At 42.4% G+C, this 72,089-nt stretch overlaps 1 protein-coding gene across 1 annotated transcript; it reads right to left on the bottom strand.

Moving 5' to 3' along the window:
- Window positions 1–20,273: 20,273 nt before the first annotated feature.
- Window positions 20,274–55,884, bottom strand: LOC147618788 (oxysterol-binding protein-related protein 3B-like). The gene is made up of 10 exons (XM_086773833.1): window positions 55,292–55,884; window positions 55,072–55,165; window positions 37,336–37,452; window positions 37,161–37,233; window positions 36,542–36,660; window positions 36,345–36,466; window positions 22,236–22,412; window positions 21,247–21,391; window positions 20,911–21,089; window positions 20,274–20,795 (listed from the first exon to the last, which is right to left on the bottom strand). Exons 1-10 carry the CDS (start codon window positions 55,381–55,383, stop codon window positions 20,543–20,545), a joined length of 1,371 nt encoding a protein of 456 aa, XP_086629959.1. The 5' UTR covers window positions 55,384–55,884; the 3' UTR covers window positions 20,274–20,542.
- Between the last annotated feature and the right edge of the window lie 16,205 nt (window positions 55,885–72,089).

The raw sequence follows: 72,089 nt of genomic DNA, 5'->3' as shown, positions 1-72,089 counted from the left end.
AGAGTTTGGCAACATCCGAGGACTATGAGTGATGAAGTCCAGTGAGTTTAGACCATTATAGTACTAGTTGGATCTATGTTGGTCACCTTTTGTTTATGAGACATGTTAGTATCCTACTATATAGAATTTGTTTGATTTTTATACTTTTCTTTAAAAAAAGATTAGATATTTTCTTGACTAAATTGTAGCTTAAATAGTGTTTGTAAACACCCCATATGTGTTATTAGCAACCTTGGGTAGCAACACTTTCTCTTTCAAATTTAATGAAATTACCAAATTCGTCGAAATTACCAAAATTAATTTAAAGATATCAATTTCATTTTTTCCAAAATGCATGGATTTTTACAAATTCCCTAATATGGACTTGTAAGTAATTATTTGATTTCGGGAGAATAGTTCCAATGGTAGAAAAATGGTCTCCAAAACCAAAGGTTAAGGGTTCGAAACCCTTTTCTCCTTATTACCTGGCTCGATACAAAGAGGTTATCGATAGGGTCTCTTTACCTTGTTTTATCATTGCCTAAACTTTAATGATTTGGAATAGTGGAGACCTAGAATAAGCCTCTCTCCAAGTCCATACGTGTCTATTTAAGGGTTCTTCCTCATCCATAATACTCAGCAAACCTTCAGATCTTGAGGATGTTGGAGTAGAACAGCTCTCATACAATTCAGAAGAACCATCGTAGTTGGATTTCCATTGAAACATTACCAAATCTACAAATTTTCAGTGGGACAGCACCTATTTTAGAGCAGCTAGCCAGGTCAAACCCCTGGCCTATCTCCATAGGTTCTTCACATCTCATCACTCCATGCTCTTCAGATCCCGTATCTCCTAGTTCTTCTTGCTCCCATACCATTTCCTGGGGGCCCCCGACTTAGAAGACCTGACAGGGTTTATGTCAAAGGAGAAAGAAGAAGAAGAAGAAGAACCAGGGTCTGTTGGCTGCTGTTGGCCCAAAGAAAAGATGCTATCACCCTTGTCTGAAAATATTCTTTTCAGATATATCAATATAACAGGTTTTAGGTTGTTTTTTTCAATCAAATCGTGGAGTATTCATGGCAAGGAAGGGGATGGATTCAAACCCTCGGTAAACAAGAATCTACATAGCATTTCTAGTGCTACACTTTAAACCGAAAGCCATGAAACAAAGGCAATTTTCAATAACCTTTCTATATATAAAATTTCCATTCGGGTTATAGAACAAATTCTAATAGTTTGGACCTCTGTAAACAGGCTGTCCCTTTCTTGTAGGCAGGTTGTCGAAGTCACTAGAGTTTGGCAACCCTTCGGGCTTGGTTGAATCTGATACACGTCTTTGGAAGGTTGTCGAAGTCACTAGAGACTAGCACCCCTTCGGTTGAATCTGATACACGTCTGAGAGTGAAGGCCCTGAAAGTGAAGACCCACATAGAAGTTCAAGAGGTGATAGCACGGGCCCTGGTTTAGGGGTGAAGACACGAATGAGAGCCCACATGGGAGCTGGAGCCAATGTGGGTGTGAAAGCTTGCATGAGAGTTTAGGCCTAGGTTCAGGCTTAGATGAAATAACGAAATGACACCCCACCACCCTTGAAGAGTAGCAATACTCCATTAATGCCATCACAAATCATTCAGTATATTAGCATTCATGACAATATACTCTCTACAATATATTAGCATTCATAATATACTCTCTATAATACCGATGAAGTATTTCTTGATGCCAATGCTTTTATCGATTCCAGTGAGTGCAAAGTGAAATCAATCCTCGACTTATAAGGTTTGGAATTGGGGGTTCCCCCCCACATGGAAAATCCCACTCTTCACCATGCCATCATACCCAAGCATTTTCCGATGGTGACCCAAATTTATGAGCATGTGGGGGGGGGGTTCCCCCCCCACATGCTTGCAAAGTTTGGTCACCATTGGATGATGGTGACCCAAATTTATGAGCATGTGCGGTTCCCCCCCACATGCTTGCAAAGTTCGGTCACCATTGGACGATGCTTGGGTACGATGGCACGGTGAAGAGCAAGATTTTCTATGCCCTTTTGAGCACTAAGAGACTTGAAAATTCCACACTGGGAGTTAATTCCACACATGGTGAAGATCACCTAGTGTGGAATTTTCAAGTCTCTTAGTGACCGAGAGGCCATGGAAAATCCCACTGTTCACCATGCCATCGTACCCAAAACATCGTCCGATGGTGACCAAACTTTGCGAGCACTAAGAGACTTAAAAATTCCACGTTGGGTGCTAATTGATATACCAAACATTTTCCGAGTGGTGACCAAACTTTGTGAGCATTTGGGGGAGACTCCCCCCACATGCTCGCAAAGTTTTGTCACCATGAGACAATGTTTGGGTACAGTGACATGGTGAAGACCCGGATTTTCCATAGTCTCTCAAGCACTAAAAGATTTGAAAATTCCACACTGGGCACTAATTGATATACTAAACATCATCTGATGGTGAGCAAACTTTGCGACTTCATACCCAAACATCGTTTGATGGGGGTGAACAAACTTTACGAGCATGTGGGTTGGGTATGATGCCATGGTGAAGACCGGGATTTTCCATGGCCTCTCGAGCACTAAGAGGCTTCAAAATTTGACACTGGATGCTAATTGATATACCAAAAATCATTCGATGGGTGACTAAACTTTGTGAGCATGGGGGGAGGGGGGGGGGGGGGGGGGGCAAACCCCACATGCTCGCAAAGTTTAGTCACTATCTAATGATGTTTGGTACAACGGCATGACGAAGAGCGAGATTTTCCATGGCCTATCGAGCACTAAGAGACTTGAAAATTCCACACTAGTAGGAGCTAATTGATATACCAAACATCTTCCTATGGTGACTAAACTTTGCGAGCATGTGGGGTTGCTTGCAAATTTTGGTATTGGATGATGTTTGGGTACGATGGCATGATGAAGAGTGGAACTTTCCATGGCCTCTCAAGCACTAAAAGACTTGAAAATTCTACACTAGGCACTAATTGATATACTGAACATCGTCTGATGGGACCAAAAGTTGTGAGCATTTGGGGGGGAGAGACCCCCCCACATGCTCACAGAGTTTGGTTGCCATCAATGTATGGGTACTATGGCATGGTGAAGACCGGGATTTTACATGCCCTCCAGAGCACTAAGAGACTTGTAAATTCCACACTGGGCGCTAATTGATATAACAAACATCATCCGAATGGTGACCAAAATTTGCAGACATGTGGGGAGCCACACCCCCCACCTGGTCGCAAAGTTTGGTCACCATCAGATAATGTTTGAGGTACGATGACATGGTGAAGACTAGGATTTTCCATGGCCTCATGAGCACTAAGAGACTTGAAAATTTCACACACTGGGGTGCTAATTATATACCAAACATCGTTTGATAGTGACCAAAACTTTGTGATAATTTGGGGGGGGACGCCCCCCACATGCTCGCAAGGTTTGGTCACCATCAAAATGTTTGGATACAATGGCATGTTGAAGAGCAGGATTTTCCATTGCCTCTCGAGCACTAATAAAATAGACTTGAAAATTCTATGCTGGGCGCTATACCAAACATCGTCTGATGGGAGTGACCAAAATTTGCGAGTATTTGGGAGGGCGGACATCCCCTACATGCTCGTGAAGTTTGGTCACCATCGGACAATGTTTGGGTACAATGGCATGGTGAAGACCGGGATTTTCCATGGCCTCGTGAGCACTAAGAGGCTTGAAAATTCCACACTGGGTGCTACTTAATATACCAAACATTGTCTGATGGTGACCAAACTTTGCGAGCATACAGTGGGGCCCTCCCCCACATGCTCGCAAAGTTTGGTCACCATCGGATGAAGACCCCCCCTACATGCTTGCAAAATTTTATCACCATCGAACGATGTTTGGGTACGATGGCATGGTGAAGAGCGGGATTTTCCATGGCCTCTCAAGCACTAAGAGACTTGAAAATTCCACACTGGCATAGTAAAAATTTCACCAAGAAAATCAACTAAAATGCAATAATCCTCAATAAAGACATAACTCATAAAATATGAACATCAACTAAGTACATAAGAATATGAGCTAGCCCAACTACTCCGGGTTTAGCCATTGTGTCAATAGATCAAAGTACAATGTAAATGAGCTACCCTAGCTAGTTTGAGGTTAGTCACTACCAATATATCTAAGTACAAAGTAAGTAAGCTAACCCAACTAGTTTGAGTTTAGTCATTATCAACGGGCAACCAATCAATATCGTCATCTCTTACTAGTGACACGGTCGACATGCATGTTGAGGATGTTGCTCACATTAAGGAGGTTGTGCTGGCTATACAACTACAGGGTTGTCGAATCTCTGTGGGAGAGGTCTGCCTCAAAGGTAGGATCGTAAGCTGGTACTAGTGTACTTGGGAGCTCACGAGTCCCATAAGATGTTACAGCCCTCTCCCTCTCTCGACATTGTGCTACTGCAAGAAGACATCTCAATCTGTAAACCCAAAATCTGTAATCGACAATGTTCTATGCCTGCCACTCTGCACATGTAAGCTCCTCTACTGTAAGGACACATTGCTCATGTGAAGCAGCAGTGCTGCTTCACCACCATTGCCTAATGGGCCATTGGGTCCAGCACCATCCACACGCTCGTGTGCTATGAGATGGCTCTGCTGAAGGACTCTCTAATATCCATCGAACTCATGTGCACTCCACTCAAATCTCTGGAGACACCTCAGGCTCTTGAACTCTTTCGTCGTCGACGAGATCAACTCCTAAGTCACTAGATGATCTAAAATCTAGAGGCCTTCCAGTCCTAGCATCGACTCGAACAAAGCCTGGGTGAAGATCGGCAATACCAAGAACTCTTTATATGGCCAGATTAATTCATCCTCGGAAAGAGGGACATGCCGAGAAACGTACTAGCTCCTAGGTGACATAGGACAAATGGAAAAAATGTCCACATCCCAGAGCATATCCATCAGTACTATCTATGTCCTTGAGACATAGAGCATAGCAGGCATTGCAAAGAAATGGTGGTGCATCCTAGGGGAGAGGTCACCAAAAAATCTTTTAATAGGCCATGGATACAAGGTCAAGTAAGGCACTGTCACATCAGAAGACCTGTGAAACTCCCGAATATACAGGATCAACTGCTCTGCCATGTGCTGTGAAATCGTGTCCATGGTCATATGCTGCTCTACCTCAGCTATAGTACTCTCTACCTCAGTCCAAGCCTACTCAAAACACAAAGCATGGAAAATTTTGGTTTTTGTATGTAAAAGAGTTATAGTTAAGTTCTAAACTTATAAATTTCTTTAAGTTATACCTAATTAGAGAGACCTACCACAAGTGGATGTCAATCTCTCTCACCTGATGCACCTCTATATAGTGGCTACCTCTGCTATCTACAATGGTGCTCTAAGATGATCAATCTCTACTCTCGCCTCTAGCAACTCTTGTGTGAGTCACGCTCGCAAATGTGGGACCCTACGTGACACAATCAACCACCATTAATTTTAACAATATAGAAAAGTAGATAGAAAGATGTAAACAAACAACTATGGAAAAACTAAAGAAGTAATGAATATGTATAAATACCTCGATATCTTTCAGCATCGATTGTGAAAATAGACGCACCACGTGCTAGATGCTCTCAGTGATACTACGCACGTCAATCCCCACTTAAAAACCTCTAGTGCCTTGACAGAAGACAAAGGTACAAATGGAGGATCTGCAGGAAGAAATTGCACAAAGGGCTGGTGGAGGCCGCCTCCCTTGGTCTTAGAGACGACCTTGGCGAGAGCACCACCCGGGCCAATGGCTGGTGTAGTCAACCTCCTCCCCTAAGACACAAACTCTACATATAATTGCTTTGCAAAGTAGATGGGGATCTAGCGGTTGTTCAGCATCCTCCCATATGTGCCACCATACGAGGATGCAAACACTGCGAAATAGTAAGGGGATTCCCTGCCCCCAGGCCGCATATAATTGTCATTTTTTACAATAAGAAATACATAATCATTCCCTTATAATAGTTTACTTGTGAGCTCTCCCGCTTTCCTCTTCTTGGTTACTTCTATGCTTTTGAACCTTGCTTGCTTGTTGATGGATGCACACTAGGTAAGTTTGATTGTAGGTTTTCCTTTTCTATTAGCTTCTTCTTTTCCCACCTTTTGTGAGAGAGAACCATCAAGAAGGACCATCTCTTCTTACCTCCACCTGGGCATTGAGATCTCTCCCTTAACCCCTTTAGCGAAAAAGCATTTTGGTGTGAATGGAGTGACGACACAAGGCAAACAAGCTAGCGTACCCACAATGGGAAGTTGCATTTACAACTCAAAGGCAAGATTTAATGACACATTCTTTGGTAAGGATAAGGTGAGCTCTTGAACATATTTGGCCCTTTTGTGCGGAGACTAACCTAGCGCTTAGCTCTACTTTTACATATATTCTAAGCTATTAGGATCACCTAATATTACCCGGTGTTGATTAGGTCACACTCTAAAAAACATACGGTTTTGGAGCATTGGTTGTTTATTAATTTTGATTTCCATTTGAAGTTTATTTTACATTAGGGTAATCTACGTTCATTTATTGGTAGACCCTGATTTTTTTGGTGTTTTGCATAAAATTGCATCCCAAGAGACTTAGATTTCATTGCTTTGATCCAAGAATTAGCTTAGTAATTGTGATTAGGAATGGAATCCACACCGAAAACATGACCACTGAGCTCCATTAGGTCAAATCAGAGTGAAATTATCAACTTTTGTTCATCCATAACTTATTCATGCATGTGGAATTGGTAGAGTAGAAACATGCTAAACCATCAAAAAACACTTAATTAGTTGAATTACAACTAGTACTTAAGATAAGGACTCTTAATCCCATCCCATCAAGTCCAAAAAAATTGCCAAAATTGCCAAAAAAAACTAATTACACTTAATTAGTTAAATTACAACCATGACTTAGGATAAGGACCCTTAATCCCAACCCATCAAGTCCAAAAAAAAAAAACCAAAAAACATGGCTAAACTAGCTCTTAAGTAGGGGATGTGAGCCCACATTCCCACACAAAAAGATGTGAATTTGGAGACATGAGCCTAGAGACACATTAATAGAATGTGTCAGTCGGTAAGCCTAGAGACTCAAGGGCAAGCTAGCAAAGGACAAGTGCTATTAAAAACTGTGTAGCCCAACCCTATAGGGCAAGAGATCTCATACCCTAAAATAGATGGACTTGCGCAATCACATCCTTACGTTCCAGTTCCACGTGAATACATAAAAGACATGTTGAGGATGGCATTCGAAATAGGAACAGAGGTTGTAACCAATAAAGGTGAAGTGTCTTGGTGTGGTCAAAGATAGGGAGCTCAATGTTCTTGGGCAAAAAGTAGTGATTGATATGCATGTGATGCCCACAAGGATTGGGGCATATCCCATCATTTTTGGGAAGACAGTGGTTGATTACTATAGGACTGGTACTACGGGGGTTGTATTGACTTGTTTGTTGACATGCCTAAAGAGAAGAGGATAAGGTATAATTTGAAGATAGGAAAAATTTTGGAGCTTGGAGAGAAGTTGGAAATGATACAGGAGCTGATTTAACCTCTTTTGACAACTATGATGCTTATTCTATATAGGATCTTCAAAGATGAAGTTGATGTTGACATAGAATTGGATCAGAGCTTTTTGGCGCTAGAGGTGGACGTGTGGGGTGCATGTAGGTGAGGTTAAAGGAGCTGATATGCCTGCTCATATAGCTGAGCAAGATCATGTTCAAGGTATAGAAACCAATGTACCAAAAGCTGAACTGATGGAGATGCTTGCTAGTAACCTGACTAGTGAGGAAAAAGAGTAGTATGGGGCTTTATTTGACAGGTATCCAAAGCTAGTTGCCAAAGATTACGATTAGATGAGGGGAACTTCAAGTGTGGTTCTTGCGATAAAGCTGAAAGAAGGTGTAAAACTAGTGGCTCAAAAGCTAAGGAGGCTAAGTATTATTCGAAAACAGGTTTTGGAGATAGAAGTCACCAAATTGAAATCTTATTTGATCTATAATAAAAAAGGAGGGGGGGGAGACCAAAGAAAACAGCTTGAAACACTTGAAAGTGTTTTACTCTGTGACAGGATTTTTGTGCCCTATGCAATCATGATGTATAGGATGTTGCAATGTACATATGTTGGTTTAGAATAAGCTTTTGTTAGCCAAAACGGTCAACATAATTTGAAATAAATCTAAACGGTCGGGACATGTGGATAAAAGCCATACACTTGTGAAAAGGGAAGCTATTTGTGAAGATGTGGGGAGACCAAGAAGAACGAAGGCGACAAAAAAAGAAAGAGAATAGGAGATCAAAGATATCGGGTGCAGCGGTTTCTCTTAGGAAGGTAGAAGAAGTTTTTTTGGGGGGGTTTTTGATGGTTGGGGATCGTGAAGGTGGAAGGAGAGACTCGAGAGGGAAGAAGAGCTTAGATGGAGAAGTGTGAGTAGGTGTGGATTGTGCCAAAGCAGAGAGAGTAAGAGGATCAACTAAGGGTTGTAGAAGGCAATCCCATGATCTCTATCTGAATCTCTATTGGAACTTGGTGCCATGCTCAATTGCAGTCTATGTTTGAAGAAGAAGACCAAGAGAGTGAGTAAAAGAGAGAAGGAAATCTGCCGAAGATGCTTGTAGAATTCAGCAAAAGGTTTGAAGCTATGGGGATGAAGATGAAGATTTAGGGAGCTACCGTAGCAAGCTATCAATATATATTCCCTATTTTTTATGTTTTTCTTTCTTATTTGAGCCCAGAGTCTCAGGGCTGTTGAGACTGGTTTTCATTTTGCAAATATGAAGAATACAATGTGCTTGGGCTTGAACTTATTGTGAGTGGATGGTTGAGTTTGGGATATGGTGTTTTGATTGAGATGGTTCTATTGTTTTGATTGAGATTGTTGAGAAGTTCAACTATGAGTGATGTTTAAGTTAGTATTGAGAGTTGGCTGACTGGGGACAAGGACAACTGAGGATTAGTTGAAGGTCAGTTGAGTGTTAGCTAGTGGCCAAATTGAATCAGTAAGTGTCAAGATAAGATAGCTGATAGTGTAGAAGGGTAGAAATAATTATGAGTGATGTTTAAGTTAGTATTGAGAGTTGGCTGACTGGGGACAAGGACAACTGAGGATTAGTTGAAGGTCAGTTGAGTGTCAGTTAGTGGCCAAATTGAATCAGTAAGTGTCAAGATAAGATAGCTGATAGTGTAGAAGGGTAGAAATAATCTTTTTGGGCTGAGAGGAGGTTAGTTAGGGTCAAGTATGGCAGCCAGAAGACTATCTGAGACAGAGTCTTTGTGAGTTGGATGTCAGCTGATATCAGATAAGGAGTTGTAATGCTGAATCATTGTGAAACCAAAGGTGTTTGAGGGTTTGTGTGTGTCAGAGGACACACAAATAGGAAGGTCTGAAGTCAACTGAATCAGTGTTGAATCAAACAGTCAGCTGAGTCGGGACTGAATTAGCAAGCATTTAGCAGAGGTCGGCTGACATGATCAGCATGGTTCTTTAGCAAGGGATTATTGGTCTTGGAGGAAATTCTGGAGTTCAGAGGATAAGAAGCTGCCTATAAATCTTATAAAGTTAGCCAGGATCAGACAAGAGTCAACAACAGCCAGCTGAGGGCTCAGATAAGGTTAGCAGCATATCAAAGGAGGTCAGTTGAGGTGTTAGGACTAAAGATCAAGGTTGTTGAGAGTCAGCTCTGACGCAGAAGGATATTTTGGTGAGTCAGCTGTGATACAGGCCGAGGAAGATTAGGTATCCGACTGTATCAGCATAGAATCAGAGGATAGTTGTGCAGGGCTGCTGGGTGTCCTGAGCTGGGTGTTTTGAATGATTTGGATGCTATAGAGGCTAGATTCTTTTCGCTCTTCCCATCATGCATGCACCACCACACACGTGTGCACACTTATTTACACACGTGTGACATGCATGCATATGCGCACCTTGCATTCACATAGGTGCACCTATCCCTTTACATTTGCACTTGCACGTGCACCCCACACTCTCATTTGCACTTGCACGTGCCTACACATTTACTTATGCACGCATACACACACTTGAATACACGTATGTGCACATACACTTACACCCTTTTCAATCATGCTCACATGTGCACACACCCTAATGCAATTGCCCATTCACTTCCATTCTGACTTACACATGCATGTGCTCACCTTCATGCACATGCATCCTCAGTTACATCATGCCTGCACATATGCACACACACACACACACACTCCATGTGTGCACCCAGATTTGCACTTACATCTGCACATGCACATCCCCGCCTGTACATCGCATTTGCATGTGCATATACATTCCCATTTGCAAGCACACACTCACCCATGCACGTACACATCACACGTGCGCCCACACCCCACCCTTTACACATTCACGTCCATGTACACGTGCACGTGCACATCCACATTCACACATATAACTTGCATTCACATATGCATATGCATTCCCACTTAACTTGCATGCACGTGTACAACCCATTATTCACACGCCTTTGCAAAACACCCTAATGCACTTTCGCATGTGCAACCCACACCCCCATCTACATATCTTGCACACATGCAGACATCCTTACACCTCATGTGCACCCCACGCACCCCCATTCGCACTTGCACGTTGCAAGTGCACATCACCATGCATGCATCACACCCACATAGACCCCACCCCCATGTGCACACCCTCTAACCTCTTCCCATGTGATCAGGGTGGACACTCACATTCGCACCTACACATTCACCCATGTGCATGCTCACCTTCACATGCACATGTACGTATGTCACTCGTGCATGCGCACGTCGCACATTTACACCAGCCGATGCCCACTCACCTACACTTTCACTGTGTGCGCGTCACTTGTGCATATGCACATCACACTTTTACACCTGCCTACACATGTACCCCACATGCCCACGGGTATGCACTTACATCCATCTGTGTGCACACATCGTATGTGCGCACAAACCATTTGCTTGTGCACTTCATGTTCGCTTGTGTAGCTTATCCATTTCCACGACCTTGACCCAGTGCGCACATGGGCAAATACCCCCACTCACCCACACTTTCCCTCGCATGTGCCCTCGCCCTCCTCTCTAAAAAAAAAAATCAACCCTCTCCCTAGCATATACTTCTTCCCCCCTGTTTTGTTTGTTAAATTTGTTTGCCAAAACCACCCCCTTTCTTTTTTTGCCCCCACTTATAAGGTTATTAAAATAAATAATACAAAAAAATTCACGTGCGTTTATTTTTTTCTCCATTTTTACTTTTATTTTATTTTTCTTCCCTCCTTTTTTTATTTTATTCTTCTTTTTATTCTCCTTCTGTTTTCTCTTGTGCTTTCTTATCCTTTATTTTATTTTTCTTCTTTCTTCATTTTTCCTTTTTTATGCTTCTTTTTATTTCCTCTTTTCCCTTTTTTAGCCTTCTTTTTATTTTAAGGGGACCCCTTGTCTTTTTCTATTTTTCTCCTATTTCTTCCTTCTCTTTTTTAATTATTTTATTTTGTTTCTATTTTGTAATTGAAAAAAGAAACTTCCTACTTTGCTTGTTTATCCTTTTTTATGTTTTAATTAAAAAACTCTTTATATAGTATTTTTCTTTTTAACTTTTACTTTTGTTTATTTATTTAGTTTTTAATTTATTTTAATTACTAAATATAAAAAAAAGGACCCTCCTTTTTTTATTTCTTTATTCCAAATTAAATATGAAAAGATCCTTTTTTTCCTGTTTATGTTCAAAAACCGAAAAGTAACAATCATTTTTCATATTTATTTTTTCAACTATGTTAATATTTAAAAAAACTACGCATATTTATTTTTTCAACTATGTTAATATTAAAAAAAACTACGCATTAAATTTTTTAGAGAATTGAAAAGACCAGAAACCCTACATCTCCCTGTCTTGTGTGGCTCCTGAGCTCCCGCACTCCTGTGCTCCGCCTCCCATAGCCACGCTTCTGCTGCCTTCTCCACGCCATCCTGCAACCCTAAGCCCCACTGCTTCTAACCTCGACGGCATCCTTCCTCCAACTGCAGGACCCCGCACGACGAGGCGCCATGGTCCCCACTTCTACCTGCTATCCAACTTCAGTCCATCGCCAAGTGTATGTTTTGGTCTATGACAGCACGGGAAGGTTCACTCTGCAGTCTATTAGCCTTGAAGCGTATGTGTAAACTTAGTAAGGTGCGAGTCGCATGGTCGAACAATTTGCTACCCAGACCCTCTGATCAAAGCCATTGACACCATCGAGCTTGAGTTTGAGATATGAAATGCTGTGGAGTTTGACCTGTGGGCGTAATAGGGGACGGATCGGTTTCATTAGCCACCACGACAAACGCAAGGAATCTGCTGTGCTTGAAATCATCCATGTGCAAGATCCTGCTGGACAGGAATCTATGTATTGTTTTGACCAGTGGCAAAGGAAGCAAGCCATGGGTAACTGTACCCAAGCGAAAGGGTATTCAGTTATCTATTGTAGAAGATCTACGGTCATCACCTCTAGAACAACAAGAGCCGGCCTTATCATTTCCGGCGGCCTTATCATTTCCGGCAGAGCTTCATGTGCTCAAGAAATTTCAAAAGTTCGATCTTAATGAGAAAACTTTAAAGGGGGTTAATCACTCTGTTGGTTAACATGGTTTTGTCTGCCTAAAACCTACATAAGGCGATTTGCCATCCCGCGTGAACTGGCGTTTTTTTAAAGCAACCTTACTGTAAGCGCAATATCAAATTAAAAAATTGGTTGGCCTCGTGTGAAACTAGTCACTTGTAAATAAGTCATTTTTGACAATAAGCAAAACACAATCATTCTTTTGCAATAGTTTCTTTGTGGTTATTTAGAATTCTTGTCGTTGGGTCTTGCCTTAGAAGTGAAGCAACGACACATGTTTTGGCAAGGCTAAGATAAGCTCTTGACTCGAACATATTTGACACCATTGCTAGGGACTACCATAGGAATTAGCTTCTATTGCGATCACCCAATATACCCAGTGTTGATTAAGAGATCATACTTAGAAAAGCATATGATTTTGGAGCCTTTGATATGTTTGTTTGTTGTTTTTAATTTTGATTTGAAGTTTATTTTACATTAGAACATTCTAATTCATGTATTGTGCTAGAAAAACTCCTTGGTTTTTTGGTGATTTGCATGAAATTTAAACCCAAGAAGTTTAGATTTCATTACTTTGATCTAAGAGTTAGCTTAGTAATTGTGATTATAAGTGGAATTCACTTCGAAAATATGAGCATTGAGCTCCATTAGGTTAGACTAGAGTAAAATTATCAATTTTTATTTATGCATTTCATAAATTATCTTAATTTTTTCATGCATTGTTAAATTATAGTAGAGTAAAAGCAAACAAAATCATCTCAAAACAATCAAACAACACTTAAGTAGTTGTAGTTTACTCATTAACTAGAATTAGGATTCTTAATCAAATCCAAAAAATCACAAAAATCACCAAAAACTAGGCGAGATCAACTCTCGGTTAGAGAACGTGAGTCCACAATCCCGTGTAAAAAGATGTGATCCTAGTCGTGCATGCCATGAACCTACAAATGTGAGCCATAAGTCAAGACATGTGAGTTATGAGCTTGGGCGGCACGTGAACCTCTATACGTGAGCCTAGAAGTAGGTATACCGAATACAGTACATATCAATTATTATAGCGATAAAGACTCATACAAACAGACTTATCCATATCCTTGGAAGATTCTTATCTACAATCTATATCAGGTTGAAATTTTTTGTCCTTCGTAATTATTGGGGATTTAAGTACACTTATTACCCAATAAGCGCACACCAATCTTGTCATAGATCCTCTTCCTAGATTTTCATGTCCCAGATAGATGTATTTCACACCAAGAAAGAACATGCATCATGTTCGTATAAAAACGGCACGAGCTTATATACGTGAACCTACTACATACATGAGCCAAGGGATGTGAACCTGGATACGTGAGCTTGGACATGTGAGCCTAGAGATGTGAGTCTAGAGGCGTGAACCTAGAGACGTGAGTCTAGAGGTGTGAACCTACACACGTAAGTCCAAACACGGGAACTTATAGATGTGAGCTTAGAGACATGTGTCTAGAGGCGTAAACCTGGACACATGATTTGGGGGGGGAGGGGGGGAAACTTGTCTGAAATAATTCTTGGACCTGATCTAGAAACACCCAAGACCTTTGATGTGAACTCATTAGAAACGACAATACAGTTAATTACATTACATCAAACCTAACCTCCTTAAATCCACTGAGTCTTCAGTTCTGCAAACTCGACAGAGTGCTTCCCAGTTATGAAGACTAGACTCCTTCAAATCTACCTCAAACGGGGAGCTTTAGGAAAAATTGAGCCAGCCAAACGCATACATGAGTGGAGGAAGAGTGGAATCCCTAGAAATAGGAGCCACAGTCCTTTGAACTTCGGATCCACCAACTAGCTCTGTAAACAACACCTTAAATTTTATGAAGAAGGTGTTTAACTGCTCTATCTTTGGATGTAGCTCCAAGGAGCCAAAGTAGGAGCAGGATCTAAAACCTTAAGATTTGCTCCCACACAAGAAGCAACCAAACCATGTTAGACGCTATAATGTTTCAAACATTTGGTGTTGATCCTGAGCTCCCAAGCCGATCATGACATCAAACAACCCAACAATTGTAGTTGCAGCAAACGAGACATATCTCATTTGTTGTACCACAAGAGACAAGTGTTCCATAATATATATAACAGCAAGTGTACATAGCGCAAGTAGGAGTTGAGCTCTTCACAGGAGACGACTATAGAAGTCTACAAGTTCTAGTTCTTCTCCGTTTAGACCTCCGTTTGGAGTAGAAACAGGGCACACGGGTGAGGGTAAAGAGCTAATGTTAGGGACTACCTCCTCTCACAAAGGAATCAACAAGGGCATTTATAGAACATGTCCTCGACCTCCCCCCCAGCAGCAGCAAGCCAGGAGGACAAGTGCCATTGGAAACCATGAAGCCCAGCCCCATAGGACAAGAGATCCCTTACCTTGAAGCAAAGGCTCTCGCACAACCACCTCCTTATGTTCCACTCCCACATGCATATGTAAAAGACATGCTAAGGATGGTGTTCGAAATGGGAAGGGGGGTTGCAACATAGCACCTAGAGGCTCAAAGTTGGGCAAAACCAAGCCAATCCACATCTCAAGGAAGATGATAAAATTTATTGGAGAACTAAAGATCACACTCAGTACCTAGAGAAGTTCGATCAAATTTGGCTTTGAAGGCAAAGCAGACCAGTGGTTTAGGTCACTAAACCCACTAGAAAAGGCCAGATATGAGGCCTCAAGACACACTTTCATAGTGGGATTCTCGCCTAGTGTGGAGCCAGATTGAACCCTATCATAGAGATCTATAACGGCGAAACAATAGAACTAAGTATCTCCACATAAGATGTGCCGGTGAAAGACTGGAACACCTATTGCTCAACATCAATTTATTTATATTCGATCTTAAGAGCAAGAGATCTAGGCACTATATCTTTGATGAGTGCTACGCGAGGCAATAGACCTAATAGACAAGACAAGGATGTAGAAGTTATCCTCCCGAACCAAGTGATGAAAGCCTCACCACCGATCAAGGGTGTCCACCCCCAACACCAGCTAGAGTCCTAGTTAAGGACATGAGTATAAATGAGTTGGCAGAGAATATGCTCAATCGTTTAGGCTAGCAAGGCCCGGGAACCCTAAGGGAAACCTCAACGCCATCCCCAATTAACAACTCAAACAAGACACCCACATGAAGCGATATGGTTTGGTGCTAATGAATAGAGTATTTCCACATAGGAGCACTTAGTATATTAATGCACTAAGCAAGTACGCAAAGTAGGCTCTCTACACTCTCAAGTGAGTGTGATAACCTCCAAGGAATAGGCGCCTACGTCGTGTCAATGGTGGAGAGGTTGCCTTGTTGTTGGTTGGTTGTGAGGGCATCTTCTCGCTAGTCGCTTCGTGAGACGATGGTGGAGGGGTTGCCTTGTTATTGGTTGACAAGTACAGAGTTTATGGAGGCACATGCTATAAGTGTGGATCTTTCAAGGATTTTCCAAACAAAGTGACAATCACCCCCAGTGGCAGGAGCATCAACCACTTCGACGAGCCTTAACTTATTAAGTGTACAAGGAGGACTTATTCATACAATCCCCCTTAATGCTATCACAAGGCTTTAGACCAAGTTGAGGGCAGTTTGCCAAGGAAATATTCAAGGCTACAAAGAAGAAGAATGCTCAAGCTTTGACCTCGAAGCTAGCAAGGTAAGTTGGATGACCGTCTCGATTCAAACGACATCATCATCATCACCTTGGAAGCTCGTAATGCTTCATTGCTTTAACTCGATGGCTTCTAAGTCTCACCCCATCACGTCCACAACATTGTGTCCATACCCTACTCCGCTTTCCAGACAAGATAGAAATATAAAATTTTTAAAATACTTGGAGGTAGGATCTCGGCCGGACTCGAGGTACCACATATCCAGCTTTGGAGATTTATTAGAGAAACTGGTCCCTAGTACTACAAAGCAGAAGAGGCTTTAAGTGCCTTCAAGGATGAGATTCATGATGTGCAAGGACAATAGAGGCTCAATAGAAATTTAGTAGAGCAAGCTATTGCTCCTCCCCAACACGAGAAGAGGGTTGCAAGTGCATCTATCTATGAGTGAGGCATTGCTAAGTGTCTATGTGCAAGAGAAGAGTGCAAAAGAAAGGGTATGTGTGTGTGGTGACAGAGATCGACTGCTCTGTTTTCTTCTCATGTGTTGAACTATTAAATGCAATAACTTAAATATGTTGAGCTATTAAATGCACACTTCGGGTTTGCATGTTTCTCTTCTTTTGTGTACGGGATGGAAGAGCGTGTATGTTTATAGAGAGCAAGAGAGGGCGTGCGATGTTTTCCTAGATATCAAGGACAATGACTGCTCATGCTCACACGCGATCACGACTTTTTCTATAGCATGCTGCCAATAATGGTGGTTGTGCATTTTATCATATTGTATTAGGTACACATTGCCTTGTTCAGTGTTGTACTCTCTCCATATGTCAACATTGTTAGCCCGTACCTAGTTCCTTGATTTATGTGTGAAAGGAGACATGATGGATGAGGGGAAAGCTTGTAGGGAAGAGAAGCAAGATTGAACAAGGGCAAGATAGAAAGACTTTATGCATGCTCCTCACAAACGCTATCTTTTGAGCACATGCATACGTTTACTAATTTCATATTCTTGAGAGAAGTGTTGTGGTGAAGTAAACGAGGGCTCCAGGTTTTGGAAAACCAATAAGAGGCCATCCTCCCGAGTCCCCATCCTTTCCCAAACATGAACCTTGGCAACCCCGGTGACAACTTCAATAACCACCACCAAAGCCACAAGCCCCCCGTTAAGAAGACTGAGTTGTCACTACACCAACGCTGAAGCCAACGCAACCACCTGGCACAACCTGGCACAACCACCCACCCGGTGTACCAGGGCGAGAAGGCACTGTCATCCCACCACTGCTACCGGCATTTTGACAAGTGAATTGTCGATGTTTCGCTCTTTCCGACAATCCAATAACACGTAAAAAACCACTTAGGTAAACCGATAGCTGCAAGCAAAAAACCACTTTACCCTCCGTTCACTTTGGCTCCCCACCGATTGGTATAGCTAAAAGATTGTTTACAAGTATATCTCGTCCAGATCGTCCAATCACCAAACCAACCATAAAATCAAAAGAAAATCCCACTAAGACCAAACGTAAACCTGCTTCCACTTACAACCAAACCCTGGCAGGTTTTCAATGTGCAATCACCCCTCTTCACTCACATCCTTTCACCATTGGCACTTAGGGAAGACTCGGTAAGTCCTTTGTACCCTATGGTCTAAACCACACCTTATGTAGGCACTTTGACATCCATGAACATCACAATGTTTTTTCACTTCTAGCATCTCATGGCACATACATACGCATGTCACTTGCATCTAACCTCATCAATGGCAATCCTCCAAGTATATTTTTGGACTGCGAGCGTAACCCTGGCCTATGGTATGATGACCCATCACTTAGAGATACCTCCAATAAGCTTCCCTCCCTGTATCCTATGCATTGACTCCAGTTCACTACCAATACCACCTTGCCATGGCCGATGTATTTAAGCAAAAGCCTAACCTCTAGGCATCATGCTATGCGATCCGGACATATAATATCCTATCATCAAGACGTCTTGGGGATCTCCATCTATCCAAGCCAATCATCCATTGAATCTTGGCACTAATTCCGCCAAACACAAGATGCAAATCACTCTACCAACTACCTCATGTTGAAGGATCCACACCACTTCTACAATCAACGAAGACCTAACATGAAGCATCTCCACATCGCACGTCACTTCCCACACCAACTCAACAAGTTGCCTGCCATCAAGATTACCCATCACTTTGTCCTACATCTGACTATAGATCGGTTCCGAATTAACCACAACCTCAACTATCAATTCCATGGTATATCTAGGACCATCCACACCATCTGCTTCCTAGCAACAGCTTCACCACCGACTTAGGTGACATGAGGATATGGTCACCAATAGGAAGGAGAGTATGTTAACTCCGTAGGCTAACATAGTTTCATATGGCCAACCTATATCATAAGGTGCTTTGTCATCTTACCACATAAACAAACACTTAACTTTTATAAGACGGTGCTAGCTAGAACATATAAAACAACCTTACCATGAGCTTAATGTCAATTAGAAAAAGCCTACGAACTTAGTGTACATACTTCAGACTAGTAATAGAGGCCAAAGCATTTTTAAGTTTGACTAACCTAGTATGAAAACTAGTCACTTTATATATATCTAATCATTTTTTACAATAAGCACTAGACAATCATCCCCTTGCAATAGTTTACTGTGAGCTCTCCCTCTTTCCTCTTTTTGCTTGCTTGTATGCTTTTGAACCTTCCTTGCTTAATGGATGCATGTTAGATAGGTTTCTTTATTTCATTAGCTTCTTTAGCTTTTTTTTCCTTGCCTTTAGTGTGAGAGAACCATCACAAATAACCATGTCTTCTTGCCTCTACCTAGGCATCAAGAGCTCTCCCTTCGGGGAGGGAGTATTTCAGTGTGAATGGATGAGCTAGTGCACCCACAATGAAAAATTGCATTTACGACTGGAACGCAAGACCCAACGACACATTATTTCGCAAGGCCAAGGTAAGCTCTTGACTTGAATACACACCCCCCCATGTTCATGCCATTTTTCACGCATACAAACCTCCATTAAATTCGGTCCCCCACATCTAACCATCTACAATAGCGAGCGCTCATCCCATCCATCTCATTGACAAATAATAGACAAATGTAAATGTATGGATAGATTATTATAAGCCCTGACACTCCCAACTTTGATCTTAGCAAAGCATGAGCTCAACTTTTCAAACCTTGACCAAACCACCACCCCTCCTGACAGAAGACTGCACAACTAGACAGCTCTCTTTTCTTGCAAGATGTGTTTCTTTATCATCACCCACTTTGGAGCATGCCTCACCCCTATTATACACCACCAAAAATGGATTCGTATTGAGGGCCCGCTACTTGCAGTCACACGTTATTGCCATCGGTCATAGTGGAATCGAATCGCACTCGAGATGTGCGACAAGCCTATATGGACGCTGCAACTCGCGCAAGGACACAGTATCTTTCAATTCTATGCCGTGTAGAAAAGTAAAATGACACCATCAATCACATGCCCTATTTATACTAAGATTTGAGGAAGGTACCATTATACAAAGAAGACAGGCTCCGCTGCCTTTACTGTAAAGATCTTCACCATTGTCTTTACTAGGAGATAACAAGCATCTGTATACTTCTTCCTTCAACCCTTCCATCATGGTGGTGAGGATTGAAAAAAACCCATGGTCTTGAATAACTAAAAAAATTATACTCTCTTCTGTGACCAAAAATAGTGGGTAGTCCTTAATTTATGACGAATCATACAACCCCCTCTACCCATTTCAATAAATAAAGTAAACAAAAAGTCTTTTTTGATCCTTCACAAGATCACATGTATTAAACATGCATGATCTTATTGCCAGCGAATAAAGCTCATTCAAATAAAATTCTGCTGTGAAATGGTTTGAGACCTCATCAACGGGTATATGCAACAACTTGTTCCAAGGGGGAGCACTTTGATGCTGATTCCAGAGTATACCATAATCTTTCTGACCATATTTAAACCTGGAGCACAGGAAATCAAATGAGGCATGCACCTTACCACTTAATGCATTAGCAGTCTGTTACTAATGTGGAAACATCCACGTCACATTGCACTCTGCTTAGAGGACCTCATTTGGAATAGAAGGCAATCTGAGCCTTTCTTTACATAGTATCCAGCAACGCAGAAAGGGCCAGCTCATATTTCCAATTTTTATGCTGAACTACAAAATGTGCAGAAAGAACTTTTCTAGCTGAAGGAATCTTTACCAAATGCAGAACCCATAGTCCTTGGGAGTGAGACAATATACAGAATGTACGGTGTTTTATGCTTGAGGTTCTGAAATGCTACTAAACTGCCAAGGGTTGAATTCTATACTTTTAAGGTCTGCGTCAGCTTCATCCAAACACCCTTCAGTTTGAGCTCTGTGCTCTGTGTACTTGCCATTATATTCATAAATCTCAAGATCTCCCCAAGGAGTTGAAGTGGTATCTCCAGTAAGTGTGAACCATTTAGGAGTAAATTCTTGCTTTAAAGCTTCCCTCTGTCTCTTCTCCGCACGTTGCCTTTCTTCCATTCTGCTCATAAGCCAAAAATAAAAAAGTTAAGCATGTATTCACAGTAGGATAACATGTCAACCTCACCTTTCAGAATGTATCCATTAGGTGACACAGCTGCAGCTAACAACCTCACCTTGCCTTTTCCGTTCCAGCCTTGCTCAAATCACCCATCTCCAAAGCATATCTATCAGGACGAAGACGGGAATCTGAAGCAAGCATCTTATTTGGTGCAGTATCAAAACTGTTGATTTTGTGTGCAAAATATGTGTATTGAAACTTGTCATTAGAAGGCACATCAGCAACCTTCCAAACCTGGGCCAAGACAACCGAGCATGTAAGGTAACATTATTGAAAAATTCCTTAAATTGCCAGAGTGTCCCTCTCCAAGACCATTCGAATTCAAAAAAGTTTATGGTGCCTTCTGAGGCCTTAAGTATCTTGAAGTGTATTGTGAAGGCCAAAACCGTACCTCTTTGAGCTCAGTGCTCGGAAGGGGCTCACCCTCCATATCACAAGGTTGATAGCTCAAAGAGCTGTTCCATTTACCAGTCATAAGGATTTTCGGTTCTTCGTCACTATTGTACACATATCCATCCACTTCATACCGTCCAGCTCTGTTCAAAAAGCAACCTATCATTATGCAAAGCGTGGTAAAGTTCTTTTGCTCGCTAAAATCTAGGTGCGTACACACCCAGTAACATGAAAAGAGAAAGATTCAATTTTTTAGAAAATTCAAGCTCTTGTACATGGCAGCAGTGCAAGAAAGAGAAACAAGGAATCACAATGATAAGAGGGTGGCAAAAGTACTCCATGACTAACCCGACTAGAGGCTGCCCAATTAGGATATACCAATAAAAGTTCGGTTATTTCCCAAACCAAAAACCAAAGTGTGCTTACAAAAACCAAAAGTGTATGAAAGTCTACTCATAATGCTTGAATAATTAACTACATTGTGATTACATGCTATAACATCCCCACTCACGTCATCAACGCCCAACAGTTGGTACAGGTTTATGTTACCTTAGTAAAGACAAATCTTCATAAATAAATCATCAAACTAAGCTTCTATCACTTCTCCAGAGATGAAGGGCAGACGCCAGCGCCCAACAGTTGGTACAGGTTTATGTTACCTTAGTAAAGACAAATCTTCATAAATAAATCATCAAACTAAGCTTCTATCACTTCTCCAGAGATGAAGGGCAGACGCAGCGAAGGCTATCGCTAAAGAGAACACACAACATGCACATGCATACACAGTAACTGGTTGGGCGAATAGCACCGCTTTAAAAAAATAATAATGTGTGGAGGTGAGGGCAGGCTCAGAAATGATGAAGGCTAGCACTAAAGAGAACACACAAACACACACACACACACACAAGGTAGCTGGTTGGGCAAATCGCCAGTAATTTTCGTCATAAATCAATGGAGTACAGAGCAATACGGAGTTTTGTACCATACCCGAACCACCCGCAAGGTTGAAAATACAGCACCACTTTGTCTCCGGTCGTTAAATTGGTCATCACCATTTCACCAGAAGAATCCACCCAAGTTCGTCCAAAAATTAAATTGTTCACCTTGGTAGGCGGAGGAACTAGGTCTAGAACCTCACCAGTCCTTTTTAATGTGACCCTTGTCCTACAGTGGGCATAGCAGCAAAAATTGAGCCCTTTTCTGAAAAAATTACCAGAATCTCTAGCATTAACAATTAAAAATAACAATACACACACAATCAGAGTAGTGTCAATCTAGTAGGAATCTAGTATAGTGTCAATATAGTAAGAATCTATATGCGAAGGGGAAGACAATCATACAACACAGATACAAAAAACCTGGAGGACAGTTAAGCAATAACATGGGTCTAAAGAGTTCTTTTTTTTTTTTTTTTACAGCTTAGGTTGAAGCATAACATGATTCACATATTGCATTAATATACCTTCTCAAACAGAATGAAATGTACAGAACCTTTAAAAAATATTTGGTACGTTTGAAATGTGTTTTTTTTTTGTCTTTTAAAAAAAATGTGCCCCAAAATTTAACAGGTATCAAATCCATCATGTACATTTGAAACATGTTTTTTTCAAGTCTTTAAAATACATGAGCCCCAAAATTGAAAAGGTGTCAAATCCACCTGTTTCTTAAAATGTGCACTGCACCCTGCCTGAACTGCTGTGCACAGCTCCTGCTCGCTTCCCACCACCAACATAGTGACCGGGGTGTGCTTATAAAGATACACATAGCTAAATTTGTGCTCAGCTTACTGTTTTTATTGGGGGGATTTGAAAACATGAATTGATCTTCCCCCTTGCTTTCTGCAGTGCATCTGTCCACTTTTAGCCACCATTCCTTGCACAAGGCACTCAATTTAGAAGACTGTGACTGGGGAGCAAAAATATGGAGGCTTCGGGTTAGGCAAGTGCAAAAACAACTATCAAGAGGAAACATGAAGTGGCAGCATTACACGGGTCAAGGCAAATCTAGTGGATGCCAAGTGTTATGGCATTAACCTGTGCCCTGCAGTTCCGTTTACAGTTCTTTTCTTCCTTGGAAGAGAGCTAATGCACGAAAGGGGGAGGCATAAGAAACTGGAGAGGATACATTGAAGAGACAAGGGTGGATGGTAATAAAGACATGGCAAGTGAGACCAACATGGAGATCCACTGACAATGCTCAAGCTAGTTCTAGCTTTGGTTCTCACCCTCGCACTACATCTTTATCAATGTTTGAGAAAGGGAGTGTAAAAGCAAGGTTCCAAAAGGCTGCCATCAAAGTGGTAACACACGAGTTGACAAAGTTGTTCATTTAATGTGCATTATCTTTCCATGCTGTGCAAATGCCTCAATGAAAGAAGGCAATCAGAGTTTTCTCATGCATAGGCTGTCCCTCTTATTAGGCTTTATGCATGACGAGGCTACAAAAAGACAAATCTGTTGTCGAAAGCCTCTAAAGACTATATGGGCCAAATATATTTGTGTGATGATTGGACAGATGTGAGAAAGAGAAACCTATACAACATTCTCATTTCCTCTGCGGACGCACCATGTTTGTTCATGCCACTCATGCGTCTATGCCAAGGACTAGAATGGCTGGAGAGTTTATCATGAGGTTCATACTACAGGCTATATTTGATAAAGGTGTGATAACATTGTGCACGTATATTCACAGAATGAAGATAAGAGACAAGTACAAGTGAACACCAGATGTCCAAGGAAAAAACCCACAAGACAAAAGTGCCCCTAGAGTTAGTGCATGTTCACATGCAATAGTACATATAAGCATAGGCCTTCAGAGCCTCCCCTGTAGTGGTAATGTGAACTTGTATAAGGATGCAAATCACTCTCTGTAGGAAAGTAAGCCCAAAGCTTTGCGGAAAGCTTCAAACTTCCATCGAGGCAATGCCTTGGTAAACAAATCTACAACATTATCTTGTGTAGAGAAGAAGGTCAAAGTGATCTCCCCTGCATGAAGCCTCTCCTTGACATAGTGATAATGTATCTCTATGTGCTTTGTACGTGCATGGAAAACTAGATTCTATGCCACGACCATAGCACTCTGACTATCAGTGAGTATGGTGGTGGATGTCTGCTGACACTCACAAAGATCTGCCACTCACAAAGAAACCGCCACAGCATACACAACTTATTGTAGTAGTGAAGGTTGCCCTATGCTCAGCCTCACAGGTAGATGTGGCAACTTACTCAACCAAGATATGCATGAGTGGCCAAGAAAAAAACCGTTCCCATTGGGATTGTGTCATGTGCACAATGTGTATCTACCGTGTGCTACACGCACGCAAGACTAGCTTCAAGGTTTGGGGAAGCTTGGAGCTAGGCAGGCTGATTGGCGAGCTCAGTTAGGGATAGACTAACGGCGGGCACCCAAGTATGGACGGGCGGGCACCCAAGTGTGGACGCTCGATGACCGGCCAAGAGCCTATAAAAGGGTGGCCAAGGTTAGTCATTAGTGATATAGAGTCTCGCGAGATTTGTGAGAGCTCTATGGTCTGGAGCCTAGATCTAGTGCAGACGTGCACCTGCTTTACGCAGCGGAGGCCGACAGCAATCTCGAGGCCCGCGAGGATAGCTTCGTGGCGGTATGGGATGTCGCAAGGAGGAGATTGGTCGGTACGTCAACCTAGTTAGCTCAACTCGTGGCTCGGTGGGGACAGCCAAGACTATGGGCTTGCCCACGGCTGTCATGGTTGGGAGGTGAGTCAGGCCTGCACCCCCTTCTTCTTGTTTGTTTGTTTGCAGGTTTCGAGTCTCGTACCAGGAGCGTTCTATGAGGAGATCCGGTGGGGATTTGACAGTGGTATCAGAGCATGTCTCGTGAACGAGCAAGTCGGTAAGTAGAGAAGATGAGGTCGAAGAAAAGGTATGAGTTCGAGAAGCTTGCTGTTTTTTCTATGCATGCTGTTGTTTTTTTTTCAGTTAGTATGTGCTTTTTCATCAAAGAAACCCGTGATGAGGGTGTAGGTAGATAGTAGGGTTGATTTGTTTGCAAGAAGAAGGCTAGATTTGTGTTTGTGCAGTCGCATGAACTCTTGAGAGAAAACAGAAAAAAAAAAAGCACGTTTGCTTTTGGTTGCACGCAAGAGAGAGAGAGAGAGAGAGAGAGAGAGAAGGACGCCGACTGTAGTATGCGCAGTCGGATGCTAGCCGGGTGCTGCTGGTCGCGTGCTGCAAGAGCAGGTGTTTAAGCTGAAGGCGCAGGCCAGGCTGGCCTAGGCAGGCGACCATGCCTACGCAGGCAGGCGCCTATGCCTACGCAGGCAGGCGCCCAGGACTACGACGGCAGGCACCCAAGCCACGCCTACACAGGCAGGCTGGCGGAGGCCACCTGTACGAACTCAGGCGCAGGTAGAAAAGCAGGCGACGGCAGCATACAGCCGGCAACGCTAAATCCAAGAGGGAAGAGAGAAAAAAATCCAAGAAAGCCTTCGCCGATTTGAGGCGTTTTTTTTTTAGATTAAACTTTTTTTTTTTTAAAGTTTAAAGGTCCCCTCTAAGGTTTAAAGGTGTTTTTTTTTTAAGAAAGCAGAACAAGGTAGGATCAAAACGTACGTACGGATCCAATCCGTACCGTACGGAGATCCGTACATACGAATCGATCCGTACGTTTTTTTTTGGGTTTCGCCTGCGATAAACGTTTCGCCGTTTTGTCCTTCTGTGCGGCGTGCCTGCATCTTGCGTCTGGACTCTGGAGGCCGTACGACCTCAACCTTCCGGTAAGAGCCAGTCGCCATGCTCTCTCTCCTCTACAGTCGCACTCTCTCTGTTCGCTACTGTCGCCGCCGCCTTCTCCCTGGACAGCCCCCTGCTCACCGCCACCTCAGTTCGCCTATGCCCTCACCGCCCCTGTTCGCTTCGCGCCTCTGTGCGTAGCCGCCCTCTCTGTTCGCCCCAGTACAGCTGGCAATATGCTTGCCCACCGCCCCCTGCTCACCGCCGCCTCAGTTCGCCTCTGCCCTCACCGCCCCTGTTCGCTTCGTGCCTCTGTGCGTAGCCGCCCTCTCTGTACGCCACCACTAGCGCCCAGTACGGCTGGCAATATGCTGGCCCGCCGGACTCTGGAGGTTGTACGACCTCAACCTTCCGGTAAGGGCCAGCCGCCATGCTCTCTCTCCTCTACAGTCGCACTCTCTCTCTCTTCGCTATTGTCGCCACCGCCTTCTCCCTGGGCCGCCCCCTGCTCACCGCCGCCTCAGTTCGCCTCTGCCCTCACCGCCCCTGTTCGCTTTTGCGTCTCTGTGCGTAGCCGCCCTCTCTGTTCGCCACTGGCGCCCAGTACGGCTGGCAATATGCTGGCCCGCCGCCCTTTCCCCACCCACCCTTGCTCTACGACTGGCAATATGCTAGCCCGCTAAGTGTGCCATTTGTCAATCGTTGCTCGTCGTAGATTGTTTGCACTTCTTGCTGCTCTCTTTTGTATCTTCACATATGTCGAGAACCTGTAAAACTGATCTTTGTGCACATTATATAATCTAAATGACAAGGGTTCCCTATATAAACATGGTATATGTGTCACATATCTGAGTGCACAACTTGGATATAGACTCCACCTTAAGTTCGAGCCTCCCCTACATATCTGAGTTGGATATAGACTCCTTTGCTCTCCATGCTAGTGCACCCTGGTCTTAAGGCTCGAACTTGAGTTTGAGCCTTTGCTCTCCATGCTAGTGCACCCGGCCTTAACGCTCGAACTTCAGATTGAGCCTTCGTTCTCCATGCTAGTGCACCCCGGCCTTAAGGCTCGAACTTGAGTTTGAGCCTTTGCTCTCCATGCTAGTGCACCCCGGTCTTAAGACTCGAACTTGAGATTGAGCCCGGCCTTAACACTCGAACTTCAGATTGAGCCTTCGTTCTCCATGCTAGTGTACCCCGGCCTTAACGCTCGAACTTCAGATTGAGCCTTCGTTCTCCATGCTAGTGCACCCCGGCCTTAAGGCTCAAACTTGAGTTTGAGCCTTTGCTCTCCATGCTAGTGCACCCCGGTCTTAAGGCTCGAACTTGAGATTGAGCCCGGCCTTAACACTCGAACTTCAGATTGAGCCTTCGTTCTCCATGCTAGTGTACCCCGGCCTTAAGGCTCGAACTTCAGTTTGAGCCTTTGTTCTCCATGCTAGTGCACCCCGGCCTTAAGGCTCGAACTTCAGATCGAGCCTTCGTTCTCCATGCTAGTGTACCTTGGCCTTAAGGCTCGAACTTGAGTTTGAGCCTTTGCTCTCCATGCTAGTGTACCCCGGCCTTAAGGCTCGAACTTCAGATCGAGCCTTTCCTCTCCATGCTAGTGCACCTCGGCCTTAAGGCTCGAACTTCAGATCGAGCCTTTCCTCTCCATGCTAGTGCACCTCGGCCTTAAGGCTCGAACTTCAGATCGAGCCTTTCCTCTCCATGCTAGTGCACCTCGGCCTTAAGGCTCGATCTTCAGATCGAGCCTTCGCTCTCCATGCTAGTGTACCCCGGCCTTAAGGCTCGAACTTGAGTTTGAGCCTTTGCTCTCCATGCTAGTGCACCCCGGCCGCTCTCCATGCTAGTGTACCCCGGCCTTAAGGCTCGAACTTGAGTTTGAGCCTTTTCATATGAGTGCACAACTTGGATCTAGGTTCTAGCTTAAGTTCGGGTTTCCCTTATATGGAACTTGGCCTTAAGGCTCCAATATATTAGTGTACCCCTAGCATATGAGTGCACAACTTGGATCTAGACTCCAGCTTAAGTTCAAGCCTCCCATACATGGAACTTCGCCTTAAGGCTCAAACATACGAGTGCACAACTTGGATCTATACATCCGTCATCCACAAATTTCACTACAAGTCCAAGTCTAGCCAAGCGCAGAGACAGACAATAGATTCTTCTTTATCCCTAGCACATACAAAGCATCTGAAAGTGTGAAAGCGCTGCCATTTGCAGCAGTAAGCATAATTTTACCAATGCCCTTTACTGGGTAAGAAGCATTATTGACACATGTGACAGTATTCCCATTAGGGACAGCCTCAAGACAAGTGAACATATCACGATGCGAGGTAATGTGCTTTGTAGCACCACTGTCAACTTAAGTCGAGCTTCTTTATGGATTAAGTAAATGCAAGTGAGGCCCCCGCTATTCAAGAAAACTAAGTGAAGCATCAATAGTTGTAGCATGCATTAAGTTTCTTAAGTTTGATAGGTTTTGATTTGATATGTAGCATTTAAATCCATTTTTTTCTAAGGTTTTGAAACTTTTTTTGTGCTTCACAGAAATGGAAGCTAGCAAAGCGCCCGCTACCTCGCAACCACATGGTGCACCAATCTTTACTCTAGATGCTCTCGAAACAACTCCTCAAGCTAAAAGTGACACTCCTAGAATTAAGGTGAATAAAACCTTCAAATTGAGTAACAAAGAAGGAGTGAAATGGTTTGTGGATAGCTACGATGCTAGTGCAAACTTCAAAGGAGTCCTCCATTTGTTTCTGTCTCAAGGTGATACATCATATGGAGATATGGGGATTGTGGTAGGCGCTAAGGATGATGTGGATGCAAGAGCAAACCCATGCTTCACATGCAATGTATTGCCAGAAGAAGAAACTACAAAAGCAAATAAGTTTTGCTTATCATAGGACAGTTTTCACCCAGCAGACATGGCAAGCAGTAAACTAGGAAAGGACAATTCTATTGTAAAGCTAGGATTGAAGATCATTGACTTTTCCAATCAAGAAGACTCAGGGGTGGATAATGTGGAGGACCTGGTGAAAGCGGTGAGGCATGCAAAGAAGGCTTTGGATTCACAAAAAAGTCCATACCTGAAAGGAGACAACAACCACTCAAGTTAGGAAAATTGTGGAGAAAAAAGACAGGGCCATAGTGAAGAGTGCACTTGAAGCATCTAGAAATGCTCGTGCAACTTCTTCAAAACATAAAAAGGAGGGTGACAAAACAAAAGTCCTTGATGTAAGCACAATAGCAGCTGAAGATGTGGCAAGCTCTATGGTGCAAGAAGAGGAGCAAGCACTTGCAAAGAAGAGAAAGACAAAGCACTCTACAAAGGTTCAAGAAATCTCTTCAAAGAGGCAAAGGACAAAACCAGCAAGTGGTTCAAAGGAGATAGATGCGTCCAATGACGAGCTAATGGAGGTTGAGACTCCAAACAAGGACAGCAAAGCAATGATCTCATTAGAAATAAAGAAGAGATATTATCTCTTTGGTCTAAATGAGGTCTTTAGCATTGATGTGATGAAATGTTATCCTGCTCTTTCAAACTATGTGTATAGAAGGTTAAATAAGGATTAGATTCGTATTTTGACCCAAGACTTTATTAAGGACCCAAAGCAAGAGGAGATACTTGCAATTTTGATGCCCTGTAATCGTGCTACGAAACAACCCCTTGATAAACTCGCAAAAGAAGATATTCATAAAGTTGAATATTGGATTATCTCTGGTCAACACTCCATTAGTGCTGCAAAAAGCTTGCAGGCTCTAAATATGGCTAAGGTGACCTCTCAACTGCGTCAGCAATTTAGGTTCAGGAGATCAAAGATAATTGTAAATTGTCCGCCTAAGATTTCTCGCGACATTTCCAAGGATGCAAATTTATCTGTTGCAAAGTCAATGCAAAAGGAGCCATTCCTCGATTAACTTCTACAAGCTCGAGCACAATGACATGCAAACGGTCGTCCTGGTAAACCTTTGCATGGTGTCAATAACCCAAGATGGACGAGTCTTGGAAGGTACTTTTTTTATTCTTTTTGCTATATCTTGGTAAATCATAGACATACATTACTTCTTCTTTACTTTTCATAATATCTTTTACGGATCTATAGTTTCAAGTGTAGCAGTAGCATACGAAAGATGCATGTGAGGCTTCTTCTCAAACTGCATAAACTTAATAGTTTGGTTTGAAATTGAACTTCAAGCCTCACCTCTCTGTGATGGTGTAGTACTTGCGTATCTAATTGTGGCTCAAACTTAAGTTGGAGCCTCACTTGTAAGTGCTAGATTTGCATACGGAGGTGACGCTCAAATCTAAGATCGAGCATCACCATTATATACTAGTTTAGCACTGGCAAGTGAGGCTCAAACTCAAGCTTGAGCATAAGCTCCAAATGATTGAAACCCATAGATGCATGATTCCTCCTAATATTTTGTGATATCTATAGTAAGGGGGCTAACTTCTTACTTAGCAACTTTGCAGGCCTTTGTGGAGACCACGGAGCACATACTACATAAGAATTTTGTCAAAAATGATTTACACTTGCTTCTATGTAATGATGATGTATGGCAGTATTGGGTTAAGATCATGAGGCTATATGCAAAAGGCTTCCTACCAAATACAAAGGACGAAACTCAAACTAAAGGTCTTGATCAAAATCCCAAACTTCTAACTTTGAAGAGTGGGCAAATTCAGCAGGCACCAGGAAAAGTCACGCTAGGACCAACGTTGTTTAGGTGCATTTTAGGCCTTCAAAAGAGTGAAGTTTTGGACATTCAAACAGCACCTTTGACAAGAGAATATTGCTTAAGAAGGAAAAGCAAACCCATCAAGGAATGGATATGGAGGAGATAGGTTTGCTTTTCCTTCTTAAGCAATATTCTCTTGTCAAGAAGTGCTGTTTGAATGTCCAAAATTTCACTCTTTTGAAGGCCTAAAATGCACCTAAACAACGTTTGGCCTAGCGTGACTGTTCCTGGTGCCTGCTAAATTTGCCCACTCTTCAAAGTTGGAAGTTTGGGATTTTGATCAAGACCTTTAGTTTGAGTTTCGCCCTTTGTATTTGGTAGCAAGCCTTTTGCATATAGCCTCGTGATCTTAACCCAATTCTATCATACATCATCATCACATAGAAGCAAGTGTAAATCATTTTTGACAAAATTCTTATGTAGTGTGTGCTCCGTGGTCTCCACAAAGGCCTGCAAAGTTGCTAAGTAAGAAGTTAGACCCCTTACTATAGATATCAAAAAATATTAGGAGGAATCATGCATCTATGGGTTTTCAATCATTTGGAGCTTATGCTCAAACTTGAGTTTGAGCCTCACTTGCCAGTGCTAAACTAGTATATAATGGTGATGCTCGATCTTAGGTTTGAGCGTAACCTCCGTATGCAAATCTAGCACTTACAAGTGAGGCTCCAACTTAAGTTCGAGCCACAATTAGATATGCAAGTGCTACACCATCACAGAGAGGTGAGGCTTGAAGTTCAATTTCAAACCAAACTATTAAGTTTATGCAGTTTGAGAAGAAGCCTCACATGCATCTTTCTTATGCTGCTGCTACACTTGAAACTATAGATCCGTAAAAGATATTATGAAAAGTAAAGAAGAAGTAATGTATGTCTATGATTTACCAAGATATAGCAAAGAATCAAAAAAGTACCTTCCAAGACTCGTCCATCTTGGGTTGATTGACACCATGCAAAGGTTTACTAAGACGACCGTTTGCATGCCATTGTGCTCGAGCTTGTAGAAGTTGATCGAGGAATGGCTCCTTTTGTATTGACTTTGCAACAGATAAATTTGCATCCTTGAAAATGTCACGAGAAATCTTGGACGGACAATTTACAATTATCTTTGATCTCCTGAACCTAAATTGCTGACGCAGTTGAGGTGTCACTTTAGCCATATTTAGAGCCTGCAAGCTTTTTGCAACACTAATAGAGTGTTGACCAGAGATAATTCAATATTCAACTTTATGAATATCTTCTTTTGCGAGTTTATCAAGGGGTTGTTTTGTAGCACGATTATAGGACATCAAAATTGCAAGTATCTCCTCTTGCTTTGGGTCCTCAATAAAGTCTTGGGTCAAAATACGAACCCAATTCTTATTTAACCTTCTATACACATAGTTTGAAGGAGCAGGATAGCATTTCATCACATCAATGCTGAAGATCTCATTTAGACCAAAGAGATAATATCTCTTCTTTATTTTTAATGAGATCATTGCTTTGCTGTCTTTGTTTGGAGTCTTAACCTCCATTAGCTCGTCATCGGACGCATCTATCTCCTTTGAACCACTTGCTGGTTTTGTCCTTTGCCTCTTTGAAGAGATTTCTTGAACCTTTGTAGAGTGCTTTGCCTTTCTCTTCTTTGCAAGTGCTTTCTTTTTGCACCATAGAGCCTGCCATGTCTTCAGCTGCTATTGTGCGTACATCAAGGACTTTTATTTTATCACCCTCTTTTTTATGTTTTGAAGAAGTTGCACCAGCATTTCTAGATGCTTCAAGTACACTCTTCAGTATGGCCCTGCCTTTTTTCTCCACAATTTTTCTAACTTGAGTGGTTGTTGTCTCCTTTTCAGGTATGGACTTTTTTTGTGAATCCAAAGCCTTCTTTGCATGCCTCACCGCTTTCACCAGGTCCTCCACATTATCCACCCCTGAGTCTTCTTGATTGAAAAAGTCAATGATCTTCAATCCTAGCTTTACAATAGAATTGTCCTTTCCTAGTTTACTGCCAGTCATGTCTGCTGAGTGAAAAGTGTCCAATAATAAGCAAAACTTATTTGCTTTTGTAGTTTCTTCTTCTGGCAATACATTGCATGTGAAGCATGGGTTTGCTCTTGCATCCATATCATCCTTAGCGCCTACCACAATCCCTATATCTCCGTATGATGTATCACCTTGAGACAGAAACAAATGGATAACTCCTTTGAAGTTTGCACTAGCATCGTAGCTATCCACAAACCATTTTACTCCTTCTTTGTTACTCAATTCGAAGGTTTTATCCACCTTAATTCTAAGAGTGACAATTTTAGCTTGAGTTATTGTTTCGAGAGCATCCAGAGTAAAGATTGGTGCACCATGTGGTTGCGAGGTAGTAGGCGCTCTGCTAGCTTCCATTTCTGTGAAGCACAAAAAAAGTTTCAAAACCTTAGAAAAAAATGGATTTAAATGCTACAAATCAAATCAAAACCTATCAAACTTAAGAAACTTAATGCATGCTACAATTTTTGATGCTTCACTTGAATAGCGGAGGCCTCACTTACATTTACTTAATCCATACAGAAGCTCGACTTAAGCTGGAGCCTAGATCCAAGTTGTGCACTCATATGCTAGGGATACGCTAGCATAGAGAGGCAAGGCTCAAACTCAAGTTTGAGCCTTAAGGCGAAGTTCCATGTATGGGAGGCTTGAACTTAAGCTGGAGTCTAGATCCAAGTTGTGCACTCATATGCTAGGGGTACACTAGTATATTGGAGCCTTAAGGCCAAGTTCCATATAGGGGAAACCCGAACTTAAGCTAGAGCCTATATCCAAGTTGTGCACTCATATGACAGGGGTACACCAGCATATAGAGACAAGGCTCAAGCTCAAGTTCGAGCCTTATGGCCAAGTTTTATGTAGGAGAGGCTCGAACTTAAGCTAGAGCCTAGATCCAAGTTGTACACTCATATGCTAGGGATACGCTAGCATAGATAGGCAAGGCTCGAACTCAAGTTGGAGCCTTAAGGCCAAGTTCCATGTAAAGTTAAGCATGGAGAATGAGCCTACACCTACGAACACAGGACTATCTTTTCCTTTTTTGAAAGATAGATTACTTATAAAGACAATTATGAGATGCTAACTTAAATCATAATGTCTGTTGAAATATTGGTTGCTTATACTCGAAAGTTTATTTTGAGATTGACCGGTCAGATTGACTTTGAGTTAGAAACCTAGACTTTGCTTTTCGAGGTTGAAAAGTGGATATTTTGACTGTCCAGATTTGGGACGTCGGATTTACTTTCACTTTGAGTTTTGGAAGTGAAGATTTGATGAACTTTTCTACTTTGAAACTAACTTCCAAGTTTTGGCTGCAGATTAGATCCACGAAGAGACTACTATCATGTTGTTATGGTTCAATAGTAGATTCTGGGGGTTTTCCGAGTATTCGGTGGATTTTCCCCAGTAAAAGACATCAAGATTTAAGTATGCAAGTCAAATGGCAAATATTTGGTGGATAACTCTTTAGAACAGTTGCTGCTTACCTTGGGTACTGGTTGCATGTACCTACCTTGGGTATTGGTAGCATTGTTAGAATATAGTTGCCAGATGGTTCATTTGCCAAGGATGTGGTTTTCACCGAGACTTCATGCTTATTTGGATGTTTCTATGGACATGGATCTCTTGGCACGATTGTTCTGGAACCTATGGATTCGGTCAATAGTGAGCTGTTTCTAGCAACTTGACTACTTCTTTTGAGTTTTATGAGCTCAGGAGTGAGCTCTTTGAAGAAGGGGAGTATGTCATGTGCACGCTTGCACGCTAGGGACAAGCAGGCGGATAACAGGCTAGAGTGCTATCCATGGGAACAAGGGTCAGCAAGATTGTTTTTTCTCTTTCTTGCTTTTCCGCTATTCTTGGCATGTGTGCGCTTTTCTTGGCTTTTCTTGGCGGACACTCTTCCCTTAGGCTATATAGGGAGGGCTAGGGCCATAGTTGCACATACCGGCCAGGGAGAAGCAGAGCATGGAGCTACCAGCGCAGGTTCACCAGGCGGTATGGGATGCCAGGGGTGAGGTATGACTTGCAAGGCTGGCAGTTCCCATGAGGCTCTCTAGCCCGGGCTCGGGGGGATGCTCGGATTCTACGGGTTCTGGACTCGTGAGCATCATGGTTGGGTGGTGAGTTGCTTGCAGATGATTCTGGTGTTGATGACCATGGTTTCGATAGGGTTCGATCCTGTGAGGACGTAACAAGGCGCCTAGATGAAACTTGGGCATCAAGTCAAGAAAAGCATAAAGTTGATATTTTTGGGCCAAAACTTGGAGTCCAAGCCAAGAAAAGCATAAAGTGGATATTTTGGGCTGGTTCAGCCGCTTTTAGCCAAAAAGGGAAAAAGCACCTCAAAAATAGAGCTAGTCGACTCTATTAAAGCAGGTTTGGTCTGTTTTATCATCATGTGCATCCCTCTTCAGCATACTGGGCGCTTTCTCTCCCTACAGGCCGACCTACTCTGTTTCTCCCTCCCGAGTGACTGGCCGTACAGCAGGTAGAGTTGCGGGCAGCTCCTTCCTCCTCTTGCCCTTGCTAGTAACCTTGGACCCAAAAAGGCTTTCCACACTTTTAATCCTAAATGACCTGACCGGTGTTGCGCACACCCGACCATGGATCTGACAAGTACCTCAACTAGGAAGTGGATTACATATGATTATGCCAAACTTGCACACGACTTGACCAGAACCTAGACCTGGTTGGCAACTGATGACGTGTCCCTGCACAAGGGCTCACAACTTACACACTGCCCATAAAAAATGGTGTCCTAAGTGTACTGGCTAAGTAGAACATCCATGTGGCACCCTAGTACAGCAGGTGCACATGACATGAATGAAGATGATCGATGATATGTGTGAGGAGATTAGGAAAAATGATGCTACCTGGCCAAATAGAGAAAAGATCCTCATGAGGATAAAAAGAAGGCCAGGGCAAAACAGACACAAAAACCTGATTGCCCCAACAGCCACTCTTCACAAATGAAATATTAAACCACCACCTTGAATTCATAGTAACCAAGATAAAAACTCTTGCCAAGCACAATACAGCTGAGACTCTACCACATGTAAAGACAACCCAATTAGTCAAATCTGATGCAAACATAGAATACCCATTAAGTACAAGATAACCATAGTTGAACTCAGTCAGAAAAATCATCCCAAATAACCCTTGCAAACCTTGTTAGATGTAGCCTCAGTTGCAATCTCCACCCACCTCATACAAAGACACCCTAACCCCAGCATAAAACTCAAACTACCAGTCTTCCTCCTCTTAATCATTTCAAATCAAACGGCTTTCTTTTCGAATGATCAAACCCCCACTTCAAGTTCAAGGGGCATATAGGAAGCAATAGTAAATCAGAAGCAAGCATTGACCTTCTCCCATTATAGCATCAATATTTTCCTTCCTGGAAGTGTTCAAACATACTATACCTCACAGGTTAAAATATAAAAACCAAACAATATACTATAATCCAGTTCTGGCACATTCTGGTCCCTGTAGTTTACTTTGTAAAAGCGCTCAAACAAACTGATACTACATCACAAGTAAATATGCAAAACATGCTGGAAAAGCCAATGATATCTAAACCTTACTTCAAAAAGTCACTTTGCTAAATGAGATCTAATTACCTTCCGACTGGATAAATATCCAAAGAGTTTCCAAGATATTTGGTCCTTAATTTTGAGGTCACATCGTAAGTGAAATGCTCATTCTCCCCATGCCCACAACTCATTGGGGGGTGGTGACTAACCTATAAAATGAAGAAGGAAACAGCTTTACCAATCTCCAATGGTGAATGCTTGTAGAATAACAGTAACCTTCTTACCTGTTCACTGATGAACATGATGCCCAAATGATTTGCCATCTCATAAGTCTCCCCCAAAATAGGATTGAAAGGTTTCCATGTTCTTTGATATGTGTAGTAAACTGAAATGGCCCAGCTCGCTGACAGAAGCACCAAAAACTGCATCAGCCTTGAATGATCGGGCTATAACAGTTCACATGTGCAAAATCAACAATTGTGGAGTAGAAAGATAATTAAACAACCAAGATCACCCCTCAAACATTTACCAGTAAATATGTTGTATATAGACAGCATACTTACTACTACTGCAAAAAACCTTAACATACTTGCTCACTAAACATTCTCACGCTCACTAGCTAAACAAGAAAGCACTTAAATATTGGTTATCCAACAGCTAACTCATGTGCATAAACCATCTTTAAATACCGATCCTCACATTAAACCAACACTCACTAAACATTTCACGCTCACTTGCTAAACAAGAAAACACTTAATAAATAGTTATCTCATAGTTGACTTACATGCATATACCATCTTTAAAATATGGATCCCCACATTAAACTAGCACTCACTAATCATTTTCACACTCACTTGCTAAACAAGAAAACGCTCAATAAATGGTTATCTGACTGTTACTTACATGCATAAACCATCTTTAAATATGGATCCTCACATTGATCTGCCATGTCAAGCAGATGTGCATACTCCATCAACTGCATCCTCCACAATTCAAACATGCTTTCTTCATCATTCGTAAAACTCCACAGAAAAAATGCATGAAGAAGATATGTTTTGGAAACACCCACAAGTCATACCTCAGCCATCTTTTGGAGCATCGTCATTGGCTCAAATATAAATACGGGAAGAGTAACCATAGAGGTCACATCAGAGCCAATGTACTTGTGCATCATTTTCCAATAGCCCTCCCGGTCCTGCAATGCATGGCAAGGGTCTTGACCAAATTATAAAGGGCTTGTGCATCATGTTTTCCAAACTTACAGACTATGTGTCGCAAATAAGAAGAAAGAGAAGTTACTCTAATCACAACTGATAATTACAAGTAGAGAAGAAAAAGAGAAGTACTAATTTACAGCAATCTCTAACTCTCAAGGGCAGACGTCATGGTTTACAAAACTCAGATCCGCATCTCTCATATTTTCCTAATCCATACTCGATAGGCAGTGGCATGATGCTGTAGAATTGGCTCTCACATTCAGGAAATATCAAAGAGCAGGAACAACCTAAACCTACAAAAAGGAGATCATGTGTTGCTACTGGTGCTCCTTGACCGTATTAAATATTTAATCTTCTCCACACAAAAGAAAAACAAGCCATGCTAAGTTGTCATCTTCACTTTCTTCCCTGTGGGTGCATGCATGGTAATAGGCAGCCTTATTTAGTAAAGTTGATGTGATCGTGTGTTTTACAGTGTTGAGGATAATCATCCAGAGAAGCCACCTTGAACGGATTGCTTGATCCGAAATACAAGCTCCCTTTCACATGCATTAATCCTCAAATGGGGGGACTAGGGAACTGGGAGAGATTGGATGCCTGTGAGGGTTTCGAAGTAACTGAAACACATATCCAATGTGAGTGTCAGGCTGGGAAACAGAGGAGACGATAGCAAGAGAAATCAGTAGCAAAAGTGGTCCGGAATCAGGCCCTAAAAACAAGTCCAAGGGGAGGACTTTTAATAGGTTAAAAATAAAAAAAGGAGTGACACCTCTAAAACCATCATCATCTATAAAAGGTAAACTTCTCCCTGATTTGTTCATTCGTTCTTCACCAGAGAAGCAGCCAATTTAAAGCATCTCTCAGTAGCCAAATTCCGCACAGGTGCAGGACCTTCAAAGTTCATCCTGCGGCAGCACTTGCATCTTGGGGGAGAACACTCCACAGGTTTTGCACAGCACTTCCATAGCAGTAACTTTTTATTCATTTCCAGCCTTTTCCCTGTAGCAGCTATCTCATAGCAATTTAAGTAAATACTCCGCAAAAGGGGGACCCTACTTGTAGAACACTTGTGCCTATGTGCTAGGGTTTTCCATTGCTAGAAAGAAGAGTGCAGAAAAATCACACATACAACACACACAAGAGACCTAAACTACTGCTTTGTATTATGTACAAGAAAGAAGTAATACAACTAAAATTCAAGTACAAGACATGGCTGAGAATGAAGAAGTCAAATCACAGAGCCGTGTGACCTACTGTACACTACTGTGCCTTGAGAGAAATGCTCTCTCTCTCTCTCTCTCTCTCTCTCTCTCTCTCTCTCTCTCTCTCTCTCTCTATATATATATATATATATATATATATATAAGCATTTCTCTCAAGGCGAAGTGCTAGCCACAGTAGTGTACAGTAGGTCACACGGCTCTGTGATTTGACTTCTTCATTCTCAGCCATGTCTTGTACTTGAATTTTATATATATATATATATATATAAGCACCAATGCTTCTATTCAGCCAATAATATTGATGTCGGTCTGTCAGAATGCACAGCCGAAATGAAGACAAATACTGTAGAGAGCAAGACAGATGAAAGAGAGAGAGAGAGAGAGAAGCTGATACCAAAGAAAATCCCGGAGACTACAATGGGAAGTGTGGGGGCAAGGGGGGCATTTTATATGGCCCCAGGCTGCTGGTCGGCCAGCCTTAAACAGGCCGACAGCAGCACGACCAGCCATGGGCACCCCCCCGACCAGAAAAACAAGTTGGTCAGGTGCCTGGAGTTGGCCAGGTCACCTGGATAGGTCGGGTACCTAAGCAAGTAGTCAGCCAGCATCTGGGGAGAGCCGATAGCCCTGCCACACCTCCGAAAAATGGGAAAAATACATGGAGAGTGAGGAAAATGGGAAAACACTAAAACGGGAAGGCACACCCACAACAGAGGCCTTGGTATAGTGTCCAGACAGGAGATAACTGCTAACACCCCCTCTTAGCTCCTAGATGTGTAACCAACCCAAGTGAGCTAGAGTGCCACCGGAGCATAGCTTGAGGTAGAGACTTTGTGTGAAGAGGTCCGCCGCATTGTCCTCCGTCGAACAATAAAGAAGCAAGATGTCACCAGCCAAGATCTTCTCTTGAACAAAGTGGTATTGTATCTCTATGTGCTTGGTCCGGGCATGGAAGACCAGGTTCCAAGCAATAGCGATACAGCTCTTGTTATCGCACTGGATGACAGTGGACTCCTTATGTGGAAACCCAATCTCACCAAGCAACCTCCGCAACCACACAACCTCGCAAGCAGCCCGGTACTCTACTCTGTAGACGACAAGGCAATAGTTGGCTGCCTCTTGCAGCTCCATAAAACAGCTCCTAAGCCGAGGGTAAAACTGTAGCCTGATGTAGATCTCCTCATGTATGGATCTCCTCCCCAATCTGAGTCCCTCCCACCTTGGAGTTGAACTCAGTCCTTCGTTTCACCTCCAGTGTCGTAGAAGAGTCCAAGATCCTTCATACCCTACAAATACCGAAAGATCCGCAATCCGGCGTCCCAATGAGACTTCAACAACGTATGCATAAATGAGCTCAACAACCCCACAGGAAAGCTCAAGTCCAATTTGGTGTTCAACAACAAGATCAATGAACCAACCAGCTTCCGGTGTACAGAGAGGCATCAACTGGCTCACAAGGATCATCTACTGTAAGCCTCGTGTTCGGGTCCATTGTGGTGATTATGATGCTCCAACATCGTCCTCACCATCTCCACCACAGTCATGTTCTTACACTCAACTACTCCATTCTTTGAAGGCGAACCTATTGTGGCCAACTCCCGGTTGATGCCATGTTCCGCACAAAACCGCACAAATGCATTGGAAGAAAACTCTCCTCCTTTGTCAGCCCTAAGAGTCTTTATCTGCAAGCCAGACTCTTTCTCCACCATCACATGCCACTCCTTGAACCGAGCAAAAGCTTGGTCCTTCTGAGAAAGGAAATAAACCCAAATGAATCTGCTACAATCATCAACAAGCAACATAAAATATTCCCTAGGATGGCATCTGCATAGGTCCACACAAGTCAGTGTGTACCAACTCTAAAGGTTTCAAAGCCCGCCTCGAAGCCTACTTCAGAAAAGATTCCCTTTGCTGCTTACCACGAATGCAAAAAACTACAGCGTCCCTGCTTGCTACCAACATCGCTCGCCGCAACGCATCCACATTCAAGTGGCCAAGCCAAAGTCACCAATCTGAGAGCATGTAAGTGAGGAGAGTGCTGAGAGTTTGCATATACCATTCTCCACTCCGCCTTCCCAAACAACTTGGCCTCTCTCTCGATCCCGTAGAGTAACAAAATGCTCCTCAAACTCCACCCGGAAGCCAATCTTGCAAACCTCATGCACTGACAACAGATGAAAACCAAGTGCGGAAACGTAAAGAACACGAGGAATGCTTCCCCCCTCTGCCATCGGGAATGATCTCCATCCGGCCCTCACTGTGAATCGGTATGATGGAATTGTCACCAATGAAAATGTGATCTAACTGCCATTTAAGATCCTGTAAGAAATCACGGGAATGAGTCATGTGCCTGGAAGCACCACTATCAAGAATCCACTCCCGAGTATATCCCTGGCGATGAAGCCAACTGCCTCCTCGCTCGAAGAAGATGAAGCACCGATGTCCAAAACCTCCAAGTGCACAAAGGCTGGAGTCTTTGCAACTGAAGCTGAAGAATCGTTATTTTGCTTGGGACACTTTCTCCAATAGTGGTCTTTCTCACCACAATCGTTACAGGTCCGCTCAGCCTTTAGGTTCTCAAGGTCTAAATCGGGCTTCTTCTTAGAAGACTTCCCTTCGCCCTTGTTATTGTTATGGTCTTTCGACCGTTGGCCAGTCAAGGCCTCAAAACCTCCGCCTTGTGGAGGGATCGTAAATCGCTCTTCTTGGTCCAAGACCACTAGCACAAGCTCCTCCCACGTGATGGTGCTGAGCCTGCCACCGGTGATCAAAGAGGAGTAAAATGCTGAGTTCTGAGATGGCAAATGGGACAACAACATGATGGCCATATCATCTGACGATATCTCTTTCCCTGCTTGGAGAACCTCCTGCTCAAGAGCCTGCAACTTGTTGATGTGCTCCCACATCGTCGACGACTTTGCAGGATTCTTCACCCGCATCTGAACTTCCAAGGAGATCCTCTTCATGGGTGATACCCTGTTGTACAGAGAAGCCAAATGCTACCAAATCCTTCTGGCCAACGTCATATGCTTTATGTGATTGATCACATGTGGTGTGCAATTCAGGAGGATGAAAGAACGGACACGGACATTAACACGATCCCATAACTGTGCCTAAGCCTCCTATTCCTTCCGTATAGAGGGTAACTCCCCGTCTTCCAACTCCGGCCGTGAAACCCCAACAACAATGAAATCAACCAAGTCATAAGACTCCAACACGGACTCCGTCATTACCTTCCATATGCCGTAGTTGTTTCCGTCCAACTATCGGTCCACAAAGAACGTGGGGAGTGTTGGGATCTTCACTTGCTTTTCAGCCATCTCAAGCAAGTCTGCCATCTCAAGGGTTCACAAGGTCTTGTGAAGGGAGGATGGGTGGGAAAAAAGAAGAAGAAGAAGCTACAAATAATATGCAAGTGGCTGTCCAACGATGATGGCCGCCTTTTGACCGATCTCCAAGTCCCGTATATAGTTGTCACAGTACGACGATACGATACCGTACGATAAGATACCGTACGGAAAATTTTGGTACAATATAAAATTTTCAGATACCGTACGATAAAATACGGTGTTTTTTTTTACACTTACAACTATGAAACTTCAAGCTTGAATGTGAGGGAAAGTTGGGAGAGAGGAGTCTCCAGTGCTTGAGGAACCAAAACATGGAGATGTGTCTCTCCCAGTTAGATCTCCCAATTGTCTCCAAAAAAGAACCTGCATGGGTAATGCAATACCAAACATCTCCCAGTGTAGCGTTTATGACTAAGGGACTGTCCTTGCACAAATACGAGCAGTACATCTAGGGTGATAGGTTTGGGGACTCCTCTCTAGATCAAAATGGCCATGTCCAAATCTTCTCCCTCGTACATAACTTGAGGATCTGACTGTCTAGCCTACCTATACCAAGGATCTCCAAGTGATGTAGCAAGATTCTCTCATCATACCAATCAAGTGTACACTACCAGTCTAGACTCTACATTGCCAAATTTTTTAGGTCTCTAAGTAACCCCATATGGAATACTGAGTAGACACGAAAGTTACGAAGTATTACAGCCATTTGGAATCATCTTAAAGCAAGATTTCTATATTTTTTTAAGTATTTGAAATTTTTTTTCTCAAGGTGGGGGAGAAAACAAAACAAAACAAACAAACAAACAAACAAACTTGTGCCGTACGACACCGTGCAGTACAAACTGTACGTTATGCATGGGTTCGTACCGGTACGAGAAACAACTATGATCCGTACAACCCAAACAATCTCCAATCAACACCTCAAATCAGCAAACCCTCGACGTCCCACTGTCTCCAAGCTTCAAGCCACCTAGGGCTCTGATACCATGTCAGAATGCACAGCGAAAATGAAGACAATTGCTGTAGAGAGTAAGACACAGATGAAAGAGAGAAGCTGTGTAACTCTGCTATATACACCAAACTACAATGGGAAGTGTGGGAGCAAGGGAGCCATTTTATATGGCCCCAGGCTACTTCACAAAGCAAGAACACATCAAAACAAGCCTCTATGCATAAGGCCCCTATGCATAAGCCTACAAGCTTAAAGCCCTTATGATTAAGCCTCAAATCTTAAATCCCTTTTGCTTAAGCCTCTATACATAAGGCTTAAGCATAAAGGCTTCATACATAAGAGACATAATGCATAAATGCTTCATGCATAAATGCTTCATGCATGAAGCCATAATGCATAAATCCTTCATGAATAAAGGGTTCATGAGCTTTAAGCAAAAAGTCTTTATGCATAAGCTTTAAAAAATGATCACATGAATAGTAAAAAATACTCCCAAGCACTTGGGGGTACACCATATACATGCCAACACGACCAACCATCGGCAGTCCCCTGACCAGAAAAAGCAGGTCGGCCAACTGCCTGGAGTCGGCCAGGTCACTTGGACAGGTCGGGTACCCGAGCAAGCAATTAGCGAGCATCTGAGGAAAGTCGACAGCCCTGCCACACCTACGAAAATGGAAAAAATACATGGAGAGTGAGGAAAAATGGGACAACACTAGCAAGCACACCCACAACAGAGGCCCTGGTATAGTGTACAGACAGGAGATGACTGCTAACACGGCCAACACCATGTCCTCATGTGGTGCCTCCATGACATCAGACACTAAAGATACTCCACCCAATGCAAATGGCAGGTGAGAAGAGTCCTCCTGAACGACCCCAGAAACTAAAGTGACCACCACTAAGTCAAAGATCTGTCAGAATACGCAGCAGAGATGATGACAAGATCTGGGAACACGAGCAAAATGCATGCAGAATAAAAACAGCACAAGAGAGAGAGAGATGTAGGCGTGTAACTCTGCTCTATATACACAAGAAGATCCCGGATATGATACACTAGTGGCAAGGGGGCTGGGGGCCTATTTATATGCCCCCATATGAGCAGCCGGCCTGCTGAAAAAGGCACTCCACGACTGCATCAAGTCGGCCAGCAATATGCAACCAGTCGGCCAGCACTGAGGATCCACGATTGGTCAAGTACAGTCGGCCAGCTCCAGTATACACATCCTGATGTAGTCGGCCAGCAAATGGATCCTCCTGCCAACTCAGGGCTGCCTCCCAAGCCACAAAAAAATGGGAAAAATAGGGGAAAAATGCCGAGTGGGGAAAAATGATAAAACACCTCACAAGGGCGGGCACACCCACAACAAAGGCCCTGGTGTATAAAACTGGACAGGATATGACTTCTAACACCCCCTCTCAACTCCTGGCTGTGAAACCAACCACTGGGAGCTAGGGTGCCGCCTGAGCAAATCCTGAGAGAGCGACTTCGTGAAGAGGTCCACCGTACTGTCCTCTGTCGAACAAAACTCTAGCAAGATGTCATCAGCAACGATCTGTTCACGAACAAAGTGCCTCTGGTTGACCATGGGTTCCTCCAGTGGAAGCCCAAACCTGCAATGCAACCTCTGCATCCTCACCACCTCACAAGCAGCATCACAAGCAGCCCGGTACTCTGCCTCTGTCCTCGACAATGCAAAAGATGGTTGTCTCGTACTGCTCCATAAAACTGCTCCTGGGCCTGAAGTAGATCTCCTCGTGTCCGGATCTCCTCCCCAAACCAAGTCACTCCAACCGTGGAGTCGGACTCCATCCAACAATCCCCCTCCTGTGTACAAGAGTCCATGATCCTTCGCATGCCGCAGAAACCACGAGAAACGCAATCCTGCCTCCCAAAGAGTCATCCACAACAACCATGAGCTCAACTGCCTCATCAAGAAGCTCCCGTCCAATCTGGTATCCATCAACCAGATCAATGATGCTTCTGAGTCAAGTCCATCAACCAGATCAATGAACCATTCTGCTTCTAAGTCAAAGAGGCATCATACTGCTCACAAGGATCAACACCTGTTACGGTGCAAAGACAAGTCCTGGAAACCTGCTGAAGACCACGCAAGGCCTTCTGAAACCTGTCAACCACCCCCTCTAAATTCGGAACCACAAAGCCTGGAAAAACCACCTCCTTCTGCAAGTAATCACCTGCCACTTGCTTGGCTTTCCGAAAGGTCCCCGTGGAAAGAACATCCTCGTCTACTGGAGGTTCTTTGTCCCGAATACGACGAGACATCAGAGCATAAGTGACTTGTTCAGTTTCCTCTGACTGACGAACACAAGAACCACCAACATCAGTACTGGAGAGTTCCTGCCAACTGCTGCCATCTACTGGCAAGCTATCCACCATTTGGTCCCGGAAAGCCTGTACCTGCAACGTATCCGCACACAAGTGGCCATTACCAGACTGCCACTCATCACAAACCTCAGGACCTAGGAGAGAGTGCTGAAAGCTTGTAAACTCCATTCTCCACTCCGCCTTCCCAAACCACCTGGCCTGTTGCTTTGTCCCGGAGAGCAACAAAATGCTCATCAAACTCCACCCGTACGCCAGTCTTGCAAACCTGATGCACTGACAATAGATGAAAACCAAGTGACGGAACATACAACACCTGGGAGGAATGCTTCCCCCCTCTGTCATCGGGAACTATCTCCATCCTGCCCTCACTGTGAACTGGGATAGTGGATGTATCCCCAGTAAGAATGTGACCAGAACACCTGCAGAGATCCTGTAAACCGGAACGGGAAGTAGTCATGTGCCTGGAAGCACCACTATCTAGAATCCGCTCCCGAGTATCCGTTGCGGAGTCCTCAAATCTCCTCCTTGCCTGAAGAAACATCGGTGTCCACCACCTCCAGGTGCACAAAAGCCGGAGTCTTCATGATTGCTGCCGAGGAATCTTCACCCTTCTCGGTCTTCCGCTTGGGACACTGCCTCCAATAGTGGCCTTTCTCGCCACAATCATTACAGGTCCTCTCTGCCTTCAGTTTCTCGGGGTCAGCATCGGACTTCTTCTCAGAAGACTTCTCTGATGAAGCGTTCCCTTTGCTCGAGTTACGGCCTTTCGACCGTTGGCCAGTTAAGGCCTCCGAACCTCCACCCTGAGGAGGGTTCGTGAATCGTTCCTCCTGGTCCAGGACCATGGACACAAGCTCCTCCCACGTGATGGTGCTAAGCCTGCCACTGGTAATCAAAGACGAGTAAAATGCTGAGTACGAAGAGGGCAAATGTGACAACAACGTTATGGCCATATCCTCTGACGATATCTCTTTCCCAGCCTGAAGAACTTCCTGCTGAAGAGCCTGCAGCTTGTTAATATGCTCCCGCATCGTCGACGACTTTGCAGGGTTCATAACCCGCATCTGTACTTCCAAGGAAATCCTCTTCATGGGCGATACCCTATTGTAAAGAGAAGCCAAATGCTGCCATATACCTCTGGCCAACGTCATATGCTTTACATGATTGATTACCTATGGTGTGCAGTTGAGGAAAATAAACGAACGGACCCTGGCGTTGACACGATCCCACATCTGTGTCTGAGCCACCCGGTCCTTTCGCGTCGACGGTAACTTCCCTTCCTCTACTTCCGGTCGTGGAACACCAACAACGACGAAATCAGCGAGGTCGTAAGACTCCAGAACAGATTCCATTATAACCTTCCATATGCCGTAGTTGCTCCCGTCCAACTGACGGTCCACCGGGAACATGGGGAGTGTCGGGATCTTCACATGCCTCTCGGCCATCTCAAATAGATCTGCCATTGCGGGGAGGTACTCTGAAAAGGGTGGGTGGGTGGGAACAAAGAAGAACTAATACCTGCAAGTGGCTGTCCAGCAAATCAGCCCGCCGTTCTCTTGCTTCTCCTCTTCCCGAACAGTCCAAAACAGTCCACCAATCAGCCACACAACAGTCCCCCTCTTGCTCACACAAATCCCAAGAACTATCTAGAGCCTAGGCTCTGATACCATGTCAGAATACGCAGCGGAGATGATGACCAGATCTGGGAACACGAGCAAAATGCATGCAGAATAAAAACAGAACAAGAGAGAGAGAGATGTAGGCGTGTAACTCTGCTCTATATACACAAGAAGATCCCGGATATGATACACTAGTAGCAAGGGGGCTAGGGGCCTATTTATATGCCCCCATATGAGCAATCGGCCTGCTGAAAAAGGCACCCCACGACTGCATCAAGTCAGCCAGCAATATGCAGCCAATCGGCCAGCACTGAGGATCCACGACTCGTCAAGTACAGTCGGCCAGCTCCAGTACACCGGCCAGCAAATGGATCCTCCTGCCAACTCAGGGCTGCCTCCCAAGCCACAAAAAAATGAAAAAAATAGGGGAAAAATGCGGAGAGTGGGGGAAAATGATAAAACACCTCATAAGGGCGGGCACACCCACAACAAAGGCCCTGGTGTATAAAACTGGACAGGAGATAACTTCTAACAAGATCCTCCACTAAGTGCAAATGGCAGATGTGAAGACTCTCCCTAAGAGACCTGGCTGAAAACTTTCTATGTTCGTACATGTGGCTTGATGCAATGAAGCACCCTAGGGGTGTGCTCGACTCGAGAAATGAAAAAAGTTGACACACACACACATGCATCTCCTTCACGCTCATCCTCTAGTTCAAAAGAAGCCTCCTCCTCGAACTGCTCCTCCAATTCTAAAAAAGCCACCACCTCAGATTGCTCCTCCAAGGTCCTCAAACAATCTTTCACGATGTGCTCGGTGGAGAGACGGAGTCACAATAAAAGCATTGTCCAGTTCTACCTAATTGAATGGAAGAATATATAATATTATATATCTCATAGGTCGACCGATCAACAAATGTCACCGTCTCAAAAGAAAATTCTTTGTTATTGGAGAATAAAAATGATAGCTGTATAACATCTATCTGGAGAATCTTCTTCACCTCAGCCATTGTGGCATGACAATCTTCAGGGGTGAGGCCAGTCACTGAGGCTCGTCCACTTGCCTTGTCCTTATCATCTTTAGCCTTGGACTAGCTACCCTTGTCTTTGCCTTTCTATTACCCCTGTTGTGGAGTCCCAAACTTGGAACTCTCCGGTGTCTTGAGGGTTATAGAAAAATGATCATGAGGTCAATGTGCACGAACATCTAAGTACACAGACAGTTTCAAACCATCCACAAATCTCTTAACTTGCTTTGATTGCCAAACAGTCCTTGGGAGCATGAGCAAAAGCTTCCACAAACAAGCGAGATAGTTGATTATCGATTCACCATGTTTCTGCATAAAACACTCTGACTGCTTCTCCAATTCAAGCTAATAATCTATGGAAATAAGCTGCTTCAAGATTGCCTTGCAGGCAAGTTGCGACAATCATCCCAACAAGCCACAAAATGGTGCCTAAGGTGGTCTTCCCACCACAAGGGAGTGGCACCTGTCAAAGCCGTATGCACTAAATGGAGCTGAAAAATACCTATTGCTGCAACATGGTAGCCATCTCGCGGGTCCAATTGATGATGACCTCTCCATTTAGCTTCCCATTGAACTTAGGAGGCTTTAGAAGCTTTAATAATTGAGATCACTACTAACGAGGCATGGAGGAAAAACTCAGCAAACTAGTAGTCTCCCGACGTCAAGCCGATGAAGGCAAGTGAGAACTGCCTAGGAAACCCGTTGAAGGGAGACTCCACAAAAGAGACCGTCAGTGATGCGAACGACGTCACATGCTGACTACGCACAAGTGTAAAATGGTGACTATCGGACTAGGAGCGAAGCTCATCCTTGCCTACATCCAAAAGAGTGAAAAATCCTCCTCCAAAAAGTTTTGCCACTTAATTCTCAAAATCGTCCAACACTTGCTCCGAAGTAAAAGCCCTAGTAGATTCCAGATCCGGAATACTAGGTGCTCGAGGTGCCGTGTCACAATCCTCCAGAGATCTGTGCCATGCGGAAGGATTTCTTGGAGCATAATGGATTCACTCATGTAAAGTTGGTGACTTTACTGAGTGATTAGAATTGGTGGCTCTAAGTCAGTAAGAAGAGTTGGTGACTGACTACTACGACTCTGACTACTATAGTTACGCATTCATGCAAGGTTAGTGACCCTAGTGTCTGCATAAACTCATGAAAGAGTTGGTGACTTTGTTCAGTGAGTATGTTAACTCAGGGAAGGGTTTGTGATCCTAGTGAGTTAGCTGGGCTCATACAAGGGTAATGGCTCATTCAAGGGTAATGGCTCATTCAAGGGTAATGGCTCTAGTGAGTACAACATTTGGATTCAGCATGGGTGGTGCCCATGGTCACGACCGTTTTTGTGTACAAGATGGCAAGTTGGGAGATTTAATCCAAATTGTCGCGCACAAGCATTTGCCTATGAAGTGCACTTGCATGTGTGACTTGTTTTGTTTGCCTAGACATTGCATGGTATTTTGTCTGTGAATGTCCACAAGCATCGGGGATGCCTAGACACCCCGTGGACGCGCATGTGCACACTTGTTTGGGACTAAGGCGGTGAATTTTATGTGTTTTGCAGATGGTAAGTGTGCACACTCAACCTTACTTAATTATTATTTCTTTGTTTACTAAAGTCTATGGTTGCAGGTTCACATTTATTAAAGTTTGGGCGGACAAACTTATATTTTATAAGAGAGTTCACATCGGGCTGGACTATTTTATTGAGCCGGGACCAATTATGAGGTTTGGGCACCCAGGCACTGGACCAAAAGCCCACGAATTGCTAAAAGAGACCAAGGAGTTATTTTTGACATCCACAAGTTGCTTTTCTAGGTGCTTGGGGTGTGGAGCAAGCTAAGGGAAGCCAAGAGAGCTCATTGATTGCTTTTCTAAAGAGCACATGGGCTGTGCACAGCAAAGAAGGGAGATACAAAGCTGGCCAACTACTTCTCTTCTTCTCTTTAGTGCTGGAACAGAGTATAGGTGGCTGGTCGACTGTTGATGTACCAGCAGCAGAGCTGGCCGACACTACTTCTCTTCTTCTCTTTAGTGCTGGAACAGAGTACAGGTGGCTGGTCGACTGTTGATGTACCTGCAGCAGAGGCCGACTACTCCTCCTCTCATCTTTAGTGCTGGCGGGACCAGACAAGTCGCACATAAACTCCATAGGGCTGGTTGACTTTCTGTATTGATTCTCTTTTGGCTGGCTGTACTGAATTACAGCAAATCTCAGCCATACTTCATGGGATTCCTTGATGGAACAAATACAGGTTGTGCCAGACTTCAACACGGCTTCATAGGATGCAAAACGATTGGTCTAAGTGCTGTTTTGGGCCTGTTTGGAGCGCACAATCGTGTAGACAGCCGTGAAACTAAGGAACCATTGGTGACTGTTAAGCCCAAGTTGGTGACCAAGGGCTTGGTTTCATCGGACGGCAGTTGGTGACTACTTCGGCCCTAGTTGGTGACAAAGGGTTGGCTTTATTTGGACAACAGTTGGTGAGTGCTTTGGCCTTGGTTGGTGACCGAGGATTTGTTTTCACTATTGGGCAGTCGGTGACTACCTTGCTCTGTTTGGTGACCACGAGCTTGTATTGTTTTGTTTTCCACAGATTTGGATAAATCTAGTGCTAGCTGAGGATTGGAACTCCCGAGCACCCACATCTTGTACAAGAGAACAAGCTTGTATTGTTTTGTTTTCCACAGATTTGGATAAATCTAGTGCTAGCTGAGGATTGGAACTCCCGAGCACCCACATCTTGTACAAGAGAACACTCTATTGGTAATATAGATACCTCCACCGGGGGGGGGCAACTTCAGCCCCTAATGCTGTGTCATGTGCAAGATTATCTTATCTGGTTTCAAAATGTATATGTACATGATGTATGTGACAGATGTGTTGATTCATGCTCATGTTGTGATGGATGTTGAATGTATGCTGTAATTTGGGAAACTAGTTTTCTGTATTACGTGTCCGCTTGTGACATGCCGACTCCATCCTATCAATGGAGGCAAATATAGCCTCCATTTTCACCACCTACGTGTCCATGGATGCCTTCATGCTGAGAAGCAAATCGATGAGTTGTGACTCCATGACAAATATCAAGTAATCAAGGACTAGGAGAAAGCATGCTAATAGGGACAGCAAAGGTTATCATTAATAAATCCATGTGTACTGCATATGTATAACAAGATGGTTATTTATAGCAACAATGGGCACTATACAAGTGTAACATGGGTTATTGTTGTCATAACGTCACTATTGGTCAAAGTTCAACCAAGACTCAGGCTATGCATATGGTAGAGCATGGGCTGGCATGTCGAAGGAATAGCATGGATTTGTGGGAGTCAAAACTTAGTCCCTCACTCAAATGTGGTTTAGAGCATAGAACCAACAGTTGGAAGGTGAGTTAGCCTGCACCCCTCTTAGGGGGTTTGTACTAATCACTCGTGTTTTGCGTTTAGGAGATCCATGGCGTTGTAACACTTGATATCAGAGTGACCTACACACGGAAGTTATCGTGATGCACAAGAAAAGGTCTCAGTAAGCTTTTCGGTTTTACTTTTCATGGATTCGCAGGATCTAGCTTTTCTCTACGCTTTTGTGCTCTCCTATAGGTTTCTAGGTCTTATCAGCAAACACTCCAAACAACCAATGTCAACAAAAGTGGGGCACTACCTTTGGGTTGATAACACATATAGCTCCACTCCAATTTGCAGCACCTAGGCATGATCTTAGAGCTTAAGCTTGTCGTAAAGCTTAAAGCCAAAAGCTTGTCTCCGACTTCACACAACCCTTTGTCTCTACACGATCCAATTCAGTCTTCGCAAATTTGAAGGTTCACAAGCTCACATGATTGGTATTTGTCATATGTTGAGCTTGGCGGTCGCATGGCGCACCCTCTATAAATGACTAATTCAATTACTGATTTTTGGAATTGCTTACACTCTAGACCTATAGACTCTTCAGTGTTTAATATTCATGAGACCTAAAGCTGAATTTCAGCTTCAGCGAGATCACTCCCTACTCTTGTCTCCATATGGTTGATTTTTATTTTATCATGAGTAAACAACGCATCAATGCATATAATGCACCAGCCTCTCAAACACACAGTCACATGGGTAGGTCCCATTATTTCACGTAAAAAAACCTGGCTCACTCTAGTTTCCATGCAGGTTCAATAAAGAGTTTCAATAAAGAGTGATAGCAACAATCCTCGTCACACATGCCTTGCTCTGACCTCGCATCCTATAAATAAATCTTTACGGCCTGCAAATGATAGAATACTGCAAAGCTTTACTCTTCTTTTGCAAAAAGGAGACTTCTATAAGTATGAGTAAACCTCACAAAATCACAACTGGAAGCTGAAGCAAAACAAAACCCCAAAATGTACGTTGATCTCAACTAATGGGACGCACAAAGGTGCCAAGAGAGTCTTGTGGGGGTCGTTGAGCCTTGATCCCACTCCCCATGAAAACAGTGCACTTTGTATGTGCAGATCTAGGTCCCTGTATACTAGCCCATGTGAATAATATCTCCCCATATAGTACAAATGCACTAAGTGTCATGTATCTGAGTGTCCTCAATAGCCAATGTACATCTGGATTCTGGCCTTCCAAATCTGCAAAGCTATGATACTAGCAACAACCTCCCAAGTAGTATCAATCCTCTACGCAGGTGGTCTATACCATAGTAACATAAAAACCCATTTTGCCCTCTTGAAACGGCATGAAACGTTTCGAAACAAAATAAAACCTGCCCATCGAAATGGTGTTTCGCCCAAATTTAACGTGAGATTAAAAAAATAGGCGAGAGGTTTTTTTTTTTTTTTGCAAATGCGATTTTTGCCGTCATTTCCATCCTTGTTTTTGCCCATTTGCCACTTGACGCATCCAACACTACTTCTTAGCCGCAACCTGTTGCTCTGCCTCTTCTCCTTGTCCACTCCTCCTTTTCGCTCCTTCACTCCTTCTCCTCCATGCCTCCTCTTCCTCTTCCTTTTTTCTCTTTCTCTCTCCTCCTCCACGGTCCACCCCTCCTCTTTCCTCTTCCATTTTCCTCTCTCTCTTCTCCTCCACGGTCCACCCCTCCTCTTCCCTCCTCCTCTTTCCCCCTCCTCTTTCTCTCCTTTTCTTGTCTTCCAACTTTCTCTCCTTTTCTTCTCACCTCCTTCCCTTTTCTTCTCACCTCCCTCTTCCCTTCCAACTTGTTTCTTTCCTCCTTTCTTTCTCTCCTTTTCTTGCCCAAATTTTGAAAATACCAAAAAACCTTCTCCCAAAATCATGAATTTCATATCCACTAGTTCCAAAACATGCATCTTCATCTTTCTGTTGGCTATGTTATAAATTTGATATGTGTATATAAGAAGTGTCATTTCGAAACCTTTGCGTTTCGTCCAAAACAGACAAAACAAAACGAAACGAAACCTTCGAAACAACGAGACGGACGAAGCGTTTCATGTTACTATGGTCTTTACTAGGTACGACTCATGAGAAATATCTTGTAGCATGCAGCATTGGACCACACCTCTGCATATCATTATGTCAATGTCCTGGTCTCTGCCCTCAAAAAATATTAGCTTTACTCTTCTTTGAAATTAACCACTTTAAAATCTAGCTGTAAGCACAACAAAAACATCTAGAAATAATAAGTCCGCTGGCTCCCTGTTGCATTTCATAATGAACAAAAAAACATATGCAATGAAGTCTTTGGCCTGCAGCAATAAAAACAATCTATGGGATCCTTCATCAAATCTCTCAACTAAAAACAAGCAGTTGGCTTTGGGACACTACCCATTGTCTTCAAGCTCAAGCTCAACACTTTTTTTTTTTAAACAATGGAAAGGGTACTCCAGATACAAGTATTAGGTGAGCAGCAAAATGGGATCTATTTATGCTACAAGTCAGGTGATCTGACTGAGTTGCAGGCCAGTTGCACATCAAACAAGGGACGCCATGCAGTGGCCAGAAGCATGCTAAGCATGCTTGCATTCAAAAGCAGGTGGTTGCACACGAGACACAGAACAGTGAAGAAGTAGCAGATGGGGCCCACCAGAAAATAAATCACTGCTAGGAGCTAGAATAGTAATTGCTTCAATGCTTAAGGGCTCTCGGTAGAGCCATCTTCAATTTCTAGCTCAAAAGGTTTTCCTAGCCCCTCGTAGTCGAAACCTAAAAGACTTCAAGCATGGCTGCAGTGCATCTATAACCCAAGAGCATGCCTGAGATCCTCCTTTATTTCAGTCATAATTCGTGTCAAAAATTTAGAAGCAAGCACCTAAATCTAGAACTTCACCTCACACCTTTTAACCCAAGGAGCCCCTTCAAGACAGTCTGCACCGTCAACAAACCAGGTTAGCTCCTCCATCATGAGATACCAATTGATCCTGTGGGGTTCCCAATCACCCCATCTTATAGACAAGCCATTCATCCACAAGATGTGATGCATAGAAAGAACTATGATAAACCTTAATCTTTGTCAATCCCATCACTGTCCAGTGTCCCAAGGTTGTTATACAATGCCGCAGTCCAAAGTATGCCACACATAAGCTTTCAGTCCCAAGGTTGTTATACAAAGGCACAGTCCGAAGTATGCCACACACAAGCTTCGTCTTGAGTAGAAGGATTTTAAAATGACTTTCAACAAATGAAGCGGTGACTAGGGAGGGTTTGAACTCAGGCCATGCCTTGAGAACCTTCAACCCTCGTTTCTAGGCTATGCACTTGTGCTCGCCACACATGCTTGGCAAAATTCAAAAGGGATCTGAAATAAACACTTGAAAAAATCCAAGAGGGATCGGACAACCCAAGATGCACATTTTGCCTGACCTATAGTCCCTTTGATAAGAATCTAAAAACTTCATGGTAAAACAAGACCTGAACCAAACGACTCCCGATAAAAAGGTAGTCAAACAAGACTCAATACCATAAACTTCTATATACACAGTATGGCTTTTGCAGGCCCTGAAGTGATAACACTCACACACACATTTTCATACGAAGTTCCTGTAGCGAGGTCTTGCTGGCCATGAGCTCTAAGTGATAGATTGGAAATCAATAACAGTTATAACAAAAAGCAAGTACGATGGCACACCTCTTGCTTCCAACGGCCCTTTCTAGCTTCCTCCTCCGCATCCTCTTGACCCCCTTCGGGATTGATCACCTCCAAACCCTCATATCCAAGCAAGCTACAAAGCAATTCAGAAATCTGTAAAGATGTCGCCGCTCTTCAACACATAAATCACTTCACAGAATTTCCGATCGACGGACGCCGGGGGGGGGGGGGGGGGGGAGGTGAAGAATGCGGCACATACCTGTTCACGGACTTGTGCATAGCGTTGCCAAGACTGGAGAACCCCGAAGTGATGGCGGCAAAGAAGCCACCACCGCCATTACGATTGCTCATAGCTGGAGATCTTAGGGTTTCTCTTCAACTCTGAGAAAGCTAAGAAAAACCGAGGAAGCTTCTGCCTGTCAAACCCTAAAAGCTTCTCTGTGCAAACACTAAAAATCTCAAAGATCGAGCAAAAGCCTGTGCATGTGATTGAAGATCTGCAGAAGAGCGGCTATGGAGCAGAATCTGCAGATCTAGCTAAGGAAGGAGGGGGATGAACAAAAGCTGGGAATAAAGGGGTAAGATGACCTGCAAAGACGATATGGTTTGCAGCAGACAAATCCAGCTCGCCCTCTCTACGGCAGACTGCTTAAAAATAAGAGAGTAGAAAAAAAAGGCTTTGCCAATATTATATAGACCTCTCTCTATAGGGCAGCTTGTGGTTTCTACTATGAAGACTTCCATCTGGTTGACCATGAGAAAGATAGTCACTCTAGCCCCTTCTTCAATCATTCACAATGTTGATATGTGATATGTAGAAATAAACACTACTTACAAAACTAACATGGCATTGATGCAAACCTGTGCAATAATTGGTGTATGATCCATCCTCTTTGTTGCTTTGCAGAAACAAAGATGATGTGCTAGCTTACTTAATGGTGGCATCGATGCTCGCCTAAGCATGCAAAGCACTAATTGGTCGTCGATGATTCATTCTCATTGCTACAAAGAAAAAAAGCCACCGTTTTGAAACAACATGGGATTCATTTAACATGTGAAGAATATGGCATGGCTTAAAACTATAAGAAAATTTGATTTCGATTGCTCATTATCACAAAAACATTAGAAGTGCACCTATTTTAGAAGTTTGTCAAAAATGATGTGGATGTTCAAGTCGATTCCAATCGTTAAGAACATAGAAGAAGCCTCTTGCAAAATCCTTGCACATCAACGTGTTAAACCAATTGTTGATGAAATTAATACTTTTGACTACACCAACGCTTCTTCTATGCATGTATGTGTGAGTGGGAAAAAAGCAAAAAGAAAAAGAGTATACAAATAGTGTGGGCAAGGAGGTGGCACAAGTCTCTTCTTAAAACTATAATAATAAGAGATTGGTGGATTATACCATATGCGAGAGCATGTGAAGTCGAAGAGCAACATTGGAAACTTAACAATTTCTATGGGTAGGCAACATGCATTTATATTATGCTATGGTGAAGTCTAGATTCTTATTCCAACAAAGCACAACATACAGTTTAATGGAGAGTCTTTTTTCTTCTCAACACTTGAAAGTGTCAACTTGGGTAGCATAATAACTATTTTAAAAATCAAGAAAGCACATTTTTTCTAGGTGGCATTAATTTTTCCATTAGCATATTCACATGGACTATATGAGTAAAATTTATATTGAGGAGAGCATTGTTAGTCTTATTTCTTTGAGGTTAAAATTTTTATTTTTCCTTTTCATTATATAGGTAAATTCTAAAGTATTGTCATTATTTAACTATAGGTATTAAAACAAGCAAGGAGAATGTTCCAAAATGATTTCAGAGAGAGCACCACCATAAGTACATAATCACATTCTATACAACTATGTAACAATTTGCTATTATCCTCTAATTTCATTAATGAAGGTGTTCATCTAAATAGGGGAATAGCACATGACATATTCTTTGTACACATGCCTTTAAGAGTATCTGTCCAGATGACTCTAAGGATATATTCAATAATTCACCTATAATTCAAGTCATAGGTGTAAAATTGTAAAAGAAAATGATGCAAATTTAAATTTTTAGGTTTTGTTGAAATATTTGACAATTAAAAATATTCTAAAAGAATAGGAGGCGTGAGATTTTTGTACAAGATAGGTTGGCTCCCTTTTTTATTTGGTTTGATCCAAGAGAGAGGAGAGATAAAAATATCACAATTTTTTTGAACTAAAAACTCATCCACATGTGTGAATTAGGCGCCTACCTCAAGAGTCTCCCCCTCCTTACCAAGGTGTCAAGGATGGAATGTGATGTGATGTAAATGGATGTGGATGTGATGAGATGTGGATGGGATGTGATGTGATGTAAATGGATGTGGATGTGGATGTGAAGAGATGTGGATGAGATGTGATGTGATGTAAATGGATGTGGATGTGAATGCGATGAGATGAGATTGAGATGTGATGATATGTGAAAGGAAGTGATGTGATGTAAATGGATGAGAATGAGATGTGGACGTGATGTAATGTGGATGGGATGTATGTGATGTGATGTGGATGTGAATGGATGCGATGAGATGTGAATGGAAGACATGTAATGTGATGTAAATAGATGTGAATGGATGTGAATGTGATGTGATGTAAATAGATGTGAATGGATGAGATGTGATGTGAATGGATGTGATATGATGTAAAATGGATGTGATGTGAATCGGGATAGATGTGAATAGATGAGATGCAATGTGATATGGATATGGATAGATGTGAAAGGATGAGATGTGATGTGAATGGATGTGATGTAATGTGAATCGGGATAGATGTGAATGAATGAGATGAGATGTGATGTGATGTGATGTGAATCGAGATAGATGTGAATGGATGAGATGTGATGTGAAATGGATGTGATGTGATGTGATGTGAATCGGGATAGATGTGAATGGATGAGATGCAATGTGAATGGATGTGATGTGATGTGATGTGAATGGATGTGATGCAATGTGATGTGAATCGAGATAGATGTGAATGGATGAGATGTGATGTGAAATGGATGTGATGTGATGTGATGTGAATCGGGATAGATGTGAATGGATGAGATGCAATGTGAATGGATGTGATGTGATGTGATATGGATATGGGTAGATGTGATTGGATGAGATGTAATGAGGATAGATGTGATGAGATGTAATGAGGATAGATGTGAATGGATGAGATGTAATGAGGATAGATGTGATGAGATGTAATATGATGTGACTAGATGACAATGGATGAAGGACGATAGGAATACATATGATTGGAAGTGGATTAAGCAATGTGAATTGATGTAAAAGAATGTGGAATAACGAGAAATGATGTGGAACAATGTGGAAAGATGAGAGTTCGTTAAAAACTGTATTTATGACATGTTTTTAAATGACTGTTTTATGTCAAGAATGCTGGGGAAGCATTTTGACCATCTTGTGAATGAGGTCGTGGAGACCTAAGTGATAAAGTTGCAATAGTAGTAGCTGACGGAGAGTCAACGGAGGACGTCTCGCGTAGCAAGGTCGGTCTTGACCAGCCTCAGTTCGATTTAAATGGTGAGCTTCCGGTACGGTGGATGAGGGACCAAGGAAGCAGCCTATGAGTGAAGCACCAGGTGACCTGTGAAGGAGCCTAGAGGGTGCTGACCATACGGTGCTCGGGCTCTAGGTTGTTGAAGATACCCACACGTGCATCGAGGAAGAAAATGGAACAAGGTGTTAGAGTTGTTTTTCTGAACTCGGGTATGGATCTGGTTGATTGTCCTTGCTAGTCCTCAACGGATGAGTCCACGGCTCTTTTATATGGATCTGTTGGTTGATCTTGTTGATCTTCAACGGAGAGTCCATTTGGATTTTTATAAGTGAATATATTTCCGAGTACTATGAGCTAGGAACTAATGAAAAGGTCCTTGAGTGGATAGGTAGTGAGCATTCTGGTTTTTGCCAATGATGCCATAGGTACACCGATGAAAGAATGATTGGAAATTAGAATTCAACCTGGATATTTTGGAGGATTATGATCAATGATACTATGGTTTCATTAAAAGATTGTTTTAAAGACAGCTGAATCTGTGAAACAGGCAATTTCATATTGGGTGTGTAAGTGGTGTGACTATCTTGAAGTTTGCTTGAAGTGCTAGCTAGGGGGCCTGGGAACTCTTTTCCCTGGTACCCCCGGGACAAAACATAACCAAATTCCTAATTGGATCCTATCACTACAGTGGTTAGGCGGTTGGCTAACCCATGGGACTGGATGGGGTTAGGCTGGACTGATGGATCCCTAAAATGAGACTCAATTCTGTTATGGTACGATAGATGAAGTAAATCCCGGATAGTCCTTGTTCTATGGAAAAGAATAAATGGTTGTGCCTCTCGATGAGGAAAAAAGCATTGGTCTCTATGATCCAAGTGCAAGTCTTTTCCTAAATATGACCATGTGACTTACGGGTTCTGTGGATCAGTTTGGTTAGTTAAGGCTCTTGACTATGTTAGAATAAAAATATCTTGGAGGAATCGCCCGTGCTTTCTGGGCAAGGGAAGTTTTTCCGGGTTCGGTTTTGGAAGAACCGAGGGATTAGTCTCTTGTCCGGATATTCGTGGTGGGCGAGGCCCCGAGTGAGAGGCTCTACCCTACGCAAGAAGTGCTACTTCCGCTAGCACCTTTGAATTCGTTGCGCGGAGGGGGCAAGGATCTTTCAATGTAGCAATAGTAACTTTTAAAACTACATACACTCGTGCTTCCCTCCACACTCTTAGGAATTTATTGCCCCTGTAAATATTTAAAAAAAATAACGAGCAGTGAAATAATTTGTCACCAAGCTCAATTTTAATGTTTTTCTATGTCCACATTGCCAAATTAGTAGGACCACGATCATTTTTGGGAGCACCTATGTATCATCCAAGAAATGTTTGTGGGCATCACATCAAGAAATTGACAACTGCCTACCTAGAGCACCACCCTGAACGACCTTATCTAAATCAATCCATTGATAGAGAAATCTCTAAAGAGTAATCAACCCAAGGCGATATATATAAGAGAGTAGATTAGAGAAATGAATATCTGTTCTCCTGTTCTCTCTCTCAACTCCTTCTTGTGGTGTGCAATTTCTGTATACAAGAAAGAATCCATTTTGTAAAACAAAGTTACTTGGGATGGTTGAGTTACCCACCCCCTTATATGTTGGAAAAGTGGTGATGGAGGGGGAGCATAGCTCTTTAGTGTTAGTGTTTTACTCTTGTATGGTTCGTTATTTCTAAGAATACTTGTAACTTGTAGAAGTAGGTGAGGGAGAGGTGAAGAACTCTCCAAAAGAGTTAAAAGGTTGTGGTCTAGCATGTGTTGATGTGCACTCATTTGGAGCTAGTTGGATGGTGCTTTTTTGAGCACTCATTTATATGGTGTGTGTGGACGCCTAATTACCACTATGTTCGTAGCATGGCACTTGGGTGATTCCGAATATTCCATGTGTAGGACATATGAAATTAGGGATGGTTAGAACTAAGTGTTGGAATTAATACTTATGTGTTATTGTGTACTTTTAGCATGTGTTGCTAATTTGTAATGTGTTTGAATGGACAACCTTGTGTAGGTTGGTGAGATTGACGGGCTTTGTGCTCATAAGTCGGAATGGCTAGGACATGATAGCGGCGATATGGCATGAGCTGTTATCAGGACGGTTCTTACCTTCGTATTTTTGTCTCGCAGTATCTACTATGAGTTTTTAATTGGTGTTCGTCGCCCAATTTTGATGTACTTGGGCGTGGACCTATTGAGACACCCACTTTTGTTATATTGGGCGTGGACTTATTTATTTGCACATGAATTAGCCCTTGGGGTTCTTTTTGTAATTCTCCTTCACTGGTTAGATAGGAATACTTTACCTAAGTTTGTGTTAAAAGCAACCCCCAATTTCATAAAGGGCAAGCCCATGCATAAGTGTGCATCTATTTTGGGCTTATGGGCTATTTTTATTAATAAAGCATAAATACTCAAGAAGTGGGAGAAGGCTGACACTACTTGAGGGGGGTAGATTGCACCTAATACTTTCTCATGTGTTTATTCTTATTTATGTTTTTATGCTATCTTGCTCATGGTAATAATTGAAGTTATAATTTTAATCCATTTGAATAGCAAGTGATGTGTCTCCCCAAGATTCTATTTCCTGTCAATGGAGATATGAAATGCATATGTACCTTCTGCTAATGCAAGACAATTATTGGAGTGTTAAGTCATTACTAGTCTTGGTTAATCTCTTATGTGTCCGTTTAGCCTTAATTAGTGCTTCTCTTTTAGTTTTCCCTCACACTCAACTTGTTGGGCTTTCTCTTTATTATGCATGCATTAGGCACATAGTGATAACCTAACACTTTCTAAAATGTTTCAATCTCATCTCCTTATCGACTGTTATTAGGGCTAACCTCCTACTCTTTGATCCACCATGATTGTTAACATGGTATTATTAGTTCCTTAGGCAATGGTGGATTATTAGCTTAGATCTATGTTTGAATAAGAAGCTCAGCATAAGCGAGTGGCTACTTGTTGGTGTTGTGCCCAGCAGCTCAATGGTGGCAGAAGGCACTGGTAACCCACTCCCCACGTTGTGAGCACCACCTCGATATTACACATGTGGAGGTGGCAAACTGTAACCACTAGAGAGTTGTTGTTAAGAACAAGAAGACTCAGCGCAACTGGTCACTATAGATAGTGACGAGGGGGTAATGCATCAGACAAGAATAGAGATAGATGCTCAGATAGAAGAAATCTATGAAGAGTGCCATCGTTGTATGCTCACAACATACAGTTGACAGTTATGTCATGAAGCTTGTTGTACTTAGGGAATGTTAGTATGTTTTGGGAAATTGCTTTGTGTTAGTCTGCCATGTTTATGGAATATAACTACGAGCGAGCTTGCCATTTCATTGTTGTTCTAAGTTGTTCTCTACGTTATGTGGATTAAGACTGTTGTGTCTCTATTCTACTGAATATGCTCTCTATGTATGAGAGAGTGAGTGAGTTAATTAGTGGAGAGCTAAGAAGTAAGAGAGTGAGAGTGAAGGTTTGTACAGTAGAGTGGTGTTTTGTGTGTCCCCTTGACCATATAAGAGTTGGTGTTTCAACCTGGAAACTGTGGTGGGTGACTGCACGTCTCCCATGGCATTACCTGACGAGTATGTTACCACAGACTGCTGTCTTGCCATTCCAATGAGAGGGAATTAGTGAGAAACACTTGGTGATCCTACTAGGGAACAACAAACATGATGGTAGGAAAAAACGCTGTTAAATAGCATTTTGCACCATTAGTTAAAGGAAAGTGTAGGTCTGCTTAGAACAAGTATGAGGAGAAACCATAGCATGGAAGGAATTTTTCGAAGAAGTCAATGCGAAGAGCTTCTCACCACACAACTCAACCAACTTCAAGCATGCTTCATGCATGTTTAGGGATCTAAGGATGATGAAAAGTAATGTCCTCTAAGAGACCCTCTAGGAAGCTTACAGTTGGGAGTGCCTTGCACCATCACAATCAAGAAGGCAGTGCTGAAACTTTTGCAACCCCGCACGAGCAAGAGGAAGTGTATGAATTTAGGCACAGCTTGGACTAAGAAAAGGAGTGCCAAGAGCTAAAAGCCAAGCAAAGTCCGGGTTCGTAAAGCCCAAGAAGGGTGGAGCAGCAAAATTGGAAAGAACAACTACAACAGAACCCTCGGAAAAGGTTCAAGGAAGCCATGGCGTCATTAGCCAAAAAAATTTCTGGTGTACTCAAAAGGGAAAGGGGAAGATGCAGATCTGCATGTGAGGAGGTTTGAGCAATACTAGAAAGTGGCGAGACCTCGAGATGTGGAAGAGCCAGTGCTAAGTGAAATTTTTCAAAGATGCTTTCATGAATACGTTTAAAGACAGAGCTAGGGAGTGGGTGCCAAGATATCAAGACAACCATTTCTAGACCTATGAAGAGGTCATGACTGCTTTTCTAGAAAGATTCCGTAAAATAAAGTTTGCAACTCAACTATGTGATCAAATTGGTATATTAAAATAATGGATATTTTTATTTAATTTTAAGAGAAATTTTAGATAAATTTATTTTATGCATGAGAAATTTTAAATAATAAAAGAGAAATTTCCATGACATTTGGAATTCAATCATTTAAATGGTAAAAGTGGAATTCTTGGCATAATTAAAATAATGGATATTTTATTAAATTTAAAGAGAAATTTTAGATTAATTTTGTTTTATGATAAAAGAGGAATTTCCATGACATTTGGAGTTCAATCATTTAAATGCAAAAAGAGGAACTCCCATGATAATGGAGATCCATGTAATTAAATGGAAAAAGAGAAATTTTGGTATATTAAAATAATGGATATTTTTATTTAATTTAAGAGAAATTTTAGATAAATTTATTTTATGCATGAGGAATTTCAAACGATAAAAGAGAAATTCCCATGACATTTGGAATTAAATCATTTAAATGGTAAAAGTGGAATTCAAGCCGCATCTCTGGCGTACTTCCATGTATGGCTGCTGTGGGTGTCTTATTAAGTACATACACCGCGGCGGTGGCACACGCTTCTGCCCAATAATAGTCTGGCATGCTCTTTTCATTGAGCATTGCCCTGGCCACATCACAAATGGCTCTATTCTTCTTCTCAGCATAACACCATTTTACTGAGGTGTGTACCTGCAAGTTAACTGCCTTCTTATGCCATGCTTTCTCAAGAAATTTTCAAAAACATGTGAGGTGTATTCACCACCTCCATCTGTCAAACATTTTATCCAAGATCCATATTGCTTCTTTGCAAAAGCTTTGAAGTCCATAAACTTTCCCAACACTTCACTTTTCTCTCTCTGAGAAAGTAAATCCAAGTCATTCTGCTGAAATCATCAAAATGAATGTCACATAATACAAGCTGCCTTTAATGGATGGGTTTTGTGCAGGACCCCATACATCGCTATGAACTATCTAAAGTGGCCTGCTACTCATGTTGCCTTCTTTAGGAAACGGCAACCTTGCTTGCTTTCCAAACTGGCAAGCATCACAGACATGCATATTCCCATCATACTTGAATCTAGGCAGCCCACTAACAATGTCTCTTGCCTGCATGTTCTTTAACCTTTGTATGTTCACATGTCCAATCCTTTTATGCCACATGTCAATGTCCTGTACCACATTTCGGCTTTTAGAGAACATGGCTGATTTCAACTCAGGAATCCCAGCATCCAACTTAAATAACCTGCCTTCTTTCTTGCCTTTGGCAATGACTCTACATCCATTTTTGAAATCCTCAACGAAGCAACCATGCTCGTTGAAACGAACCTGTAAACCTTGTTCCACCATTTGACCAACTGAGGCCAAACTTTTTGTAATAGAAGGCACATACAAGACATCTGTCCCATAGACTTTGTTTCACCATTGTGCATAACCAATGGTACACTTCCAACATGTGTGATAGCATGTTGGGTATCATCTCCTGTTTCCACATAGCCTTTCACATCCATAGGCTTCATATGCTCAAACCATTCGCCATGACAAGTCATATGGTTTGATGCTCCAGAGTCTATATACCAAGTGTCATCATAGATCCCACAACATGTTTCATGGCAAACAAGTGATTTGCACTGCCATCATTTTACTGCTTGATGCATAATTTCCACCACCATGTTGTGCATAATGTCCACCATGTTGTGCTCTACCCTCTCTCAAATCATTTTGTTTGCGAAAACAATCACGTGCCATATGACCAAATTTCCCATAGTAATGGCATTCCACATTTTGCATAGCTGTTTGTTGGCCTTGCCAACGTCCTCTACCACGAGGATTACCTCTGCCTCTCTGAGGTGTATATCCACGGCCACCTCTAGCACCATATGTAGGCTGACAATTCTATTGTTGGTGACCTATCATGCCATCCACGACCATTACCACGACCATGTGATGCAAATCTCCCCCTGCCTCTAAATCCCCTTTGTGAATAGAATACCTGATTCTTGCCATTATCATCATGGTGGCTAGTAGATGCATCATGAAAAGAGTCACCGAGTTTGATTTCCTCAACAAGCAAGAGTGAAACCAACTCATCAAAATCTAGTAAACCTGTACTCTGAACCGAGATAGATGTATCAAAGGACTTGTACTCCTTGCCGAGACCACGCAAGGCAATGTCTACCAAATCATCATCAGGCATGGGGGCATTGATTGTTGCCAATGCATCTACATACTTCTTTATCTCTTGTACATAATCATGGACGCTTCTTCCTTTTCGTTTCACATTATGAATCTGTTGTCTCAACAATTGAGACTTGCGAGCACTAGTGTCTTTACCAATGTATCCCATGCATCCTTGGGATTCTCAGCATCATGTATATGTATGAGTATAGCATCCGAGATACATATAGACAGGTAATGCAAAACTTTGTATGCTCTTCTGACCATTGCTTAATGAGCTACAACCTGTTGCTGTGTAGGTTATCGGGGTAGTTCCGGCTCTGGCTCTGCACCTGTAATAAGGTTCCAAAAACCTTTTCCCTTCAGAAAGCTTTTGATCCTGTACTTCCATGCCTGGAAGTTCTTCCTATCCAACTTTTCACCCACAATCTGTACTGGGTTATCTGACATATTTGCTCAATGCAAATGCACCTTTTGCACATGTCCAAATCTATACTCGAGCCTTCCTTAGCTCAGCCACACTCTAATAAGTGTTCCAAATACTCCAAAGTACTCAACAAACTTCACTTTTGATGTAGAAAATCAAACTGATTGCATCCAAAATGAACTGGCATATGCGGTCCAAGGTACCCTATTTTGGTGCGCTTTCCAAGGCTTCAAATTGCAATGTAGTGGTTCAATCAAGTGTGGATAACTTGCATTGACACCTAAACAAGCTCAATGGCATATCAACACCAACCAAGATGCGTACATACCAAATTTGTTAAATCCCCTTCTATGTTTTGAGAAAAACCAGTAAAACCAGAAAAGACCAGTAGTAAAATTGCTCTAATTCCTTTGGTTCTTGTCCAAATTGAGAGACCAGGCATTCATTAGCTTAGCATTGATGTCTACTAACTCCATGTAAAAGGAATTAGACCAATTATTTAAGATGAGAGAGTAATTAGTCGATTAACCACCCTCTGTTTCACTAATGACAGTAGACAGCCTATTAATCAGCTCATTTCCAGCTCCATAATGCATAATTGCTTCAACCAAACATATAGCATCCTTCTCAAGTGTATGTACCACACAGCTGCTAAGGATATTTTGGAATTTATCAACCACAAGACTTGATTTTTGGCCTCCACCTAGCAAAAAAATGAAGAACTGCTCTGTTTCATGACAGTCTGCCTGCTATAGAGGTGAATTTATTTGTTTGTAGTGGTATTTGGGAGCATATATGGTTACCTAACACTCCAAGGCATGTGCACAATCCATCAATTGACTGAGTTTTGCAAAAAACTAGCTCTAATTGCATCCACAATGAGCATCATTTCTCTGTTTTTGTGAAGGCTTCAAACCAGTGATTTTCCTCTCACATAAATGCGACCTTATTCAGTTTAGTCTAGATGGGAACGTAACAGAGTGCTAGTTCAGAGTCCTACCCTTGGGAGTCTATGATGGAATCCTTGGAATGGATTGGCTCCATAAGAATTAGACTGACATTCATTTGTCATAATGGAGCCATCTCTTTCCTTGACCTTCACAGGAATAAAGTTCAAGGAATTGGAATTTCAGGATCCCCAGTGCTGCAAATTAGTCAAGGCTTCTAAATTGTTAAAAGGGCTCAGAAAGAGGAAAGCTGTCTATGTCGTTAAGATGAATCTGGTAGACATAAAATGCAAGGCTAAAGAACCAGAGTGGTTAAGTGAGTATGCAGATGTGTTTCCTGAAGAGCTGACTGAGATGCCTCCATCTCGCAAAGTAGATCATGAGATCGAGTTAACCCCCGGAGCTCGACCAGTAGCCCAGCGTGCATACAAAATGCCAGTCCCTGAAGCCATAGAACTTAAGGAGCAGTTAAGACAATTGTTAGAACAGGGATTCGTTAGACCCAGTGTCTCACCTTGGGGTGTAGCCGTTCTCTTTTAAAAAAAGAAAGATGGAACGTTAAGACTCTGTATATTGAATACACATGATTGAATCAATTAACAATTAAAAATAAGTATCCTATCCCTAGGATTGATGAACTTCTAGATCGGTTAAGTGTGGGACCCAAATGTTCACAAAGATAGATCTCAAATCCGGGTACTACTAGATCAAACTCAAGGAATAGGACATCCCGAAGACAATATTCAATACTCGCTATGGGCATTATGAGTTCACAGTCATGCCGTTTGGATTGACTAATGCCCCAGCGACGTTTAATCGTCTTATGCAGGATATTCTCAGAGAATACTTGGATGATTTTGTTCTTGTCTTCTTTGATGATATCTTGGTATACTCAAAGAATGCTACAGATCATGAAGATCATGTGTGCAAGGTCCTGAAAATCCTAAGGAAACACCAACTCTTTGCAAAAAAGAGCAAGTGTTCTTTTTCTGTTGACCAAGTGGAATACTTGGGATTCATAGTGTCAAAAGATGGGATTCCTCCTGACCCCGCGCTGTAACAAAGATCCAAGCAATCGTAGATTGGCCAGAACCCAAGATGGTAAAGGAAGTCAGAGGATTCCTAGGATTAACCAGATGGTATAGGATCTTTATACCTAGGTATGCTCAGATAGCATCCCCTTTAACTAACCTTCTCAAGAAGAGTACCCTTTTTCAATGGACTGCAATGTGTCAGAGTGCCTTTGATAAACTGAAGATAGACTTAGTAACCAACCCTGTCCTTAAATTGCCAGATTTTACCAAACCTTTTGAGGTAGTTACTGATGCCAGTGGGTTTGCCTTAGGCGGTGTTCTTATGTAGGAAGGTCATGCAGTGGCCTATGAATCCAGAAAACTCAGAACACATGAGAGACATTATGCTGTCCATGACGTGGAGTTACACTCAGTAGTTTATGCTCTGAAGTTGTGGTTGGAGACGTTATCTTTTGGGACAGAGGTTTACCTTGATGAGATAGATCATCAAAGTCTGAAGTGGATCTTCACCTAAAGGGATCTCAACATGCGTCAAAGGAGATGGATGCAGACCTTGCAGGAACTCGATTTTGAAATTAAGTATCGACCAGGGAAAGAAAATGTGGTGGCAGATGTGCTCAGTAAAAAAGCCTCCTTGCTTGCAATTACAGTGGTGTCAAATCCATTAATCTGTGAATCAAGGGAGAAAATCATGTAGGACAAATTATTTGCCCCCCTATTGCTACCCTTCTGATGCAGGAAAGCAAGACTCCTGAGGAAATGAGTTGAGTTCTTGGGTACAAATTGGATGAAGGATGCATGTATTATAATAATCGGCTATGCATTCCCAATGATGAGGGAATAAAGGGAAGGATTCTCAGAGAAGCCCATGATAGCCTATTAACTGGACATTCAGGGTTTATAAAAACCTATATATCTGTGAAGAAAAGCTTCTTCTAGCCTGGACTCAAAAAGGATGTACTTGATCATGTGCGACAATGCTTAATGTGTAAGAGAGTCAAGGTAGAGAGAGTCAAGATGCCAGGGAAACTGCAGCCTCTAGACATTCCACAAATGAAGTGGGAGTGTATCAGTATGGACTTTGTCACTGGATTACTTTCAGTGCAATCGGGTTACAAGTCCATTTTTGTTGTAGTTGACAGACTAACCAAAGTTGCCCATCTAATTCTAGGAAAAGAAATATACACTGCAGTGGATGTTGCCAGAGTTTTCCTTAAAGAGATCTTCAGATTGCATGGCTTACCTAGGAGGATAGTAAGTGATAGAGATTCCAAGTTTACATCGAAATTCTGGACTGCATTCTTTGAAGCAATAGGAACTTTCTTGGATCTCAGTACAAGCTATCACCCTGAAACAGATGGCTAGATTGAAAGAGTGAACCAGGTAATAGAAGATATCCTTTGGTCATGCTGCGGGGCAGGGAACCCAAGAAGTGGTGAAGCCATTTGCATCTGGTTGAATTTGCTTACAATGCTTCTTATCATTGAAGCATTGGGATGAGTCCTTTCAAAGCTTTGTATGGACAAGATTGCCTTACACCATTGACTTGGTATGACCCATTGATCAGAGTCGAGACGTCCAGACAAATGCTTCATGACATGGACAGCAAATGCAATCAATTCGTATATTAAGGCAGCCCAAGATAGGCAAAATCAGTATGTAGATAAAAAGAGATCAGAGAGAGAGTTTGAAGAATTAGATATGGTCTTCATTGGAGTACGACCAAAAAGAAGTTCCTTATCTTCTTTAGGGAAGTACAAGAAGCTCTCTCCCAGATATTGTGGACCGTATGCTGTTATAAAGAAAGTGGGCGATCTAGCTTATAAACTTCTTCTATCTCCCCATCTCAAGGTACATAATGTATTCCACGTCAGTTTGCTTAATAAATATGTACCCAGCCCGAGTCACGTGCTTGATGATGAACAATTGATTTCTTCAACTCAAGGCCAGATGGTACTCCAACCTGAAGAAATACTTGACGTTCGGGAGAAGGTTCTCAGGAACAGCGTCGTTAGAGAGTTTTTAGTTAAGTGGAAGTTCTTCCCTCTAGAAGACGCCACCTGGGAGAAAGAAGAAGAGTTGGCAAAAGATTACCCCCACTTTGCGAAATGAGAAAATCTCGCGTTTTTCAAGTGGGAGAGGATGTAAGATTCCTCCTCAGCCTAAATAAGCTTTTACCTCAATCCCCTGTAATCATTTCCTATTTCTGAATATACAAGAAAATATTATTTTTCCTTGTTTTTGCCTAGAGAGAAAAAAAAATCTAGAGAGAGATAATTCAATATTGAGATATTTTTAGATATAAAAATTCTCCTAATATCTAAAATACATTTCCCTGAAATAAAATTTCAAAATAAATTCTCCACGAGGCATTAGGAATCAATTAAAAATGATATAAGGGACCTTAGCCTAAGGGTCTAGATTTTCAGAAATTTCTGGATTATGGTCCAATTAAGGTTCCTATAGACCAACAGAATTAATTTAAGTGTTGGGATGAGATAAATCTAATAAATAAAAGAAAATACTAAAAAATGAGTAAATGCTCACATAAGATGAAGAGTTGACTGAGTACAAGGTTTATTAGTTAAAAATTAAGAGATATTACTAAAAAAATGAGATATTTTGGAGAAATGATGAATTTTTGACACCTTGGTAATAAGGAAGGGGGGACCTTTGAGGTAGGTGCCTCCTTCACATGTGTGGGAGGGTTTTTAATTCAAAAAAATTCAGATATTTTTATCTCTCCTCTCTCTTGGATCAAACTGGATCAAAATGCGAGCTAAACTGGTCCAAATCTTGTCCAAATTCAGCCAAACTGAAGCTGAAAAATTCTAAAACCTAGTTGGACCCAGTTAGTGGCCTCCCTCACCTATAAATAGACCCTCATTCTTTTGTATTCTCATCTGTGAGCTATACCATGTCAGTATTACATTAAAATAATCATATTTTCTATTATCCCTTAAAAATCCTCTACTTTTGGAGAGATTGGAGCTTCTCTCTCTCTCTCTCTCTCTCTCTCTCTCTCTCTCTCTCTCTCTCTCTCTCTCTCTCTCTCTCAACATCTCTTGGAGCTTTCTTCTCAACTCACTAAACCAATTGATTAATCTGTGAATCAAGGGAGAAAATCATGCAGGATAAATTTTTTTCCCCTATTGCTACCCTTCTGATATGCAGGAAAGCAAGACTCGTGAGTGAGGAAATGAGTCAAGTTCTTGGGTACAAATTGGATGAAGGATGCATGTATTATAATAATCGTTTATGCATTCCCACAATGATGAGGGAATAAAGGGAAGGATTCTGAGAGAAGCCTATGATAGCCTGATAACTGGACATCAAGGGTTTATAAAAACCTATATGACTGTAAAGAAAAGCTTCTTCTAGCCTGGACTCAAAAAGGATGTACTTGATCATGTGTAACAATGCTTAATGTGTGAGAGAGTCAAGGCTGAGAGAGTCAAGATGCCATGGAAACTACAGCCTATAGACATTCTACAAATGAGGTGGGAGTGTATCAGTATGGACTTTGTCACTGGATTACTTTCAATGCAATCAGGTTACAAGTCCATTTTTGTTATAGTTGACAGACTATAACAAAGTTGCCCTTCTAATTCTAGGAAAAGAAACATACACTGCACCCTTCTAATTCTAGGAAAAGAAACATACACTGCAGTGGATGTTGCCAGAGTTTTCCTTAAAGAGATCTTTAGATTGCATGGCTTACCCAGGAGGATAGTAAGTGATAGAGATTCCAAGTTTACATTGAAATTATGGATTGCATTCTTTGAAGCAGTAGGAACTTTCTTGGATCTTAGTACAGGCTATCACCCCGAAACAGATGGCCAGACTGAAAGAGTGAACCAGGTAATAGAAGATATCCTTCGGTCATGCTGCGGGCGATAGGGAACCCAAGAAGTGGTTAAGCCATTTGCATCTGGTTGAATTTGCTTACAATGCTTCTTACCATTAAAGCATTGGGATGAGTTCTTTCAAAGCTTTGTATGGACAAGATTACCTTACACCATTGACTTGGTTGTCTGACCCATTGATCAGAGTTGAGATGTCCACACAAATGCTTGATGACATGGACCAGCAAATGCAATCATTTCGCAAAGATATTAAGACAGCCCAAGATAGGCAAAAGCAGTATGCATATAAAAAGAGATCAAAGAGAGAGAGTTTGAAGAATCAGATATGGTCTTCATTCGAGTACGACCAAAAAGAAGTTCCTTATCTTCTTTAGGGAAGTATAAGAAGCTCTCTTCCCCAGATATTATGGACCGTATGGTGTTATAAAGAAAGTGGGCGATCTAGCTTATAAACTTCTTCTGCCTCCCCATCTCAAGGTACATAATGTATTCCACGTCAGTTTGCTTAATAAATATGTACCCAGCCCGAGTCACGTGCTTGATAATGAACAATTAATTTCTTCGACTCAAGGCTAGATGGTACAACCTAAAGAAATCCTTGACGTTCGGG

The sequence above is a fragment of the Cibotium barometz genome, chromosome 34 (assembly GCF_041138505.1).
Source record: "Cibotium barometz isolate CiBa-2024 chromosome 34, ASM4113850v1, whole genome shotgun sequence".
Lineage (NCBI taxonomy): Eukaryota > Viridiplantae > Streptophyta > Polypodiopsida > Cyatheales > Cibotiaceae > Cibotium > Cibotium barometz.
Note: the sequence above shows the minus strand (reverse complement) of the source record. Positions and strands in the feature narration are given on the sequence as shown.

Excerpts from the sequence above, each read along its gene's own strand:
- LOC147618788 (XM_086773833.1), bottom strand. The coding sequence starts at position 55,383 with ATGAGCAATCGTAATGGCGGTGGTGGCTTCTTTGCCGCCATCACTTCG. Across the intron at positions 22,413-36,344 it reads GATATTTATCCAGTCGGAAG|GACAAGGGTCACATTAAAAA; the intron begins GTAATTAGATCT and ends TGCCCACTGTAG. Across the intron at positions 20,796-20,910 it reads GCTGGAACGGAAAAGGCAAG|AATGGAAGAAAGGCAACGTG; the intron begins GTGAGGTTGTTA and ends GCTTATGAGCAG.